Genomic DNA, 71,888 nt, shown 5'->3' on the forward strand with positions numbered 1-71,888 from the left:
CTGTATAAGTCAGTCCTTACTGCCTAGTTTAACCATCTGAGTTCACATTATACTGGAAAGAATATTTGCCACTCACCTGCAAAATAAGCACTGCAATATCAGGTCTTATATACTGCAGTATCTGTGGTGCTTTACTTCGGTTGTCCCCCACAAACTTAGGTATTCTGGACGCTAGTCTCCCCAGCTGATGGCAATTGGAAATTAAACCTCCTGGAGGGAGTGTATTATTGGTAGTGTACTATTGGGGATTTTATAGCTGGTTTTCCCTTGCTTGTGTTTGGAACACTCTCCTGTTGCTATTGTCCACCTGATGTTCACTGGGGGTGATGTCCACCCTCTGCTCATGCCATCGTTTTCCCTGCCATCATGGAGCTTCCTACTCGAGCTGGTAAGTGAAAATAAACCTTTTTTTTCCCCCACAAAGAAATGTCCAAAATTTGAAAAACTCTGAAAATGGATTGAATGTAGTCATTATCACTCACCTCTGAAATAGGCATGCTCAACTCATGAATACTTAGCTAGTTCCTTCTTTTATGACTTAATTTTTTTTGCTTTTAGCTCTTTGATGTATTTATCATATTGTCCATCCTGCTAGCTAAAAATTATAAACTTATGTCTTACATTTTAACACTTTCGGTAGAAATAATAACACATTTATATGTATACTATTGTTCACATAATAGTAAATTAAACAACACAGCTAATAAATACTAGTGTGCTCTACATTTTGATCCAAGAATGTTATATATCTATCACACCAAATGCCCATTGCTTAATTAACCCCAATGTACATTTCTTTACTTCATACAAATTAAATATTATTATTTGCTTCTTGAAAAAAAAAGAAGTACACTTTGTACAACATTTTTTAAAATATTTTTTTGTTTATTTTTTATTTATTTATTTGACAGTGACAGATAGAGAGAAAGACAGATAGAGGGAGAGAGAGAATGGGCGAGCCAGGGCTTCCAGCCACTGCAAGTGAACTCCACACGCATGCGCCCCCTTGTGCATCTGGCTAACGTGGGACCTGGGGAACCGAGCCTCGAACCGGGGTCCTTAGGCTTCACAGGCAAGCGCTTAACCACTAAGCCATCTCTCCAGCCCCACTTTGTACAACATTTATAAACATGCATCTCTCACTCTTTGTATCCATATATATCTGCAAGAATTTCACGAACAGCTCTCTCACCCTTCCTCTAGGCAATGGCCCTGAGTGTTTCTCATTCTGATTCTATTCTGATCTCCTTTAAGGAAAACAGTGTTGTCAAAGAAGGGATCCCAGGTGGATTCTCTGAATACCAGTTGCCTTTAGGAAAGTTCTGTGCATGCATGGACTCTTTAGTGTGGGTGTTCACAGTGACCCTGGCATTTCCCACAGGGCTTCTTCAACACTGTGTCGGTCAGCTTTCTGCTACTGTAACAATTACCTGAAGTGAATTAGTTTTTAAGAAGAGGCCGCATATGCTGAAACAAAGAGTTTTGTTTTGGAGACAGGGTCTCATACAGCCCAGGCTGACCTGAACACATTATATAGATGAAGCTGGCTTTGAACTCCTGACTTTTCTTCCACAGCCTCCCAAGTGCTGGGGTTATAGGCATGTGCCACTATGACCAGCTATAACTTAAAAAAATAAATATTTTTATTTATTTACTTGCAAGAGGGGGGAGAGAGAGACAGAGACAGAGAGAATGGGTGCACCGAAGCCTCCAGCCACTGCAAATGGACTCCAGATGCGTGCACCACTTTATGCATCTGGCTTTACATGACTATGGGGAATATCGTTAGACTCTGCAAACAAGTGCCTTAACCACGAGTCATCGCTCTAGCCCTATAGCTTTTTTAAAATGAATTTTTATTACAAAATAGGTTTTATTATGACATTTCCATACTTATATCTTTGGACCTGATTTATATTCACTCCCACCAACCTCCCCCAGCCTATAATGCATCTTGAACATGGTACATGTAAAGCTTATATTCTGTCATTGTTCTGTCTTAATAAAATTCTCAAGACTTTCTTTGCAAATAAGTACAGAAATGAATCAAGGCTCATGGTTTTGGAGAGGTCAGTCCATTGTCAGGTGGACCCAGTGCTCTGGAGCCTATGAAAAGGCAAGTACATCATAGCAGCAAACTTTGGGAAGAGGGCACATGGTGGCTGAGAAGCAAAGAGAGAAAAAGAAAGGAGCTGTTCCTTTGTGATCACACCTCAGGGACCTAAGATCCCTCAGTGAACACTCTCTTTTAAAGGTCTCAGCCTCTCCTGATGGCTCCAGGCTAGGACCAGGCCTCTCTCACAGTGGACCTGTGCAGGGTATTCAATATGCAAACTTTAGTAGACCCCTGGAACTCGCTCTGTAACCCCAGGCTGGCCTTGAACTCACGGCCATCCTCCCAAGTGCTGGAATTAAACACATATGCTACCACACCTGGCTAGGAAATTACTTTTTTAATTTTATTTTTGACAGCTTCATACAGGTATATAATATATTCTGATCATGTTCACCCTCCATTACCTTCTCTTATGCCCCTCTCACTCCCACCAAACTGCTTCTTGGAAGAAACCATTTGAACTTCCATTTGTACTGAATAAGGAATTAGTACAATAGTCCATTTATGTAATTTATAAACAACCCTATAGGGATATAACCATGCAGTGGTAAGAATATGCAGGTAGGGCCAGGTGTGTTGGCACATATCATTAGTGCCGGCACTTGGGAGGCAGATGTAGGGGGATCACTGTGAGTTTGAAGCCAGCCTGAGATTACATAGTGAATTCCAGGTCTGCCTGGTCTAGAGTGAAACCTTACCTCAAAAAACAAATAAACAAAAACCAAATAATAATAAAATAAAAAGAAAATGCAGGGAGGAGCTAGGTGTGATGTACACCTTTAATGCAATTACTCAAGAAGCAGAGGCAGGAGGATGGCTATAAGTTCAAGGCCAGCCTGGGACTACAAAGTGCATTTCAGGTCAGCCTGGGCTCCAGTCAGGAAGGGCTGGACATGCAGCTCAATGCTCTGGCCCCAGGCTATCTCTAGTGCTGTAGGTTATAAAGAAAAGGAAGTTCAATGTCAAAGTCCCTGCATCTTGTGAGAGCCTTCTTGCTGCATCATAACATGGCAGAGGGCTTTACATGCCAAGGCAGGCAGACCCCGGTGTCTATTCCCTCTTTTCACCATGGGGACCCCACTGTCATGACCCCATCCAACTCTAACTACTCCCCAAGGCCCCCATATCCAAATATCATTACTATGTAAATCTGAAAACTAAGTTTCCAGCACGTGAAAAATTTGGGGGATACATTACAATGTATCATATTCTTTTCCTCATTTTACAGACAAGAAACCCACATGGAGGCAACTAGCTCTCTGTGCCAGACCATAGACAGTAAATGACAGAGCCAGGATTGGAAACTGGGCTACTCACCCTAAATGCCACACCTTTTTCTTTTCCAGGTACAGTCTTGCTCTAGCCCAGGCTGACCTGGAATTTACTATGTATTCTCAGGGTGGCCTCAAACTCATGGTGATTCTCCTATCTCTGCCTCTCAAGTGCTGGGATTAAAGGCGTGTGCCCCATCCTGCCTGACAAGGCCGCTTTCTTCTATACCACTTTTCTAACACTGAGTGTCAAACGCTTCGTATAACGCCTGTCAGAGCATTCATGTGCAAGAAACATTTTGTTTGTTGTTGTTTTGTTTTATTGAGACATGGCCTCTAGCCAAGGCCGCCCGGAATTTGTTGCGCTGCTGAGGATGGCCTTAAACTTCATCTCCTCCTGCTTCCACTTTTCAAGTACCCACGTGACGGGCATGCCCCACTACGTATCAGGACCAGGGCTTTATGCATGCTATGCAAGCACTTTACCCATCCAATACTGTTGGTACAGCTACTGCACGGACTATGGCTATATTATCTGTTATCTTTCTTATATTGTGTTTTTGCTTTGCCCGTGTATATATTGGTTTAGTTTTCTGTGTGTGTTTGTTTTCCTTTTTTCTTAACATTTTTATTAAGAACTTTAATACATGAACAATTTCATCATATTCCCATCCCATTGCCCCTTTACGTGCCCCCTTCACCCAGATCCACTGAGGAGCCTCGTCTTTCCAATTAGTCCTTCCTCTATTTTGATGTCTCATTCCTCTTGTCCTCCTGTATCCTCCACATTCAACTAGATGTTGATGGGTTCAGAACTCTTCAGGTCTTGTGTTGGTAATGACAACTACAGTGAAGTGGTGATGAATAACCCAGTGAGCTCATGCCAGAAGGACAGTGTCACAAAGTACCCCTTCCCACGCAGTGGCTCTTACATTCATTCTCTCCCCGAGTCTTGGCTGGTGTGATATATATCTTGTTTAGAAAGCTTCAGGTTTTCTCTCCTCATTGCCGTGATGAGTTTGGGGTCTTCCTAATTGGCACTCCATCTGTAAAAAGAAGCTCCCACGTGCCTCCCATGCTGCAGTCTCTGCCTCCTGCCGTGGCTCCAACCTGCCAGGGACTAGTGTGACTTAGTTTTGATGGTGCTAGACATTGAACTCAGAGCCTCACACATTGTATTAGTCAGGGTTCTCTAGAGGAACAGAATTACTAGAATGAATTATTTTATAAAGGGAATTTATTGGATTAGCTTACAGTAGTCCAATAGCAGTTGCAGGCCTGAGAATCACCGAACCTGGTAGCTGCTCATTCCACGTGGCCAGATGCCTCAGCAGTCCCGACCGGCACTGCAGATGGTGCTGGAAAGCCTGGAGGCCTCCTGAGGAGCCGCTGGGTTTCGATCCACGTGGGTCTTCGGTTGATGTTGGTCTTTAGTCCGCACTGGTCTTCAATCCACGCTAGAAGGTAGGGAGCAGCTCCGGCAGCCAAGTGGAAGGAAGGAAGGAAAAAGGGAACTCTTCTACCCAGAGCTTCCTTATATCAAGTCCCTCTCTGAGCGGGGCCGCCCACTCTGGGGGAAGGGCTCACCCTGGGAGAAAGACCTCCTCCTTTAGTTGATCCTTCCTAGAAGCAGCCTGTGGATTATTACACAGATCAAGTTGACAACACCTTAACTATCACACACATGCTAGGCAAGCATTGGGCTACATCACAAACCCGTGGATAAAACTTGTCAGGCACTGCCAGGCACAGGCTAGAACCGTCAGGAAATGGGCCTGAGCTGCCAGGCACGGCTAAGGACCCCCAGGCTACAGGAGTCATTCCCTCTCCAAGCCAGCCCGGCACACCTGAACTTAGGCTTTGCCCGTAGCTCTGTGTCCTTTGGCCAGTTGCCTAGGAAACTCCTTATCAGCCAACAGCCCTCACACAGCCCAGCCCATCCCTCTGTGACCCTCTTCCTGCCACTGTGTGGATCACCTATCTCCCTACTTGCTGGAATGAACGTCCCTAGGCATTGGATACAACCTTTGAACCCACCAATCTCCTTAGGATCCTTTTCCCACTCTCAACTGCTTATAAATCCATTTCCCCTGACAAATAAAAGGAGCTGCTTGCTGAGACTGCCCCCCAACAGTGGTTCTTTCATCACTCTCATGGCCGCTCAAGACCCTGCTCTCCACGGTTGCCTGGATGCCTTGGGGAACTGCAGCTCCAAGGATCCAGGGACCCACATATTTTAGTTTCACTTAGAAGGTGAGCATACAGGGACTCAAAGAAGGTAATTTCCCATAAAAATATACTTAGAAGCCTTTAAAACATTAAACTTTGGCCTGGAGAGATGACTTAGCAGTTAAGGTACTTGCCTGCAAAGCCTGAAGACCCAGGTTCAGTTCCCTAGTACCTATGTAAGCTACATTCACAAGATGGTGCATGCTTCTGGAGTTGGTTTGCAGTGGCTAGAGGCCCTGGTGTGCCCATTCTCTTCATTAAAAAAAGAAAACAACAACAACAAAAAAAAACCTGTGGTGGTTTGATTCAGGTGTCTCCCATAAACTTAGGCGTTCTGAATGCTAGGTTTCCAGCTGATAGAGATTTTGGAATTAACACCTCCAGGAGGCAATGGATGGTGGGAGGCCAACTTATGGGTATGATAGTCAGCTTCCCCTTCTAGTGTTTGGCATACTCTCCTGTTCCTCTGGTTCACCTTATGTGTGCCAGGGGGTGATGTTCACCCTCTGCTCATGCCATCATTTTCCCCTGCCATCATGGAGCTTCCCCTTGAGCCTGTAAGCCAAGATAAACCTCTTTTTTTTTTTTTCACAAGCTGCTCTTGGTTGGGTGATTTCTCCCAGCAATGCAAACTTGACTACAACAAACACATTAAACTTTTATTCCACTGAATTCTTTTCATGGATAATCCCAATTGAAAGCTTTTGGTGTGGGGACCATAGCTATTTCTTTCACACTCTCTAGAAACCAGCTCCTTGCCTTTCAATTGTATGTTCTCCTTTCAGAATTAGGCAGGGATAAGATCTCTTCTCCATCACTTACCAAGAAGAGGCCTGCTTCCTAGGAAAGGGAGCTTAGAACCAAGCATCCACTATACACATATGACCACATAAAAATACTTAGCAAGGTTGTTGAAAACCTAGGAGGAGACAAAACAATTTGGACTGTAGCAATGGAGCAAGGTGGAGATAAGATAAAAACTGGTATATTTAATAAATGCCAGCCTATTTCTTTCCTTCTGTTAATATGGTTTTAAAACACGTTGCAATAAAACATCTGGGGATTTCCTTTTAACAACAGATTCAGTCTTTGGAGTTTACACTGAAAGCTCACAAAGCCAGTTCTGTGGCTGAAATGGACTCCATCTTAATCCTTTTGTAATGATGCCATTATTTTTACAGCTGTTTCTACAACCCTGTACATGATTTATATGCAAGCTCCAGTCTCTCTTTTTATGTAGGTATGTACTGTCCCCTGAAAACAGAATTCCCACGGGGCTGGGCCCGCCAGGAGTGGGGGTAGAGGAGCACGGACGCTGGAGACAGGTGTCTCTAGACTCAAACCCAGGTTCCCACATACGCTGGCTGAACAACCTTGAACAAGCTGCTGACTGGGTGATCTCCTAGAGGTTAATTAAACCAGACCTTATAGCCAGCCACAGCCAGGTGATTGTCTGGAATAGGCTTGGCGTACTCCTTAGCCCTGGTACTTTCTAATGAAATATTTGCTTGGAAACCTTTCCCTCAATTCCTCATCCATGCACTTTGTAGAGCTCGGTTATCTGAGAATGGATTAACAAGGAAGGTTCAAGGTCTTCACTTGGCCTTTACTTTTACTTGTTATTTAAAACTAACTTCTGACTTTCAAAAAGTTGAAAGAGTCGAGCCAGGTGTAAATGGTGTGTGCCTGTCATCCCAGCCCTTGTCAGGCACAGGCAGGAAGATGGGGAGCTCAAGGCTACCCTTAGCTACATAGTGAGTTTGATGCCAGCTTGGGCTACATCAACCCTAGAGCAAATAAAAATAAATAAAGAAACTGTGTGTGATGGGCACACATTTTTTTTTTTTTTTTTTTTTTTTTTGGTTTTTCGAGGTAGGGTCTCACTCTGGTCCAGGCTGACCTGGAATTAACACACATTTTTAATCCCAGCACTTGGAAAGCAGAGGTAGGAGGATTGCTGTGAGTTTGAGGACAGCCTGGGACTACAGAGTGAGTTCTCGGTCAGCCTGGGCTAGAGTGGGACCTTACCTCAAAATAAATAAATAAACAAATAAATAAATACAAGAATAGCCAGGTGTGGTGGCTCACACCTGTGATATCATCACTCAGGAGGCTGAATGCAAGATAATCAACAGTTCAGGGCCGGCCTGCACTGTATAGTGAGTTTAAGGCAGACCTGAGTTACATATTGAGAGCCCCCTCCCCCGTCTCAGAAAACAGCAGCAACAAATACGAACAACCCAAACCAAAAAGTTTCAAAAGCAAATATATATTTTTTTAATTAATTATTTATTTGAGAGAGGGAGAGAGAGAATGGGCATGCCAGTGTCTCTAACCACTGCAAATGAACTCCAGACACATGTACCACCCTGTGCATCTGGCTTACATGAGTACTGGGGAATCAGAACCTGGATCCTTAGGCTTCACAGCAAATGCCTTAACTGCTAAGCCATTTCTTCAGCCCAAAAGTAAAGTAAACACACTTTAAATTCTACATTCTTCTTCTTCTTTTTTTTTTTTTTTTGTTTTCTGAGGTAGGGTCTCGCTAACCTGTATGTAGTCTCAGGGTGGCCTTGAACTCATGGCGATCCTCCTACCTCTGCCTCCCAAGTGCTGGGATTTAAAGGTGTGTGCCACCACACCCGGCCAAGTTATACATTCTTTATCCAGATTCAACTATTATTAGGATTTTTACTGTCAAGGTATGTTATTTACATCATGATCTTTCACCCCTAAGCACATCAGCATATGTTTGTTAAAGATAGGAAAGTGTAGCCGGGCATGGTGGCGCACGCCTTCAATCCAAGCACTCGGGAGGCAGAGGTAGGAGGATTGCTGTGAGTTTGAGGCCGGTCTAAGAAAACAGTGAATTCCAGATCATCCTGAGCTAGAGTGAGACCCCACCTCAAACAACGACAACAACAACAAAGACATTGAATTTTGCTCCTCCTTGGCGGTCTGGCTCATTCCTTCACACCGGTGTGGGGTTTTCTCTTCCACACCTCCTATGCTCCAGGTGTGTCAGCTGACGGACACGGGGTTCTGACTACCTGCCACTCACATCAAGGTGCCAGCATCCCTGGAATTGTCAACTTGCAGCTGTGATGAGCAAAATTAATTTGTATCATTTTCTGCTGCAAGGTCAAGGAAGTGGTATAGAATGGAAGAAAAGTGAATTGCATGCTGCTCTCCAAGCTGTAACAAAAACAAGAGATTCACCCAATTCCTTTACGTGACCAGGTATAGGAGGAATTCAAGCCCAGTGGGGAAGGGGTTCGCCTTTCATGCCGGCGTCATGGGCCAGCAATGAGCTAGATAGACCTGGAGACCACCAAGCATCCATGGCCCTGACAGCTCCACTCGGACCGTCTCCTCCTCTCCAGAGATTCATCGCCAGCCTTCCCCCAACAGCCAGGGAACTTGACTCAGTTCATAATAATGATGGTATTTATGAAATGTTTGCTGAGAGGCACACGCTGTTGAAACACTTTATATACACTATCCCATTTCATTCTCACTTGCAATCTTACTTTTAATGAGCTCTATTGTGTTCCGCATTTTACAGGTGATGAGACTGAGGCGCAGCCGAGTGGAGTAACCTGGTAAAGTTCTGCCTGTAGCAAGTCGATTTATCAGTACAAGAAGCCGGAGCTGCAGCCTCGGTGCTCCTGATACCAGCAGCCCGAGGAAGGCAATGGACACCTTGGGCCTCTGGGGGCTGGTGTTTGGGGGGAGCTGAAGCGAGTCAAATATGGCTTTGCAAGCATGCTTCTGAACTCATATTCATCACAGCCAGAGGGACTGTGGGTGCGGTTCAGTAGTGAAGCATTTGCTGAGCCTGTGCACAGCCTCACTTGGCGCACGCACGTGTGCACACGCACTCACACACGCACCCCACAGATTGGACATAACTACCAAGTGTGCAGTGGTACATCGCTTTGGTTGTTGCCTTTGTCCCGCCAACTCCGTACCACTTCTCACTGTAAACAGGATGAATATACGCTTGAACTCCACAAGGTCCTGTGGCCATTGTGACTGACGGGAGGGGTGACGTACTTCTGCCGTCCTCTGGTTTAGCCACCCAAGCAAGAAGATGTGATCAATTATGGAATGAGACGTCGAATGTGACTCCTCAAACTCTCCAGCAAGTTGAAGATGGGGAATGCTTCCAAATTCATCTGTTTCTTTTTCTTTGTTTTTAGTCTTCAGATTTTTGACACAGTACCTCAAGTAACTCAGGCTGATCTTGAACTTCTGTGTGGCAGGGGGCAGCCTTGGACTCCTGATACTCCTGCCTCCCCCTCCCAAGGGCAAGGATTATGCCTACCCAAACTCATTTTATGAAGCTAGCATTATCCCAATACAAATAGCAAAGATATCTTGAAACAGAAAATTACTGGCCAATATCCTTAATATATGCAAAAATTTTCAACAAAATATTAGCAAACTTTCCATGAGTGGTGGCACATGCCTGTGATCTCATGTCTCCAGAGGAAGACATAGAAGCAGAGGCAGGAGGATTGCTGCTAGCTTAGGGCAGCTTGTTCTGCATAACAAGACTATCTCAAAAAAAAAAAAAAAACAAAAACGAGGAGCAAGAAGAGGAGGAGGAGGAAAGGGAGTAAGGAGAAGGCAGAGGAGGAGGGATTGGGAAGGAGTCTCAGTGGTGAAGGGTGCTAACATGCCACGCCTGCAGGCTCAGGCTCAATTCCCAAAGCCATCTACTTGTGCCAGAGGTAAAATGGTGGTGCAGGTGGGGTTTGCAGTGGCACATGCTGACTCACGCCTTTAATCTGAGTACTTGGGAGGTTGAGGTAGGAGGGTTGCTGTGAGTTGGAGGTCACCCTGGAGGTACAGAGTGAGTTCCAGGTTAGCCTGGGCTAGAGTGAGACCTTTCCTTAAAAAGAAAAAAGAAGAATGAGAAGAAAGAAAAAATATTATCAAGCCAAATTCAACAATAGGGATAATATATCACATATCCCAATCAAATGGAAATTATCCCAGGATGCTATGATGATCCAATAAATGAAAACAAACAATTTGATATAACACGTTATGATGGTCAATATTCACAGTTGACTAGATTTGGCACCATATCTGGCTCCTGCTATTGTACTTTCCCACCATGATGGACTGTATTCCCTCAAATTGTAAGCTAATACATGGCCTTCTTCCTTAAATTGCTTTTTTTTTCAGGCATTTGGTCATACACATTAACAAAATTGAGGCTAAAAGGCATATAATGATCTCCAATCAGGAAAAGATAAACTTGACAAAATTCAATGCCTTTTTATTATTTAAAAGAAACAACTATTCGGTACAAATGTAATTCAATAACATATAGGTCATCTATGACAAAAAAATTAAGTATTTCTTCCAAGAACAGAAACAAAACAAGAATGGCCACGCCTACTCTCACTCCCAGAAGTTCTAGCCAGAATAATTAGGCAAGGAAAGAAATAAAAAGTATTCAAATCAGAAATGGAGAAGTACAGTTGTCTCCATTGTTTTCTTTTCAGCCATGAAAAGAATATTTTTTTTCTCAATTTTTATTAACATTTTCCATGAAGTTGTCTCCATTTTATGTGTGGTAAACCTAAAGACGACACCAAAAAAAAAAAAATTAAATAAAATAAAACTATTAGCACTGGGCTGGGGAGATGGCTCAGTGAATAAGTCATTTGCTGTGCAAGCCTGAGTCCAGGCCCCAGCACCCACATAAATGCCAAGTAGACGTGGTAGCCCATCTGCAATCCTAGCTCTGAGCAGGCCGAAACAGAAGATCCCAGGGGCAAACTGACTAGATAGACCAACTGAATTGATGCGTCCTAGGTGCAAGTGGCAGACCCTGCCTCAGTGAAGACGGAAAACAGATGGGCATGTGCACACACACAAACACACACCACAGAAGTGTACATGCACAAATCTATTAGAACTGATAAGTGAATTTAGTCAATTTGTAGGATAAAAAATGAGCACAATATTTAAAAAAATTTTTTTAAAATATTTTTATTGATTTATTTGCAATCAGAGAGAGGAGAGGAGTGGGCATGCCAGTGACTTTTGCTACTGCAAATGAACTCCAGATGCCTGTGCCACTTTGTGTATTTGAATTTACATGGGTACTAGGGAACCCAAGCTGTCAGGCTTTGTAAACAAGTGCCTTTAACCAGAGAGCATCTCTTCAGACTAACCTGAGGGTTTTGGGGGTTTTATTTGGTTTTTCCAAGGTAGGGTCTCACTCTAGCTCAGGCTGTCCTGGAATTCACAATGTAGTCTCAGGGTGGCGTTGAACTCTCGGTGGATCCTTCTGCCTCTGCCTCCTGAGTGCTGGGATTAATGGTGTGTGCCACCAGGCCCGGCTTCAGGGTATTTTTTAATCTGTTGTACTTTAAACACACACATGTATTTATATATTATGTATATATTATTACATAATATATAATATCATAATAACATATGATATATATATACATATATATATGTATATATATATATATGACATATATATTTGAGAAAGAGCGTGTGTGTGTGTGTGGGCACACCAGAGCCTCCTGCTGCAGAACTCCAGATGCGTGAATACTTTATGCATCTGGCTTCACGTGGGCATTGGAGAACTGAATCTAGGCTTTCAGGTTTTGCAAACAAGCACCTTTAACCATTGAGTCATCTCCCCAGCCTCTGTTATACTTTTTAAATTGAGAACCTTAATATATGAACATACAGTAATTTGATTGCATTCTCATCCTGTTATCCTTTTCTGTCCCCTCTCCCCATCCCCCATCTCTTGAGTACCCCGTTTTTTCTTTGTTTTATGTTTTTCTCCAGGTAGGGTCTCACTCTAGTCCAGGCTGGCCTGGAATTCCCTATGTAGTTTCAGGATGGCCTTGAACTCACAGTGATCCTCCTGCCTCTGCCTCCTGAGTGCTGGGAGTAAAGGCGTGCGCTAGCATGCCCAGCTGAAGTACCCCCTTTTTTAAGGTAGTACTTTCTCTGTCTCATTCCTTTTGTCCTTCTATGCTCTCCATGTCAAAATGTGGATGGGCTCAGAGCTGTGTTGGTCTTGCAAGGGAATCAGAAACCACCGTGGGGTCATGAGTACCCCAGTCAATTCATGTCAAGAGGACAATGCCTCCCAGTTGGCCTTCCCACTCTGTGGCTCTTACATTCTTTCTGTCCCCTCTTCCACAGTGTTCTCTGGCCCTTGCACTTGTGTTTTTATATAAGCTGTCCCAAAGTGAAGTTAAGAAACCAATCCCACTTACAGTAGCATCAAAAATTTAAATGCGCTGGACGTGGTGGCGCACGCCTTTAATCCCAGCACTCGGGAGGCAGAGGTAGGAGGGTCGCCATGAGTTCGAGGCCACCCTGAGACTACATAGTGAATTCCAGGTCAGCCTGAGCCAGAGTGAGACCCTACCTCAAAAAAAAAAAAAAAAAAAACAAAACAATTTAAATGCTTAAGAACTAACCAAGAGATGAGAGACTTCTATACTGAGAACTACAGAACATCATTGAAAGAAATGGAGGAATACACAGATAAATGGAAGTTATGCTGTATTTATGAATCAGAACATTTATTTATTATTATTATTAAAGTCCCCATACTACCCAATGCTGTCCACAAGTTTAGTGTTATCATGATAAAGCCAAAAGTAAACTTGCTGTATACCCAAGAGAAAATTCTACTCATGTACTCCAGAAAATGTATACACAGACTTTCATACAAAATTGGAAATAAGCATAATATGTGATGAGAGGTAAATAATAACTATGGTCTATTCATACCGTGGAATACTATTCAGATGTGAATATGAATGGATTAAAGCCATATTAGGTGTTGAGTGTCATGTTATGACCTGAAATCCCAGCTATTCAGGAGGCTGAGGTGGGAGATCATTGAGTTTGAGGCCAGATGGATAACTTAATAAGACTCATCTCCCTAACACCCCAAAATTAAAAAAAAACATTAAGGGTTGGGGAGGAAGCACAGGGATAGAACAATATCATGCAGGGGCCCTGGGTTCAATCCCTAGGAATGCCAATATTTTTTTTCTACTTTTCTTGACAACTTCCATAATATAAACAATATACCATGATCATAATCCCTTCCCACCACCCAGTCTCTTCTACCTCCCAGCCTCCCCCTCCACTGAATCCCTTTTCCCAGCTAGTCTCTCTTCTATTTTTATTTTAAAAATTTTTTTTGTTACTTTTATTTATTTGAGAGCGACAGACAGAGTGAGAAAGAGGCAGACAGAGAGAGAGAATGGGCGCGCCAGGGCTTCAGCCCTGCAAACGAACTCCAGATGTGTGTGACCCCTTGTGCATCTGGCTAACGTGGGTCCTGGGGAATTGAGCCTCGAACCGTGGTACTTTGGCTTCACAGGCAAGCGCTTAACAGCTAAGCCATCTCTTCTATTTTAATGACAGACTTTTTTATTTTTCAAGGTAAGGTCTCACTCTAGCCCAGGCTGACCTATAACTCACTATGTAGTCTCACGCTGGCCTCAAACTCATAGCGGTCCTCCTACCTCTGCCTGCTGAGTGCTGGGATTAAAGGTGTGCACCACCACACCCATCTTATGTCATAATTTTTTAATTAAAAAACTTTTTTCTTTTAGTTGAGAGCGACAGACACAGAAAGACAGATAGAGGGAGAGAGAGAGAATGGGTGCGCCAGGGCCTCCAGCCACTGCAAACGAACTCCAGACGCGTGCGCCCCCTTGTGCATCTGGCTAACGTGGGACCTGGGGAACCGAGCCTCGAACCGGGGTCCTTAGGCTTCACAGGCAAGCGCTTAACCGCTAAGCTATCTCTCCAGCCCTAATTAAAAAACTTTTAAAGAAGAAAATCAAAGCTTGGCATGGTGGCTCACAATTTTAATCCTAAACCCAGGGGCTGAGGTAGGAGGATCACTGTGAGTCCAAAGCCAGTGTGGGCTAGAAATGAGACCCTGTCCAAAAAAAAATCCTGGGCTGGCTCATCAGTTAAGGCACTTGCCTGCATAATCTAATAACCTGAGTTCAATTCCCCAGTACCTACGCAAAGCCAGATGCACAAAGTGGCACATTCATCTGGAGTTTGTTTGCAGTGGCTCGAGTTCTTTCTGTCTGTCTCTCTTCTACCTCTATCTGCTTGAAAATAAATAAAAATACAGTTAAAAAAAAATCCTGACATCTTTGACAACATGGATGAACCTGGAGGGCAGTATGCTCACTGAACAAATCTTGAATGATTCTAGCTATACGAACTATAGAAGATGGTCAAACTCATAAAAGCAGAGGGTGATTCAAATGGTGCTTGTCTGTAGCTTAGAAAATGTATAAATAAGGAATTGTTGCCCAATATGTATGAAGTTTCAATCATGTGAGATAGACAAGTTCTAAAACTCTGCCTACATAGTGTCTATAGTTGACAATACAAAATTAGGCACTGTACTATTTATTAAGCAAGGGCAGTGGCACATACTTCTCTCCCCAGCATTCAGGAAGTACAGAGAGAAGGGTCAGGAGCTCAAGGCCAGCTTGGGCTACATGAGACCCTGTCTGACAAAAAATAAAATAAAATAAAACGAGGGCTGGAGAGATGGATTAGCAGCTAAGGCACCTGCCTGCAAAGCCAAAGGATCTAGGTTCACTTCTCCAGGACCCATGTAAGACATAGATGCACAAGGTGGCACATGAGTCTGGAGTTTGCAGCAGCAGCTGGAGGCCCTGGCTCACCCATTTCCTCTCTCTCTCTCTCTCTCTCTCTGTCTCTGTCTCTCTCTCTCTAATAAATAAATAAAAATAAAATATTTTTAAAAAATAAAATAAAATGACATAAAACTGAATTAATTTAGAAAGCCTGCCGTGGCATGCTTATAATCCCAGCACTTGAGAGACTGGGATTGGAGGGTTGCTGTGAGTCTGTGGTGATGTGACCAGGTGTCCCCCTTAAACTTGGCTGTTCTGAATGGTAGGTTCCCAACTGATGGAAATTTGGGAATTGGAGTTCCTAGAGGGAGTGTATTGTTGGGGACAGGCTTATGGGTGTTATAGCCAGGTTCCCCATGCCTGTGTTTGGCACACCCTCCTGTTCCTGTTGTCCACCGTATGTGGGCCAGGGAGTGATGTTCACCCTCTGCTCATGCCATTGTTTTCCTCTGCCACCATGAAGTTTCCCTTTGAGTTTGTAAGTCAAAATAAAACCCCCTTTCCCAAAATCTGATTGGTTGAGTGATTTCTACCATCAATGCAAACCCGACTGAAAATGCCCAAGAGGTGGGTAGGTGTGGCTACCTCACTGTAATGACTGCTGTGGCCACCAATGGAAGTGTTTTTCCTGTGGATCACTGGACAACAGAGACTATATCATATCCCTTCCCGTGTTTTCAACTATAGAAATTGGCCCACTGTAAAGATTCAACAAATTCTTGGTGAATACTTTAAAAGAACAAGCGGCTGGGGAAATGGAAATGGCTCATTTGGGAGACCTGGCATGCAAGAAAACAGGGGTTCAGCCAGACATGGTGGCACATACCTTTAGTCCTGGCACTCTGGTGGCTAAGGTAGGAAGATCACAGTTAAGTTTGAGGCCAGCCTGGGCAAGAGTGAGACCCTTTTTGCAAAACAAGACATGGGTTCAATTCTCAGCACTGTAAAAATTGGATATGGTGGTACACACCTGTACTTTCAACACTCCAGAATCATGAGTTCAAAGTCATCCTCAGCTACGTAATGAATTTGAGGCTAGCTTTGACTAACTGAGCTCCAATCTTTTTTTAAAATTCTTATTTATTTATTTATTTATTTGAGAGCGACAGACACAGAGAGAAAGACAGATAGAGGGAGGAAGAGAGAATGGGCGCGCCAGGGCTTCCAGCCTCTGCAAACGAACTCCAGACGCGTGCACCCCCTTGTGCATCTGGCTAACGTGGGACCTGGGGAACCGAGCCTCGAACCGGGGTCCTTAGGCTTCACAGGCAAGCGCTTAACCACTAAGCCATCTCTCCAGCCCTGAGCTCCAATCTTTAAAAACTAACCCACATAGGACATGAAGAAAATCTTAATTTGTAAAAGGTTTTCTAAATTTATTTGTAAGCAGAGAAGGAGCACGCATGTGAGGAGAATGGGCATCTCAGAGCCTCTTGCTTCTGCAAATGAATGCCAGATGGTTGTTCCTCTTTGTGTACCTGCCTTTATGTGTATACAAACCTGGGCCCGCAGGCTTTGTAAGCAAGCACCTTTAACCACTGAGCCATGTACCCAGCCTGAAAATCTCAAATTTCAAGTCAGATGTGGTGGCACATGTCTCTAATCCCAGCACTTAGGAGGAAAAGGTGAAGAATCAGGAGTTTAAGGTCAGTCTCGGCTACATGAGACCCTGTCTCAAAAAATCAACCCTTCCCCCCGAAAAGAGAAATCTTATAATTTCCACACTTCCTAGTCAAAAGGTGGAGGGAGCCAACCGCTCTCTGTGCAAGGATGACAAGCCTTCTCATTTTTAGCTTGGTTTCTAAGCATGACCATCACCTGATAGTAACTTATTTTTGCTTCCTGTGAGTCAGAGAGGAAAAAGCCCTGTCTCCAAGCCACCAGGGCAACTTTTAAACAAACGGTCCCATAATGAGTAGTTTTGGTAAAGTAACAGCTGTCGCATACCTTGTCATAATACGTGAAAGCTCTCTAATTTGTCCAGGGCTCCATATTAATAAAACTTGTGTCCTGTCATTTCTAGAGTCGGGAAGAACGCCTTTGCTCAGACGGGCAGCAAACTGTCCCACAACAGAGCCTGGGAGAGCGGCATCGCTGGCTAGCAGAATGGAAATGAGGCCAGGTGAGTGGTGACTCTGAGCCATGGGCATTAGTGCTGGATCCCAGGTCCCTCCGTCTCTCAGAACATGGGCTGTGCTGGGTATTAAGTAGGAATGGCACATGCAGACAGGCATGGTGAAGGGTGATGACACACAAGTGTCAGGTATTATTTTCTGTGGGATTCACTGTCATGTTATGAGTTGCTAGTTTTGAGAGCTAGAGAGATGATAGGGATCGAAACTCCCCAAAGCTGTTGGCATCTTATTACACATCCACAAAACGTATCATATTTGGATTTCTAGCCAATATTGCTACACAAATGCTCACATACTTCCTCTGTTGTGCCCCCCCCCCATGGGGTCTCAGTTATGTAGCATAGGCTGACCTTCATCTTTCCTCCTCCCACTTCAGCTTCCTGAGTACTGGGACTGCAGACATGTGCCATCACAGTCAGCAAGATCCATTTCAGATACTGTACCCATGCCCTCCTCACAGTATCCCCTCCCACCTGTACCCAAAGAGCACAGGACCACCCACAACAAAATGAAACTGAACAAAATAAAAACAACAAACCAGATTAGCCAGCAATGGTGGCACATGCCTATAATCCCAGCTCTTGGGAGATGGAGGTAGAAGGATCAGAGGTTCAAGGTCAACCTCAGCTACATACAGAATTTGAGGCCATCCTGACCCTACATGAGTCTCTGTCTCAAAAAAAAAGGAAGAAAAAAGAATAAAACAAGCAAAACACTTATTTGAAGTAAGTGTCCTAAAACAGAATGAAAAGAAGCCTTTGGGGCCAGGCATGGTGGCACACGCTTTGATCCAAGCACTCCGGAGGCAGAGGTAGAAGGATTGCCGTGAGTTCGAGGCCACCCTGAGACTACATAGTGAGTTCCAGGTCAGCCTGGGCTAGTGTGAAACCTTACCTTGGAAAAAAGAAAGAAAGAAAGAAGAGGCCTTTGACACACACCTTCATGCAGGGTACAGTCTTAGAAAGAAGACAGGGCTGGTCATAGATCCCAGAAGGCAACACGTGAGGAGGCCAAGGTCCTGTCAGGGGTCTGAAGGGAAGCTCTCCCAGGTGTGAGACTCAGCCAAGAGGAAGAGAGAAGCTCTACCCTCCACCAAAACTCGCTGGGCATCTGCTTTGTGTGCCAGACAATAAGAGATCAGCAGTGCCCCGAGAGTGCTGGTGTTTGCTGGGCTCGTGTGCACTCACATCTGTCCTCCCGGGGAATTGCTACTACCTCTCACTGGAAAGGTGTGGTCACTGGGTCCAGAGAGGTAGCATGGTAAAGAAGCTCTCATTCTTTCTAACTGCAACTTCAGGAAAGGAGCTGGATCACCCGTGGGGAAAGTGTCCAGGGGAGAGGAAAGAGGAAAAGCTTTCTGCTGCCCAAGGTGCCTGCTCAGACCAGGGGGGGCAGAGGCACCTCGGGGCTATGGACTGCTGAGCGCCTACTACGTTCTGTGAGAAAAGGCACCGTGGATCTGCTGGCTGCTTGTGTGATGGGTAAGGGTTTTACAACAGACCTACTATGTGCTACAGGTACTGATGCTTTGGGGCCTGCTGGCTGCCGGCACACCAGTTTTACATTTCTAATTTGGCAGGTCGATCTGATCATTCTTACTTTGCATTGAGGGCATGAGGTTCAAAGAGGGGACAGACAACTGAGTCCACGATCTTGGATGCGACCAGTGGCCCCAGCCGGGCTGCATTCCAGCTGGGTGGGGAGGTGCGTTCTTCATCGCCGTGGGCAGACGCATGAGGGGGCGTAGCTCGATGATACACTGCCTGCCTAAGTGCGCTAAGTCCCAACTGGAACCACTGGCATCAACAAACAACAAAAGCAGAATCCTGACTTTCCCCTGTCCGTGACACCCGTATCTATATGCATGTTCTCGCCTTAACCTTGCCAGGGATAACGTCCCATCAGCTAACCAGAGACCTGGAGGTGCAGCATTCCCAGAAGCTCCAAGCCAGTCGGTGACAGAGCCAAGAGGAGTGTCCACTTGGACTTGATCTGGGACCCGCGAACACGGCTCCGCCTCCCCTGGTGAAGGGGGGAGGGAGCACCCAGGGTCTCGGGCCTGAAGCGCACTGCTGCTGGGGGCTCGCGGTGCCCAGCCGCCCTGCGTGCGGCGCTCCGGCGGAGGGCGCTGCAGACCGCGGCCCGCCCGGCTCGGCTCGGCTCGGCTCGGGCTCGGGTTGCTGGCCGCGTCCTTCCTCCCGGCCCATCGCGGGCAGGCCTCCCGCCGCCGGGGCCCAGGACGGCCGGCCCCGGAGCCTGCGGAGACACCCCGACGGGCGATCGTCTCTTCTCCCGGGGGCCGCTCCCTGCGCACTCCGCTTGCACCCCTCCGGGGACTGCGAGTTCTTCCGGGTGGGGTTGGGACCTGGGCAGCCGCGGAGCCCGAGGGGAAACGTGGCCCGGGACCCCGCGCGCCTTGCAAGGCGATTTCATTGCTTCCCCGCCCACGCTGCCCGTCCCACCCTAGCCAGAACTCTCACCAATGCCCCGAACCCCCAAAGCGGGCCTACGGGCTCGGGGCCCAACCTTCAGCCTGCAGCTGCTCTGGCCTTCGCATGGCCCGCATCCCTGTGCTCCCCAGTTCGTCCCAAGAATGGTTGCGACGGAATTGCGCCGGCTTTGACTCCAGAATGGATCCTAATTGCCTTGTTAGAAACGTGTGGACCTTTCTGAGCTGGAGGCCCACCAGGAGGAGGACCGCTTCTGACAGTCACAACTGGGAGACAAACAGCTGCGTTAATTTATATGCATTAGCATGCTTGTTGAATTTTCAGTGTTCATTTTTCAATATCTTTCCAATTCCCAAGTACTGTCTGGAAATTTAAAAAAGAGGTGGTGGGAGGGTTGGTGATGTGTATGCCACAGATGGAGGTGGAAAAACTGCCCAGAACATGTTGACATTTATTTAAAAAAAAAAAAAAAGTTAACATCTCCACACACTCTAAAACTATGGTATTAAGAAAAGCATATCATGGCAAAAGTTACTCTGAGAACATCTGTTCCTTCCAATGGGAGGATTTCTCTCCTGCCAAGAATTTATGAATTTTATATAGGAGCGTGGTACTGTTTGGGGCAGGAAGAAGGAAGGCGACCAGAGCAGTGAGCTGGTAGGGAGGAACTTAGGGGTAATTTGCTTCTGGCTTTCAGGACCTCTGTACTCTGCTCTTGGGGCAAAGGCCACCCTCTGGAAGGACACGGAGAACAAGCAAGATCCCACACCTGGGTGACTGGGACCAGAACAGCAGAGCAAGGTCAAGGCCTGGCAGTTTGAAGGCCAGCATGATGTAGTCATGACTTTCTTCAGGGAAGGCCGAATCCTTGTTTGTGTGAGAAGAGGGAAGGATTATTGTGGGATAAACTCCAAGCAACTCATATCAATCCACATCAAATGCCCCTTTCATTTTCACATGGACCTGATAGGCAGGCATTCATTCCTCGCAAAGACAATCTCATCAATTGTGTCACAGTTGTTCAAGGGAGTCTGGTGACTTGGAAACCCATCAGCAGGGGTGCTCAGAAAAGCCACCTGAGTGAATAGGACACTAAGTAGATTAGCAGTTGGAACATTAATGATTATCTCTCTAGACTCAAAGCAAATTTATCTAAGCAGGTTTCCAATGATCTCCTCAGCCATCAAAAGAACTTTCAGCTGTGGAGAAGGTATGACGTAAGGAAGGGGGAGGGCATCTTTTTGCATGTGAAAGCTGATTGTTCACCTTAAATGGAATGGATTTTTTTTTTTTTTGGCCATGCAAGATTTCAGATGAAACACCCCAAAATTAAAAATACAGTCCACTTAAATATCAAATGTGAAACAGGGTGTAGTGGTATACACCTGTAATCCCTGCACTAGTGAGGCAGGACAGGAGGATTGAGACAAATGACCTATTATAGCAAATTTTGAGCCAAGTTGGGCTACATAGTGAAACCTTGTTGAAAAATACAAATATAATAAAAAATAAATAGAAATTGTTCCTATTTTACACTCAGACAAAGAACAACTAACATTAAAATTTTGCAAGGGAGAGTCAAGCATGGTGGTGCATGCCTTTAATTCCAGCACTTGAAAGGCAGAGGTAGGAGGATTGCCATGAGTTCAAGGTCACCCTGAACTACATAGTGAATTCCAGATCAACCTGGACAAGAGGGAGACCCTACCTTGGAAAACAAAAACAAAAACAAAACAAAACCAAGTTTGCTAGGGGCTGGAGAGAGAGCTCAGCCATTAAGGCACATGTCTGCAAAGCCTAAGGACCAGAGTTAGATTCCCCAGTACCCATATAAAGCAAGATGCCCAAGGTGGCACATGCATCTGGAGTTCTGGAGGCTCTGGCACACCCATTCTTTCTTTCTCTCTCTCTCTGTCTGTCTTTAAAATCAATCAATAAAATGTTTATTAAAAATATTTGCTAGATTCTGTCACATCAACAAATATTTATTGAGTACCCTGTACATGCCAGGCACACTTTGTGAGGGACTGTCCTCTCCCTGACTATGGAGGGGAGCTAGAAATAAATAAATTCAGTAATATGTTAGCCTCTTAAGCACCATTAGGAAAAGTCAAGCAAGTTAAAGAGATAAAGAATAGCAGGGCAGAGTGGGAGATCTATCAGGGCCATCTGGGAAGGGTGACATGGAACAGAGCTAACAGAGTTTTCCCAGTGCAAATGTATCCCACCCACCCCCCGCCAAACACCTAATCCCAGCTAAACATGGACATATTTTACCAAGTTGGATCATACAGGGTAATTCTCCAGCCATGAATTTCTGAATGTTCTTTGCACGTCAAGGGTATAGGTGTTAAGAGTGGGTGGATCTGGCTGGGTGCTCATACCTGTCATCTCTGGACATGTGTCTGGATGACAGAAGGATCACAAGTTTATGGCCAGCCTGGGCTATATTAAAACAAAAAAGACAGGGAGTTCCAGGCCAGCTGGAGCTGCATGGAGACCCTATCTTTAAGAGTGTGTGCATGGGGAGGGGAGAGGGTTGTCGGGTAAGGTCAAGTTACCTAGGCCTCAGGGCCCTCTTTCTTGGAATGAGAAGAGTATGCCTACCTGACACTCACAGGGCTATTGTGGAGACTGAATGAGAACAACGCATAGCATGGTGCACGTAGGCACGGCATGAAGCAGACCTGAGTCAATGTTGGCCCTGGTTTATTGCTTACTGATCACTTTAAGGGAGCTTAGTAGTTTATTCCAAGGATGTACTGGGACATTTATAGTCAAAACCCTGTGGTTGGATGAAAAGAATTGGATAAGAACCTCCTGGATGGTATGTGTGAGCCAAAGGAGAATGAGGAAACCATAACAATACCCAATATAACCAAATACCACCTCCCTGAAGACCATATCCCAAATCAGCACAGGTTCTAGAATAGACTCTTCTTTCTTCCTTTTCCTGATGTTGATTGAACATACCAGCTCAGAAAGACTTATCCACTCACCTGCCACTTGGTTCTGGGCTAGGGGACCTCTGAGTCTTACTTAGCCACCCATGTCAAGATTTTTGTGCAGGTTAGAGTCAAAGGTTGGGGAGTCTGGGTGAAATAAGGTTCTGGGGATGAAATAAGGTTCTGGCGTAACTCCAGTTGATTGGAGGCCTGCGCTTCCCCATTTGTGGAAAGGAGGCTGTGAGTGTAGCTGCTCTTTGAAATACTTTCTAGTCCCGTCATTCATTTGCTCCCAAACTCTAATGTTGTGCCCTGCAAAGCCTTCCCAGCTGCTGAGATCTGAAATGGCTTTCTGAGTCATTTGTTAATGCCCAGTGGCACATGCCAGATCTATTTTAGGTTGAGATCCTGGTTAGGGGAAAAGGGATTATCTTTAGATATTGGGAGCATCAGAAGAATGTTGGCAAAAGGTTTTGAAAGACGGGGCAAGAAACAGGAGTGTTTCCTATAGGCCATGGCTGAGAATGTAGGCTCAATACACAGACAGCTTCCTCCATTATACACTGCATGGAAGAAGTCTTGATGCTTTCCCTCCTTTTCTCCTTCCTTCCCTCTCTCCCCCTTCCTTTCCTTTCTTCCTTTATTCATTTCTTTCTTTTTGACAGATTTCTCTATGTAACTGAGGCTGTCCTTGAACTTCTGATCCTCCTGCCTCAACTTCCATAGTGTTGGGATTATGTACATATACATCCAATCTCTTAAAATCCTTTCTTGAGCTCTCCTCCAGTGGGCCCAGATATAAACAAAGCTACTAGTCCTTGTTCTAAGCAATTGAAGACATCCGTAAAATGCTTTGAAATCATGAAAGAAATACTCTGGAAGAAAGGCTGAAATGTACTTTGGTAGAATCCATGGGGTGCTATGATGCAGGAAAAGATTTTTTTTTTTTCTTTCTGAAGTTGTCCAGAATGTAGCCTAGAGGAAAGTGGGGTATTTTTAATATAATGATAGATAAGGTTACTTGTCACTCTTGGAAAAGAGGAGAGGTCAGGCCAGTATTACCCATACATACAGCTTTGTGTGCGCCAAACAGCACCCTGTTTAGATTAAAAATGGGAGCACACATTCCAAGGAGGTGAGGAACTGTAGTTTATTTGAGTGTGCTACTTATATAGGCATGATATATGCTACTAAGAACATGGGACTCTAAGGCAGGCAGACCTGGATTCCTTTTATACCTGTGTGACCTTGGGCAAGCACTTGACTCCTATGGGCCTTAACAAGGCGGCATAGTGGCACACATTTGTAATCCCAGCACTATGCAGTCTCAGGGTGGTCTCCAACATAGGGCGATCCTCCTGCCTCGGCCTCCATTCATGTTCACATGCACAAGCTGCTTCCTGTGGCCAATGGTAAGAGAGAAACAAAACAGTTAAAACGAAAGCAAATGAACAAATAAACCACATACTCTGAACCCACAGTCTGTGAACTTGTCCCTGGAGAGACACAAAAGTTAAAAAGAAAATCAACAAACAAATAAACCCCATACTCTGAACCCACAATCTGTGGAACTGTCCTTCCTCACAAAGTTTCTATTCCAGGTTTTGCATTGTTGCCAGTCTGGGAACATGGTCAAAGTAAATGTTAGTTACAAATTGTTTACCAAAGGACAGGCAGTCAAACATCATGTAGCGATGGGAGTATTATGTTGGCAAACCTAAAATTATTTTTCTCAAACCTTTATTTATAAAGAAAGACATGACAGAGCTGAACAAACAGGCCCTAATTCCCCTTCAGTTCCTTTCACGGATCATATCGCCATAGAGCGTTTTTTCTTGAACACTGTTCCATGTATTCCAATTAAGGAAATCAATTAGACATGTACAGCTCTCCCTTTGGATTATTTGTCAATTGCTAAATAGATTACCAGCTTGGTATTGCAAGAGCTGGGGTAGACTTCTCCATTCTTAGAGAAGACCAGCCTGTCACACTTGCATAATTACGAACATTCAGCCAAGCAGTTTTATCAAGGTTTTTCAACATAGAGTATCAGCTGTGTGCCGGGACAAGAAAGTGAAAATAAAAGAGAGCCAAACCTGCACGGGGTCATGTGTTTCCAAATGCAAATTGAGACCCAAGCGTTAAACAATGGGGATCATCTAATCCTTTTTACACAGGCACAAGTTGCAAATCAGACTCCTAAACTGAGCTGGCTTTGCCTAACAAAGTTTTTAATGCAAAGAATCTCCCAGGCAAAGCCTGCTCTGTGTCTCCAGACTTTGGCATCTGAGTCCTATGAAGTCAGTTATTTTCTCGAGGTAAATTTCATTGTGGTTAAAAGAAAATCAGTTTGTTTCCATGATGGAGATATTCAATCTCCACACCATAGAAGCCCAAGGTATTTCTTGGGTTAACAGCACCCTTCCCCCTACACACAAAGCCCATTCTGTCTTGAATTAATAATTTCAAGAGAACTTTGGACTATTTTGTTGAATAAGGCTAAAACCTTCACTCTCAACCTGAATAACATGTTTTAACATGACTTGATATGCATGTCGGAGGTATCTAAAAGAATAAGCAATCAAGAAAATTGCAGAGAGAGCATTTTGTATAGGGTGCAGTGTTGTAGTTAATTCTTTCAAAGAACTACCAAGTTGCTTCCCCCAGAGATAAAAATGTCAATGGAGGCTCATGCATTCTCTCTCTCTCTCTCTCTGTCTTTCCATCTAGTTTCCTTTGTTTTGCTTTGCTGAAACGGGGTCTCATGTAGTCCTATCTGGCCTCAAACTCTCTATATAGCTTCATGACCTTAAACTTCTGATCAGGCATGCTGTTTTATGCACTACTAGAGATTGAACTTAGGGCTTCCTATTATTTTCTTTCTTTCTTTTTTCTTTCTTTCTTTCTTTCTTTCTTTCTTTCTTTCTTTCTTTCTTTCTTTCTTTCTTTCTTCCTTTCTTTTTTAGTACTCATGTAGCTCAAGCTGTCCTCCCTATATAGTTGATGATGACCTTGAACCCTGAATTTCTTGCCTGTACTTTCCAAGTGCTGGGGTCTAACTCTACCTGCCAGGGATGCTAATTTTCATTTAACATACTTGCTGTACTCTTTTGCAGAGCAGTTATACTAGGAAAGAAAACCTGTTCATGTTAATATTTATGCACTACTATGCTGTTTTGGTTGTCTTACCCTTTGCACAACAGCCCTTGAACAGATTACATGTTTACACTTTAAAAAAATTATTTATTTATTTATTTATTTATTTATTTATTTATTTATTTGAGAGTGACATGGAGGAGACAGAGAAAGAGAGAGAGCTGGATAACATGGGTCCTGAGGAATTGAGCCTCTAACCGAGGTCCTTAGGCTTCACAGGCAAGTGCTTAACAGCTAGGCCATCTCTCCAGCCTGCACTTTCTCTTTTTAAAGCTAGGGTCTGACTATGTGGCCCAGGCTGATCTTGAACTTGCTATGTAGATTAGCTTTGCCTCAAAGTCACAATACTCCTTTCTTAGCCACCTGAGTGCTGGGATTACAAATAGGAGCCACCATTTGTTCTAAGGAGATCACACATGATTTGGACGGAATTTCTTAGAAAGAAAACAACATGAAGGCAGAATGCTATTGGGACACCTTGAAAGAATGATTGCTCTGCTCTCTGGGGGTCCCTATGCTGTCCCTGTGGGTCACAGTAGCTTTCCTAACTGGCTGATGATAGAGCACTGGAGGAACATGTGTGTGTCTGGGTGTGTGTTGCATGCACTTGTATGTGCAAATGCATGTGCCCATGCATCTGTGTGCAGAGGCCAGAGGAGAATGCCAGCTGTCCTTCTTTACACTTGACCATGTACTTCCTTAAAATAGTCTCTCAGGGTTGGAGAGATGGCTCAGCAGCTAAGGCACTTGCGTGCAAAACCTAATGACCAAGGTTCAAGGAGGGGCAAAAATGATGAGATCACAATAGAAGAGTGACTTGTTGGAAAGACAATAGGATTCAGTGGTGGTGTTGGAGGGATTCAGGAGGGAGAAGAGGGAAGACGGTAGGAGGGGACTATGATCAATCATAATATAATGACTATATGTGTGGCAGTTGTTAATAAAATGTTGTTAAAAGGGCTGGAGAGATGGCTCGGCAGTTAAAGGCACATGCTTGCAAAGACGAATGGCCTGGGTTTGATTCCTCAATAGCCTTGTAATACAGGATGCACAAAGTGGAGCATGCATCTGGAGTTTGTATGTAGTGGCAGGAAGCCTTGGCACACCCATATTACATTCTCCCTCTCCCTCTCTCTCTGTCTGCCTCTTTCCCTCTGTCTGTCTCTGTCTCAAATAAATAGATAAAATTAAAATCAAGAACTCAGTTTTGGGGGGCTGGACTCAAGAGTTGCCATGTACGCATGAGGACTTGAGTTTGACTCCCCAGCTTTCACATAAAGATCTAGGCATGGCCACAGATACTCTAACACCAGTGCTGAGGGAGTGAGACAGGAGGGTTGCTGGGGTTCACTGGTCAGCCAGTCTAACCAAAAATGGGAATTGCATGTTCAGTGAAACTCTTTCTCAGGGAAATATAGTGGAAGTGCAAGAGGACACTCAATCACAAGTGTACACATGTGTACATCACACACACACACACACACACACACACACACACACACAGAACACATACTCCATGCATATAAATAAATCAATCAGTACAGTGAGTGCTTGCCTACCATGCGCAAGGCCCCAGCACCCCCCAAAAAAGAGAAGAAAGAAGAGGAAGAAGGAAAGAAGAACAACTTAGCTTTGAAGCTAGATGTGGTGGCACATGCCTTTAATCCCAGCACTTGGGAGGCTGAGGCAGGAGGATTACTGTGAGTTTGAGGCCAGCCTGGGATACAAAGTGAGACCCTCTTAAGAAACGAAGGAAGGAAGGAAGGAGGGAAGGGAGAAGGAAGGAAGGAAGGAAGGCTGGTCTTCCTTAGTCTTCCTTGACAAAGGCACATTGATGGGAGACTAAAAGTCTCAGGTTTTGGATTTGCAGCAGTGTTACTGGAAGAGCCTGGATGTTAGCAAATCCTCCTGAATAAGGTGTAGCTGTTTTGCTTGTACTTCTCCTGGTTGTCCATCAGACTAATGACAAAAGTATTAGAATTTCTCAGAGTATGGGTGGGCATGATGGCTCATGCCTGTCATCCCAGTACATAGGGGTAGGGGAGGAGGGATGGAGGCAAAAAGATCAGGAGTTATGGCCATTAAGACCAGCCTGCATTGCATAAGACATTATCTCAAAAAATAAATAAATGAATAAATAAATAAAAATTTTAAGAAGGTGATGGGGACATGGCTTAGTAGGTAAATGTATTTGCTTACAAGGCAGGCCCAGGGACCAGGGTTTGATTCCCCAGAACCCATGTGAAGCTAGATGGCAAGAAAAAGTTATACACATGTCTGGTACTCATTTGCCGTGGCACAAGATCCTGATGTTCCACATATACAAATAAATAATTTTTCTTAATAAAAACAAAACAAAAGTTACAAAAGTGCTCAGAATATGATAGCAAGAAAGAGAAATACAAACAAAATGCTAACCTTTATAGAGAAGGAACCTCAGTTTCTTCATCTGTGTAATGGGCATGGAAAAGGAAAATCTCACCCCTCTCTTTTGTTGTGATTGAGGGAACAGAAAGTGTGAGTATGTCATAAAACCCATAAAAAAGGGATTATTATACACCAGCAAAAAGTAGCCAGGTTCCAAAAGAGTCATGCTTGCCCCTGTGGAGAGAACCCTTTCCAATCGCGTCTAATATATTCTGCTTTGATGATTTGTATCACGTGTTTGCCTCTCATGCTTTTAGCATATGCGTCTAAACTTCCTGAAAGTTGTCTGTGAAGGTGTTACTCACCTTAAAGGCTTTTAAGAAGGTGTGCAGATATAGCACCACTGTCCACTGGGTTTGAATCCAGGGGATTTGATTACCAGGTCCAGCCAGTCTCAGAACAGATTTCAATATTGTAGATGGGACAGGCAAGTCTGAAGATATAGCTCAGTTGGTAAAGTGCTTACCTAGCATGAACTAAGCCCTGAGTTCCTTCCCCAGAATTACCCAAATGGATTCTGATGGTACACACCTGTAACCCCAGTATTCATGAGGTAGGAGAAGGAGAATCAGAAATTCAAGATTCTCTCTTCAGCTACAGAGGGATTTGGAGGCCAACCAGTGCTACATGAGATCCTGTCTCAAAATGAATCATAGGTATGACCTCTAGGTCTCAGAGATGGTAGACCATTCAAGTTTGTTTGCTGTAGTTAGATGAAAGGTTGTCAAACCTCTACCAGGTATCCAGTCTATCATCTATCTATCTACCTATCTATCTATCTATCTATCTATCTATCTATCTATCTATCTACTATTTATCTATCTATCATCTGTCTGTCTGTCATGAGTCATTGACCTAGCCATAAAAAGCTGCTTCCTGGGCTGGAGAGATAGCTTAGTGCTCAATACACTTGTGTCAGAGTCAAAGGACCCTTTATTTCCCAGTACCCACAGAAAGCCAGATGCATAAGATGGCACATGCATGTGGAATTTGTTTGCAATGGTTGGAGGCACTGGCATGCCCATTTTCTTTATCTGTCTCTTTCTTTCTCAAATAAATAGTAATTTTTTTTTAAAGCTGCTTGCATTCTACACTGCTCAAATGCTAACATATAGACATGATAAGAAACCCAAGAGCACACCAAATGGCTCTAACATCGTGGGGTACCATGGAATTTATTGTGCTGCGTTCACAAAAGAATGTTCTGTTTCGTGAATGCAGATGAGATCTCACAGGGATCCTGTAAATGTGGATTTACTTTGTGCTGTTACTACAGTAGGTTTCTGTTTCCTCCTTTTCCTTTAAGAACAAGTGGAGAAGAACTTTTGGGCGGACCTGTTTGCAGCGTGCTGACTCATTTAGGTGTGAGAGGACCAAAGCAATTTGAAAAAAAGAAAAAAGCGATCCTATATCAAGAGCATTGTAGAAAACGATTTAAAAGATGGGCTCCAGATGTCCGTGGTTCCCGAGAAGTAATGTGATTGATGTGCCTAGGTCTCTCCCTCCTCTACCAAGGTAACTGGCTGTAGGAATCTTGATAGCAGTCTGGAAGACTGTCCGCGTTTGACAGTAGTTTTTCCTGTTTGCCAATAGGGCCATTGACGCACCACATACTTCAAAATGATTTGAAATTGTATTCGGTTTTCAGGTGGTAAGGTACTTAATTCAGACTGTCTTTTTGCTTAAGGTACAGCCTTCCAAATCTTGTCCGTGTCCAACTTTCAGCTCAGTTTAAATTAGTGTAAACTTTACAAAGACCGTTTTCACACACAGCATTCGGATTTTGAGGTTCTTTTTGGTTGTTTGTTTCATAGGTGGAACATTCCATAGCACATTCCCCAACCTTCGTTACATAGACAGATCATGGCTTTATGTGCGGTATTATTGAATGACTCCGTATGTGAACAATGGGAGATAGTTTCATAAACAACCTTTAGGAGGCAGGCACAGCTTCGGTTTAGCACTATAAAAACATGTCACTATACAATAGCCCGTAGAAGGTGCTAGGAAAACACAAAGAACTAAAACAAACAGGGAAAGAATGCATAATAAAGTGATAAAATGATAAAAACAATAAATATACAAAAGGGTTTTGTGGGGTTGGGTGGTGTCTTTGTATGGAAGGAAGGAGAAAGGTGTGTGTGGTGGGGAGACCTGCTGTACAAATCCGTCTGTATCTCTCTTGTGCTAAGTGTGGCATCAGAAGCCAGAACATACAAAAGATCAGATGACTGACACTCACTGCTCAATGCAGATCCTCCCATTGTCAAAGCACAACAGGTACCATTACTGCTTGCTCTGATATGGTCCTGTGGAGCTGCTTCCGTACCTCTGGTCTTTTTGTTTGTCTCACTCTAGCCCAGGCTGACCTGGAATTCACTATGTAGTTTCAGGGTGGCCCCGAACTCAGTGATCCACCTACCTCTGCCTCCCAAGGGCTGGGATTAAAGACGTATGCCACCATGCCCAGCTCTGGTCTTCTTGACAAAGATCAGTATGTAGCTGGACATTGGGCATAGGCCAGTAATCCCAGTACTCAGGAGGTGGAGTCAGGAGAAGCAGGAGTTCAAAGCCAGCCTGGACTACATGAGATCCCATTATCATATATATTGCTAACCTCCACTTATTAAATACCATTTCATATTGTTCTAAAAGTCCAATAATTAATTTAGAGATGGCCTCATATAGCCTAGGCTGGCCTTCAACTTTCCAGCAAGCCAAGGCTGGCCTTGAATCCTTGACCTTTCTGCCTGTATCTCCAGAGTGGTGGGACGACAGATAAATGCTGCCATGCACAGCTCAAAGTTTTTTAAAGAAAAAGAATTACTTCTCCTGACCATATTACTGGAGCTGGCGAAGTGGCAAAGGCATGTTTTTTGGTTTTATAAACTGAGACCGAAGCTGTGATGGTACAGCCTGTAATTCCAGTGTTCAGGAAGCGGGTGCACGGGTGCTGCCGTGAGCGCAAGGCTGGCTGGGCTACATTGTAAACTTGAAGCTAGCCAGGCTACATAGCAAGACCCTGAACTCCCCAAGAAAACAAAACAATAAAATGAAACAAGATTGCAGATATGGGCTGGAGAGATGCCTTAGTGGTTAAGGCACCTGCCTGTGAGGACTAAGGACCCAGGTTTGATTCCACCGGACCCCTGTAAGCCAGATAGATGCACAAGGGGGCGCTAGCATCTGCAGTTTGTTTGCAGTGGTTCGAGGCCCTGGCACACCCATTCTCTCTTTCTTTATTTGCCTCTTTCTCTCTCTCCAGTAAATATATATATATATTTAAAAGATTGCAAATATGTCTTAGGTAGAAAGGATATTTTGCCACAAATGAGGCAGGCTAAACATCTGCTGACATGCAAGAGCCACTATTGTTCAACCCTGGTATGTGCACCCATGCAAGTTAAAATCTAGGACATATAAAATTAAATGTCATAAGGGAAACATAATAAGCAGGCATCTCCATTATTAGGTTCTCTTTATGACACAGTGTGAATGGCTCTGTAACACTGTAATGATAGAGCTCTGGGAGCACAGAGCTGATAGGCAGGAGAGGAGACAGTTCAGCTACTTGTGTATGTTGAATAGTGTCTTGTCCTGTTACGTCGGGAGGAAATCGTCCTCATTCATTTTAGATACTAAAAGCTTTCTTTGGCAGAAAAGTTTTTGATGTTTCTTTATGACACCATTCATTTTTGAATAAATTTGAAATGTCCTGGTAGCTTACGATGTTGTTTTATTTGTTGAGAAAACAAGCACGTAGCATAGAAGACAGCACCAATCATACAGCACACCATTTCACAAACCAGCTCTGGCCACAGGGTTCTGTGTAAGAGCTGAATTATAGGCAGGTGACCACTAATACAAAGAAAAATGTGTTAAAAAGGCAGGCCTTTTCTTTAGGCAATTTTAATTCCTCTTTTAAAATTAAAAATAAAAGCTGTGTGTGGTGGTGCCTTTAATCCCAGCACTTGGGAGGCAGAGGTAGGAGGATCACCGTGAGTTCAAGACCACCCTGAGACTACATAGTGAATTCCAGATCAGCCTGGACTAGAATGAGACTGTACCTCGAAAAACAACAAACAACAACAACAACAAAAAATTAAAATAAAGCCTAAGTATTTTTACTTTCATTCTCAGGAAAAGTTTTTCCCTTGAACGAAGGGAGTTTATGTGGTCTACAAATCTATCTTGAACATCTGAACTGAGAAAACCAGCATTAATATTTTGGTGTTTCTTTCCAGTCTTTTCTCTTTATTTTCTTCCTTTTCTGTCCCTCTACACTCACAAGCTGGATGTAGTTATACATGTCTGTAGTCCTGGTACTGGGGAGGCTCAGACATAATTCAAGGCCTTCCTGAGCTACACACTGAGTTCCAGGGCAGCCTGGACTACAGTGTGAAACCTTGACTCAGAAAACTAAATGGGGCCAGGAGTGGTGGCGCATGCCTTTAATCCCAGCACTCGGGAGGCAGAGGTAGGAGGATCGCCATGAGTTCGAGGCCACCCTGAGACTCCATAGTGAATTCCAGGTCAGCCTGGGCTAGAGTGAGACCCTATGTCAAAAAACCAAAAAGCAAAAAAACAACACAAAAAAAAAAAAAAGAAAAGAAAACTAAATGGGAGCGGGCTAAACGGGGGTGGATGGGTCGCAGATAGAGAAACAGCTTGATGGTTAAGGCGCTTGCCTGAAAGCCTGACAACCCAGGTTCAATTCCCCAGTACCCATGTAAAGCTAGATGCACAAAGTGGAACACGTGTCTGGAGTTCATTTTTAGTGGCAGGAGGCCCTGGCGTGCCCCTTTTTACTCTGCCTCTTTCTTTCTGCTTCTCTCAAATAAATACATAAAAATAAACTAAAGAGAGTAGTTACACCTGCCTGTAATCTAAGTCCTTGGAAGGTAGAGGCAGGTCATCATAAGCTACATAGGGGTCTTAGGCCAGCCTGAGGAAAATGAGAACAATCAAACACATGCAAGCACACATATACACACACAGAGCACATACACTTAAACACACACAACTGGAATCATATTGTTTAGTCTTATATGTCTTATATCCTGCCTTTTTCCACTTAACATACCAGGAGCATTTTTCCATGTCATTAACTTTGTTTGCTTTGAATATGTTCTTGGCCACATAAAATTCCACCCTATGTTGCACCTGTTTTCTTAATTTTTTTAAATTCATTTTTATTTATTTGAGAGTGACAGAGAAAAAGAGGTAGAGTGAGAGAGAGAATGGGTGCACCAGGGCTTCCAGCCACTGAAAATGAACTCCACATGCGTGCAACCCCTTGTGCATCTGGCTAACGTGGGTTCTGGGGAATCGAGCCTTGAACCCGGGTCCTTAGGCTTCACAGGCAAGTGCTTAACCGCTAAGCCATCTCTTCAGCTCGCACCTGTTTTCTTTTAGGCAAAGACACTTGCCATGTTTTCCTGTCACTTTGGACTCTTTAAAAATAAGTCAAAGCAAACACTTTGTGTTGGTCCACCAGGACCTGTGAGTTTCTATTTTTGCTCCACTTATAAAATGTACTATGGTGTCACCTCACCTCCGGATGTTAGATACGATGGAGTTAACAAGCCTGCTGGAAAAGATGCGGGCCAGTGCCTGCTCCTTCCATCTTAGTCATCCCAATCACCATCACAGTGTCAGAAAGCATCACAAGTGCTTTTCCAATGTGACAGCAACAGCTAATTTCATTTCAGTCTCTTGGCTGCCCCAGTGCCTTTGGGAAGCTTAAACAATCTCGGAAGTATAAATGCTATAAATTTACAAAAACACTATTTAAATGTTTGGATTTAAGACAAGGTTTTTGAATTTGAGGGGAGGGTCTTGCTCAAGCCACTCTCCCACATCACGCGCTGCCAACCCCTCCATTTGAGCAATTGACTGTTAATGTTTCCCTGTCTTCAAGGGCTTGATGAAGACTGCTTTGAACTCTTTGGGGATAACAGAAAGCATACATGAAGCCTTTAATCCTCAGGAGGGCACTGTGGAACTATGTTCCTAGGGTTGTTTGTCTAGGGAAGGTTCTTTTGTTACTTAAATTCCATGGAGAGTGCAAGGCTGGGCCTCCATAGAGAGAAAATTTTTATAATTTCCTTTAAAAGGAAAATCATATTGGTTTGAAAATGTGAAACTAGAATATGCATGATTATTGATGAGTACTCTCACGCTAATTGAGTAAAGCATAATCAAGTCCTTTCTACCTGGGAAATCACATTCAGGTAAGGAAACTTGGTCTTTTCATGTGTATTTATTTGTACAGAGCAAACTCAGACCAGATGTTTTATAACTTACAATATTGAGAAGCTCTCTGTCTGATTCTACTTATTGTAAAATTAAGTAGCTGAAAAACCCAAGTTTTCTGTATCCTGTTAAAGTGGTTTTTTAGTGTGCTTCTCACGTGCCCTCCACCCGTGTTTAAACTGAAAATTTGTTACACTTTTCCAAGACGGAAACAAAACAATGAAATTGTTCAGATAAAATATTATAGGTTTATTTAAAACTTATTTCTTACCTTGAGTATGCAAAATACAAACTCCACAAAATGTTCATTTTTTTACTTTGTAGTTTACAAATATACAAAATAGAAGTTTGCTTAAATTTATATTACATATTTATTAAGGCAAGGAACTATATAGAAAAAACACATTTGTTCTGCTTAAGGCATACTTGGGAATAAACCATTGTACAAATTATTGCACATCTGAAACCACAGTGCATAACAGACTGTCTGCATAAAAATGTTAAAGGAGTAAACCAGGTGTATTTACCTGACTTAGGTCATAAATGTAGATCGGAAGACAAAAATAGATTTTCCTTGTCAAAGTATGCAGCAGTTGGAGAACTTTGGCTTCCTCATTTGGTACCTTTAGAACCACGACTCACCAAGCACCATCATTTAGGCTATTAGAACATTTTCTGTACCTGAATTTCTTCCTCTTCTTCTAACATAATAATGGCTTTTAGAAGGCAAAGAGAATACAAGGTGATCCTTATCTTTATATTGCATTGGAACACAATTCAAGGGAATTCTGGTCTTCCCTCCCCCCAGCTCACGGATCAAATGTTATTTATACCCTGATATCCACAAACTTCCAGTCACCCCCTTGGCGTTTTGTAAGTCCAGGCATATTCAAGTTGGATTTGGAATTGGAATGATAGAAGATCCAGTCTTAGACCCCATCTGTTCTTTGATTTTTGTCCTTTGGATTCCCTCCTTTCTCCTGATTATCCATCCACAAGCTGACTTGCTGGGAACTTGACCATGATTGTAGCGCTTGCCAGCTGGGCACTTCCCTTCACGGGAAGACAGTATGAAAGGTTTAAAAAAAATACTGAATTTTCTCCTGGCAGTGTGGGTGGTATCCACGGTGGGATTTAAAAGTGCCTCTTCATGTGTAAGGCGAGGTGGTCCGACCTGGAAAAGGCCCGGTCACACTTCTGGCACTGGAAGGGGCGGTGCCCTGTGTGTTTGCGGTAGTGCCTGGTCAGTTCATCGGAGCGGGCGAATTTCCACCCACAGCCGTCCCAGTCACAGTGGTAAGGTTTCTCACCTGAAAAGGGAAAAAGAGAAGCCATTGAAACCATTGCTGGAATGAAGAATCAGCCCTTACAAACCAGAGGGTAGAAACCAAAACCAATTCCTGACTCACCTCCCCCCCTCACCAGTTTTCAAAGAATCCAAGCATGTCTTTACACTAAATTTCAGATCATAAACAGTGTCAAACACCCTAGGCTTTAGGGGACCAGTAATTACACAACAAAAGACTCAAACTGCCCCTAAATCTCCATTTCTATAGAGCTACTATTCTCTCTTTGGAGTCATACCGGCAGTGGTATAAATCGATATGGAAATGTTTGGAGGGTATCTGTCCAAATCCAGACAATGGGACTAAAAAAAAAAAACAAACCGGCAACAGGTGGCTAATTTCCAGTTGTTTTAATAAATACAATGGATTTGTGTTAAGTGACTTAAAAATTCTCTGCAGTGACAACCTCTTCTTTTGAGATGGCATTCTTGCTATGTCACCCAAGCTGGACTCAGCTCAAGTAGTCCTCTCACCTTGACTGGAGCTTTGCAAGTATTTGGAACTACAGCTGAGTACCATCATACTGCTTTGCAGTGACAATGTTAAACCAGAACTCTCAGCAATTCTTGGGATTTACATAAAATGTCTTTTTTAAAAAAAGAAAGAACTCAGAATGGGGGGGGAGGATCTAGCAAAGGAACAGCCCATGGAAATAATCTAGACCAAAAAAAAAAAAAAAAAAAAGACATTGTACTTTTGCACTGCAAAGCCCAATTTGATTACCAAGCTGAGAGGCCTGTATATGCTGGGAATCTCCGTACCTTTTTAAAGGCTTAGTGAAACTGCACATTCAAGACCCGATACTATCCACCAAGCAAAAGGCTCCTGGGCAAAAAAGCAGGCGCCGGTTGGCTTCCCTCCCCTGTGATCCCGGAGATGGAGGAGATACACCCCAACAACCAAGCAGGGCCTAAGATCTCCACAGACAGCCTATGAACAGAAGACACCAACAACCACCCCCTTCCTTTTTTCTCCGCTTGTCCCCCTACCTGTGTGGGTTCGCAGGTGTGCCTTGAGATGAGAACTCTTGGTATAGGTTTTGCCACAGCCTGCGTAATCACAAGTGTGAGTGGCGGTCCTTTTCCGGGGCCACGACCTTCTTCCCCTCTTTGGCTTGGGCTCCTCTTGCAGGCAGGAGCCGGGTGGCATGAGCTCTAGAGGCGAAGGAAGGAGGTAGGATCAACGTCAGGACTTGTTGTGTCCCGGGAGGAACCCCCCCCCCACACACACACATGCAAACAAAGCTCCCCGGCGCGGCCCAGAGTTACCAATTCCCCAACAGCACTGACCTTGGTAATGGAGTGACGGGACTTGTGACTGCATCTGGTCGGGCAGGAAAGGAGGGTAGTTGGGCCCCGCATGGGGATGGAATCCAGGGGGAAGCGGCAGGGCAGGGTGACAGTCCCTGCTGTTCAGCAGTTCCTCGGGACCCAGCGTCGGGGTAGTCCTGCTGGGGAGCTGCCGCCCCAGGGGGAACTCGTGCGCGGCGGGCCGGTGTCCGTTGCTGAGCTGGGGTCCAGCGCCCAAGTGGGTCTCTAGGGGCCGGCCAACCGTGCAGGAGGAGACGGCCTCCTGCTTGATCTTGGGGCACATGCGCGGTGGGCCGCCGCTGTAGGGCGCCACCACCACCGGGTGGCTGCCGTCGGGGCTGCCTTTGCTAACACTGATGACCGACGGGCTGCCGTACTCGCTGCCGGGGGCGCTCAGCGACGCCTTCAGCACGAACTTGCCCATCAGCCCGCCACCTGGCGGCTGCGGCTGCTGCGGCGGAATGTACACCGGGTCCAACTCGGGCCGCAGGAGCTCGGCCACAAAGCCGCCCGAGGGGCTCACGTCGTTGATGTCCGCCAGGTTGAAGGGAGCCGTGGGGGGCGGTGCCGACTCCCGGCTGTAGAGGAGCCCACCACCACCACCACCACCTCCTCCTCCTCCTCCTCCTCCACCACCACCACCACCACCACCACCACCACCACCGGTGCCGCCGGCCGCCACAACCGGGTCACCCCCGGCCCGGATCGGGTAGCTGAAGCTGCAGGTGGAGGGCGCGCTGGCGGGGCCGCTGCTCGAGGGCGAGGACGAGGACGAGGCCGAGGCCGACGAGGACACGGTGGCGGCCACCGATTCCTGGTGGGATAGCGAGTTGGAGAGAATAAAGTCTAGGTCCAGGAGATCGTTGAACTCCTCGGTCTCCCTCCGCGGTAGGAGGGCCGGGTTGTTGTTGCTGTTGCTGCTGCTGCACGCTGCGCCAGCTCCGGCGCTCTCCAGGTCTGCGGCCACCGTGGCCGCCAGGTCGTAGGGCCGGCCGGGAAGCGGGGGAAGTCGCTTCATGTGAGAGAGTTCCTCTCGCCAACGCTGCCAGGACAGGGCGGGAGAGAGCAGCCGTTAGCCGTGGTGCCCTGCTGCCACCCCAAGTACTCATTTGGCGGGCCAAGCACGCCTGCATCCGTGGCATAGGAACTGGACAGGCAGAAAGCCCCGGGGGACTCCAGCGCCACCAATGCCGCAATGAACGTCAAGGAGACACTAGGTTCGGAGAGGCGGTGCGCCTGGTCCACTGCGAGCGGCGCGGCACCGCCAGCCTGGGACTCTCCCCGGCCAGATTACCAGGACGCTCCAGCCACCCCCGGAATTGGGACACGGTGGCTCTCCCCATCCACCCTCGCCACTCGGCCGCCTACGCACTAGGCTCACTCCGTCCCCACGGGTTTGGGGGGATGTGGCCATGTCCAGTCGGGTGGCCCGCTGGCGCCCGCCCTACCGCCCGAAAGCCAAAGCCGGGAGCCTTGTGAGGAACCGCTGTGCGCCCCTGGCGGCACCGCTGCGCCGGGACCACACGCACGTACAGCCGACCCAAGAAGACATCCCGGGAAGGCTGTGGAGTGGAGTCCCCACGGGGGTCACTCTAAGCGCTCGCCGGACACTCTTAAGCGACTCCCGGGTTCCGCCCATTCCCACCCTAGCTCCGAAATCCAGAAGACACTTGCACGACACTCACGTTATTCGGAGCACCTGCTGGACGCAGTGTCTTCTCCCTTCCCGCCGGGACAGACGCGAACGTGGAGAAGGACGGGAGCAGCGCGTCGCTGACAGCCATGTCAGACTCGCCAGGTGGCTGCCTGCGGGCCGGGCGGGGCGCACAGGGAACTGGAGTTAGGGGCCACTCTCGGGGTCCCCCAGAGGTCCTCACCCCTTTCCTGTCCCCAGCGCTCCGCGTCTCACTTACCTCATTAATGTGGGGGCCCAGAAGGTCCTCGGGAGCTCAAAGCAGCGGGGTTATCCAAACCCCAAAGTCAACGAAGATTAAAAATAAAAAGGAAACAAAACCCCAAACCAAAAAAAAAAAACACCCCAAATTGCCCGAGATCCTTCTTCTTTGGATTAAATATAAATTGGAGATATCTGTTTTCTTTAAAAAAAGTTCTTTTGTATACAAAAAAATTCTTAGAAAAGTTGTAAACTCTTATAAAAATAGACAATCAGCAAGGCGTAAGTAGGTCCGATGGCCAGGCTCCGCTCTCTTTGACTCAGCAGTGTCCCCCGCCGCTGTCGCGGCCAATGTGGCTGTCGTCGTCGGCGCAGGGGCTGTGGTCCGGGCGGTGGGCGGGCGGCGCCGCCAGGTGAGAATGGCCGCGGTGGCGGGAGAGCTGGGCGGCGGCGCAGGGCGCGGAGTCCTGGGGGCTGCGCGGGGTGCGAGCGGCCATGGGCGCGGGCCACGGGCGGGTGGGTGGGTGGGGGGCCGGAGGGGCGGGGAGGGGCACTCGGCGGCTCCCAGTCCCGCCGCCGCCCGCCACCACCTCTGCTCCCCGCGCGCCCGTAGCCGCGCTGGCTGTCTCAGCCGGGGAAGTGCCGGCGGCCCGCCGCGCGCTTCTTACTTATAACTTCTTGGTAGTGCCTTCCCCCGCGCAGTCTCCACCCCTCGGCGCGCCGGGGGCCGCCGTCAGGCCCCGCCCCCTCCCTTTCTTCTCCCCCCTCCCGCGGCCCCCCACGCGTTGCCATGGCAGCTAGATAAACAAACTCCGCGCACGTGGGGGCGGGGGAGAGGGAGGGGCGGGGCGGGGCCGGGCCGTGACGCCAGCCGGGGCAGCTGGCGGGCTCGGAGCCGTGCTGACGCCGGCGGCGGTGACGGTGGCGGCGGCGGAGGTTCCCGCGCGGGGCCCGGGCAGCCTGGCACGAGTCTGCTTGCCGTTCCGACCAAAGGCTCTCTGCGTGGCCATAGTCGGTTACGAGGGTTCGAAGTCCGCGACGAGAAGAACGCTGTCGGAGGAGGGGACGCGGCGACGCGCCCCCCACTCGGGCTCGCGTACGCGCGTTCGGCGCGTCGTCGGCGCGCTGGAGAGGAGCGCGGTTATCCGAGTGACTCATCGCGCCCTCCCTCCCTGCCTCCCGCTCCCTCCCTTCCTCGCTCGCTCGCATACGCACGCAGGGGCCGGGCCTGGCGCAGGTCCTCGCGCCCGTGGGGGTGGCGGTGGAGGTGGGGTAGAGGAGGCGGGTGCCGGGCGCCTGGGACCGGGACGCGGGAGCCTCGGAAGCCCGGGAAGGAGGGCTCCGCGCCTGCCGCCGCCGCGGAGCGAGGCCAGGACTGGACGCGACGCGCACGCTTACGGTTTTGATACTTTATAAAAGGAAAAAAAAAAAAAAAAAGGAGTGAGGCCGGGGTTCAGAATTCACTTTGCGGGGTGATGGAGAGGACAGGAGAGAAGCCGCGGCTCGGAGACTCCTTTCAAGCAGGCATCTTGGAGCGCTTCACAAGCTACGCGCTTTCCTGATCAGTTTAAGGAAACTGAGTCATAAAGAGGTGAAGGTCAGACAAGCTCCCAGCAGGCAGGTCCAGCCCACCGAGGGAGTAACTTAGCGCTAAGATAGGTGATCGCATGCGGAGAGATGCGGCCCGGAGCCCCTAGTTTACACCGAGTCGTCTTTGCCCATCAGGAGAAAAAAAGCAATTTTTATTTCAGTCTCACATCGCAGTCTCCTCACTCCCCCCGCCCCCTCCCGTCATCAGTAATTTTCCAGCGGGGAAGTGTTTTCGCCCTATCTCCGCGAACAGCACTTTTTTATTTTTTTAAGCGAATGTGGTGTTCAGTATCACTTGCTGAGCGTAGGGTTGGTAGGTGTTTACTTTGGATAGGGGCGCTTGCTCCTAGCCGGGCTCCGTCCTCCTCTTCACTGAACCCCCCTTGCCGCTCCAGGCCGAGCCAGTCAACCCAGTTTAAGAAGGAAAGAAAAGCTGGGCACTGAGAAAAGGTTAAAAGGGTCGATGCTCCAGCACAGATATCCAACTGGCTGGCTCGCTAGTTCCTCTTAGTGCCAGTTGCCAGGTACTTTTTGTCATGTCACCTGTTTGCGCGATCCCGTTGCCTATTAGATTTCCTCCGAATATTTGTTAGGCCTGATATTTCCATTCCCGGTGGATCACAGAAACGTTCTTGGAATGAATCGAGGCTGCCCACTGTGTCAACAGCAGATCCAGCGCCGGACGCACTGGAGGGTCACAACTCCATTCTCTTGGCTTCACCCATGGGTTAGGGGGCCGCCTGGAACTAGGGGATGGGGGGCATGCCTCCGTGGGGAAGCAGAACCCCCTCCCTCTTTTGGAGACGTGGAACCCACCTCTTAAAGATTTGGCCAGATACTCTGAAAGAACGGAACCACCACAACAAAAAGCACCTGCTAGCCCCCTCTCGTCCATTGTAATGTCAGAAATTCGGAATTCTAGGATTTGAGGACTGTAGAAAGTTAGCTATTTTTCCTTTAAGGCCAAGGTCCGTAAACCCCTATGAACTTGGATGAGTCTTTGATTGGCAGCCACCACCCTTGGATGTAGACATGTAAGTCAGGACTTTGAATTTACGACTTGGTTAGGCAGGGCACCACCTTTCTGATCTGCTTTTATTTACCTAGGACAGAAGCCCCGCCCCCTGAAGAAAAACTAACCCTAACCATCATAATGAAAAAAAAAAAATACAAGTGTCACAGATGAATTGGAGAGACACCATCATTATGTCATATAATCAAGACAAGATTCTGGAACCCAACTGAAAAAGACAAAGTTTCTCAACAGCCCTCTGAAGGATAAAAGGAGGAGGGGTAGGTGGGGAAGCAGGCCACTAAGGAGCTATTCCTCTGATTGCATCATAAAGGGAAATCTGTATTCATCCCAGATTTCTAATAGAGGTAGAGAAGTTCTAGTTCACAAATCATCTCCTTTCAAGGCAGGTACCTGGGTGTGACAACAGGGTTATGACCCTCCTTCTCTTCAGAACAGGTAGGGCCAGAAGAGTTAAATCCCTGTCCTATATAATTTATAAACATGAGGCTGAGTAAACCTTTGATGACTAAATCACACTCTAAATAATAATAGAAGACACCCTTTAAAGAATTAACCATGGGTGACTTTATTTCGGCAAACTCATGGGACAAGTTTTGTGGTATGGAAGTTAATTATTGATGTCCTTGGAGTTATAAAAAAAATTTTTTTTCAGCACAAACTGGGTTCATTGGCAGATGATGTGCCAGAAGCCATTGTGCTAGAGCATGACTGTGAGGCTGTGGAGGACTACAGAGAGAGACAAGAGAGCTTGGAAGTCCCAATGCAGGACTGCACTCAGAGCTGGGTGTCTGGGGCTCAGGAAAAGCTGCTTTTCTTTTCTTTCTCTCAAACTTTTTTTTTTTTTTTGAGACAGTCTCACTCTAACCCACTCTAACTTGAACTCACAACCCTCTTGCCTCAGTCCCTTGAGTGCTAGGATTTTCAAGTGCATGATACCATGCCCAGCATTTTACATGAGCAATGGGGATTCAAACTCAGGCTTTCATTCTTGTGTGGCAAGCACTTCACCAACTAAACCATTACCCCACCCCTGTTCATTTTTTGCTTTGCATGCAAAGGTATCATGCCCACAAAGCAAGCACTACATTCTTAGACCAGAAGCTGCTTTTTGTTAAAGGTGAAATCAAGGGTTAATTTTCAGAACTCAAGTGACTTTGAAATGAAAAATCCCTATTCAGGGTGCATTCATTAATGGCATGCAGCTTTCACAAAGTAGCAAAAGTTTTCTTAATTTCCATTGCCATTTTTTTTTGTAAATTCCAGCCTCATTTTAACCTTAGTATTACTATTTTAAAAAATATATTTAAGAGAAGAGTGTGTGTGAGGAGCAGGCCCTCCTGCCATTGCAAATAGCCACATGGTGCATCTGACTTTATGCGGGTGCTGGGGAATTGAATCTGGGCTGGCAGTCTTTGCAATAAGCACCTTTAACTGCTGAACCCTCTCCCTGGCCCCTTGTTTTGGTTTTGCTGTGTTGCCCATGAGCTGCTGGAATCAAACAATCCTCCTGCCTCAGGCTCTGAAGTATCTGAAATGACAGGCATGCACCACCACACACACCTCTGCCTTATGTAGAGGTTAAGAAAGTGGGTTTCAAAAGCTGGGTGTGATAGTATGCGCATGCTTGTAATCCTGTCCTGGAAGACTGAGATTGAAGTATCTCTCCAGTTCAAGGCCAGACTGGGGGTGAGAGGGCTAAAGAAGGAAGGACAAAAGAAAAAGATGGGCTTTGATACCAGACGTTCTCGTTTGGCTCTGCTGCTTTGTGGCTGGGTGACTGATGTCCCTGTGCCTTTTCTGTAAGACAGGATGCTAATGGTACCTGCTTCTCAGGGATAAGGATCCAATTAGATCCTCTAAAGGAGTGAGCACAGGATTTTACAGCCAGTACATAATAGCTTTTAATGTCACCAATATTCTCCTAGAGTCAATCTTTTCAGGAGGACAGGGACTATTTTTTTTTTTTCATGACTGCATGTCCGGGTCCTAATTTAAGGGCCGGAGTAGAACATGGTTGCAAGGGCTGTGTGTATTTGCTGAATTAATGAGTAACACACATTTCTCAATAGTACATTTGCAGAAGGCTGGTCTTTTAGCTCCCAGCTATAGGCACACAGCTCCCCTTTCTTACCAAGAAAGCACAGTCCACCCCGATTCTTTGAGTTTCATTACTGATCCCCAGCTTCCTAAACTGGAAGCCTGGATTTCCCTCACCTGGTTCATGTTCCTTGTCCCGGGCATAGGGGCATCCACAGGGCTCAACCATTTTCATTCCTAAATACCCCCACTATCTTTTATCTGCAGCCCAGCTGCCTTGATTCAGCCCTTCCTTACCCATAGCTTATAATTATCACTGTAGCCTCCAATCATCTCCCATCCCCCCCAGTCCCAGGAAATGCCCCTGTGCTGTCCAACTCATTTTGCTCAGTGTAATCTATTTTATAACATATCCCTGCCAACCAGTCCTGCAGGGCTCCTTGCCTGGATCTAACTGCTTACCCAGCTGGACCAAGCACTTCTTACTCTGGCCCTAGATAAACTTTCCAGACACCTCTCTTGAGACCAACCCCACCCTCTCTAAACTCTTAACTGGATGTCCTCTGAAATCCACAAATGCATGATGTCAAAGAAAAAGAGTGGGTAGAAGACAAGAAAGGATGAAAAAAAAAATCATCAGCTGTCTCCCCTTGTCCGACATACCCTTTCCTCCCACAATAGCCTCCTCATGCCCAAACTCCTGGAGTTCCTTTGAAGTATCCCTTACGCTATTCATCCAATTTGAGGTCATTCCTCTTTCTGTGCTAAGACATTTGCTCTGCCAACTTGCATGATCTGGTTACATGTTGGTAGCTCTGGTTCCATTATTCCTTGTGGAATGATGAAGCCAGTAAAACTGACAGGGGAAATTGTGTGGGGGTGGAGCAAAATGGCCTGTAGTGGGCTATTAGAGATTGAAGTAGGGCTTCCAGCATGCTAGGGAAGTTCTCTACCACTGAGGTGCACCCCCAGCCAGCCCCTGTTCTTTTTAAAAAAATGTTTCACTTACTATTTGAGAAAGAGTCAGCAGTGCAAACACACTCAAGGTGCATGCACCACTTTGTGCATCTGCCTTTACATGGGTACTGGAGAATTAAACGTGGGCCATTTGGCTTTCCAAGTAAGCACCTTTAACCACTAAGCTGTCTCCCCAGCCCTTGTTCTTATCCACTATTCATATGTTTCTCTCAAGTTGAGCATTCACAGGCTTGGGACTTAATTTTTTCATCCTTTCTCTTCTACCCACTCTTTTTCTTTGTAAGATTTTCAGAAGGAGACAGAAATTAAATGCTTGACTCTGTCCTCTCAAAACAGTGGGACAATGTGAGTGAACATCCCTGGCTGAGGCATTGAACTAAAACAAATTTGAAAACACAAACAAAAATAACCAAAACCCAAACCAAAACCAAATGGACAAAGAATCAACTCTTTTCTGCAGCCAAACTCTTTGCCTTTCAAAATCCAAGCACTGGGGATTGAAGTTTTTAGAGCAGAAAATGAATCACAGACATTTAAAAATCAATTCTCAGAAATTTAATTAAAATCTTGTTCATGAACCCTTAGATTTGATCACTTAAGTTGCATTCTTAGCAGACAAACAGAAAAAAAAAAAAAAAAGAACCAGGCCCAATACATGTTTTAAACTATTTAAAAAGGAAATCTAAAATTAATGAGATTACCTTAAAAGCCTTTTTTTTTTTTTTTTCGGTTTTGAAATAGAATCTCACTCTGTACCCAGGATGGCCTCAGACAAAATGATAAAATGATCCTCCTGCTTTAGCCTGGATTGCAATGCTGGGATGACAAGTGTGTATCTCCATGCCTTATGTAAGTTTGTTTTCTTTCTCCTTCCTTCTGTCCTGTCTTTCCTTGTGTTTTGAGATAGAGTTGGGCTGTGTATCCATAGCTTGCCTGGAACTCACTGTGTAGACTAGACCAGGGCGGCCTGTGCTTGTGGCAATCCTCTTGACTGTCAAGAGCTGGGATTACAGACAAGTCTGTACCGCCATATCCACATAGATTTCTTATTTTCAAATGTCCGTCAAAGTAAAGGACAAACTGTTTTTCGAGGCAGGGACATACTGTAGTCCAGGCTGACCTGGAGCTCGCTGTGTAGCTCAGGCTAGCCTCAAACTCATGGTGATCCTCCCACCTCAGCCTCCTGAGTGCTGGGATTAAATGCATGTGCCACTATGCTCACCTGAGAAAAAACTTAAAATCTACTTATGTATTTTATTTCAGAGTGAATGGGCAAGGCCACTTTGTGCAACTGGCTTTTAGGTTGATCCTAGAGAATTGAACCCTGGCCAGCAGGCTTTGTAAACAAGTGCCTTTAACTGCTGAGCCATCTCTGCAGTACCCGAGAAAATCTTTTTTAAGGAAAAGATATAGTGTAGCAGTTTCTCTTAAGAAGCTAAGGGCCAACACTACATGTGTGTGTATGTGTGTCTGCATGCCACGCAGCATGTGTGTGGAGGTCAGAAGAGTTGTCTGTGATCCATCTTTTTGTTTTTTTTTGAGGTAAGGTCTTGCTCTAGCCCATACTGACCTGGCATTCACTCTGTAGACCCAAGCTGGCCTCGAACTCACAGTGCTCCTCCTACCTCTGCCTCTAAAGTGCTAGTACTAAAGGTGTGTGCCTGGCTCCATCTTTTGTGAGTGTGTGTATGTGTGTGCATGTAATATATAATGTGGTGGATCTGTATGTGGTGTGGCATGTGTGGTGTATGCAAGGGTATATGCCCTTATGGTGTCCCATGCACTTACCTGTGATGGGAGAAAGGGGTGCTCACCTGTGGTGGCCAGAGCAGAACTTAGGGTGTCCTGCTCCATTGCTCTTCTGCCTGTTCTTTCTTGAATAGGCATCTCTTACTGATACAGGAACTTGCTGCTTTTCACCAGCTGGGTAAATTCATCTCTGGCCCCTTTAGGGAGACTGGGATTATAGGTGCATGTGTGGCACACTCGGCTATATACATGGGTTCTGGAGAATCAAACTCAGGTGATTTAAGGACACCCCTAAAGGCCTTCTGCAGGAAGTACACTTGTGCCGAGCCATCTCTCCAGTTCTCCTTCCTTTGAAACAGGGTTTCTTACTGCTTCAACCAGGTCTGCCCCATGAGTGACTTTAGGAAGGTGCTTAGGAATTGAATTCAGACTGGCAGGCGCTGCAAGCAAGCACCTTCAACTGCTGAGCCATCACCCCAGTCCCAGTATTAGACATCTCTAACTTGTGTGATTTTGTTTTCTTTTAACAACACAAGAAGAATCTGGACACTGTAGTAAGTTAAAAATAAGTCAGGTGTGGTGGCTCACACCTGTAATCCAGCCCTCAGGCCCATAGAGGCCATAGAGGATCCCTGTGAGTTCAAGGCCACCCTGAGACTACTGTGTGAATTCCAGGTCAGCCTGGGCTAGAGAAAGACCCTACCCCCCCCCCCCAAAATATATATAATCTTCAAAAACAGGTAAGGTAAATGAGCTGGCTAAGTATAGAGGCACATGCCTATTATTCCTGGATTCCTGAATTTGTTAGTTGGAGGCAGGTGTGATCAGCCTCAGGTACAGAAGACTGGCTCAAAAATAAGTAAACAACATACAGTCTAGGGGGATGGTTGTCAATAAAGTACTTGCCAAGCAAGATAAGGATCCCAATTTGGAGTTTCAATACCCATGTTTTAAAAAAAAAGCCAGGTGTGGTGGAGCACACCTTTTATCCTAGCACTCAGGAGGCAGAGGGAGGAAGAACACCATGAGTTTGAGGCCAGCCTGAGACCACAGAGTGAGTTCCAGGTCAGCCTGCACTAAAGTGAGACCCTACTTAAAAAAAAAAAACAAAAAAAACCCCTAAAAGATAAAAGAGCTAGAATGAGTGAACTATGATTTTCCATGCCTAGATCCTAGTGCTCAGGAATCAGAGGTAGGAAGATCACTTTGAATAAGGCCACTCTGGGCTATATAACAACCCAAGACCAAGACTACCCCCTCTCAGAAAAAGAAAAAAACTGGCAAAGAAGGTAGGTTGGGCATTGAAATATTACTTGAATTTTCTTCTTGCCCTGGTCCATCAAGTTTTGCTGCTTCTGGGAGGAGGGGAGAATTTGATTCAAAGACACACTGTGACATAGTCTCAAAATTTCTACATCATCTAAAAGCTTCTGTGCCTGGATTCTCAGATTGGGGCACTGATGTCTTTGAGAGGAAAATACAGTTCCCTGGTGTTGATCATACTGGGGATTATTATTATTTTTCTTTTTGCTTTATAGAAAGTGTAGGACTTGCAAATGACTTGAAAATGAGTGCTTCACACCCTGAGAAATGCAAACAAGAACTAAGAAGTTCTGTGTTTAATTTTCTTCTCAGTCTGTGGGCCAGACAAGAGGATAGGTTATTTTTGCCAATCTGACATCATGTACTTTGAGCCAGGAAAATGCTTTTTTTTTTTTTTTTAATTAACAATGCATTTGATTACTCTGTGGTTGATTCTTTCTTCATTGTGTTTGTAATCAATTTTAATGTACTGGCTGGTGGGAAGAGTGTTGGAAAGATGGCTAGTGCCAGTTTTCAAAATGAAAAAAAAAAAAAACAAGTGAAAACAACGGTCTAGTAGCACCCAAGTATATCTTATGTTTGATGCATTGTTTCAAAGTCAATAAATCTAGATACTTCCTTTTCTGATTATATATTCCCAGGGGCAGCTAGAAAGATCTCAGAGGAGAAAACTCCTGGAAGAATTACCTAATCTTAGAGAAATTTCCAACATTATAATAGATATTTAGAAAAAAAAATCCATTCAGAGGGAGCTGAGCCTATGTAGTCAGTTACAGATGCATTTTTCTGGTTGCTAAATTTAACCAACAAAGCTCCCGGAGCCAAGTGTTGTGGGAAACATTGAATTTCAATGTTCAGTGTTTCATTCAGCAAAGCTCAGTTTCTCATTATAATAGAAACTCATTTGGGTGACTTTCAAGACAAAACAATCTTTAGTTTATGTGAGAGCAGATTGAAATATCTGTTATTTATTTATTTATGTATCCTTTTTATTGACAGCTTCCCTACTTACAGACAATATAAATTATGATAATTCCCACTCCACCCCACTTTCCCCTTCACTAATCTACACTCCATCCTATCCCCTCCCTCTCTCCATTACTCTCTCTTGTATTTGAAATGTCCTTATCTGAACCGAATTCCTTGGGCCTTCTTGCTATATCATGCAATCAAGGGGGCCAGGGCTTGCCAGGTTTCTCTGGGTTATGCAAGGTAAAGGATGCTAAGATTGTGGGGGAGGCACATAGACCCAACCACCCAGTGATTTAGATGCAAGGCCCTGTGTAGGTTACTACCAGTCTGTTGACCTTGAACAAATTACGTCCTAGTAGCATTGCACTCTCCTTGTCTGTGAGATGGGTCTAGGAATATGCCTGCCTCACACAGCTGTAGTGAACTATTAGATATGAGAGGTGCTGCTAGTGTTAGTCTCCCCTCAGTCAGCATGATTCTTTCTGTGGTGTCCGTCCCTGGTACACAATACAGTATCTTGGTTTGAAGATTGAAGTCCTTTGTTACTGTACAGCTCTTCCCCCACATCTGCAGGCATCATTGCATATATGAACAAGGGCTAGGCTTACCTCAAATGTCACAGATAGGCTTTAAGTAGGGCCAGGTACAAATTGGCAATTATACTCACTGATGGTGTCATATGTTACATAGTCTTTTTTTTTTTTTTTTTAAATAGGGTCTCATATAGCCTAAGCTAGCCTTGACCTTGCTTGGTAGCTAAGTATGGCCTCTCAGATGTGTATCTTAGCTACAAATGTTTAGATCTGTATATGAGTTGGAGTAAAAGTCAATAGCAGAGGCCAGTAAGCTAGAAAGGGGCTGTAAGGGAGGGAAGAGAGGGGAGGATTTAAAGGGAGGGCATTGTATGTATGTAAGTAGATGAATGGATTACTAGAGGTGCAATGGGCTAAGTGGTATTAGGGAAAGGGATTGAATAAGGAAGGGTAGGAGGAGGGTTAATCAAAATTTAAGATGTTCTGAGTAAGCAACATGGAAGCCTACACTGTTGGATAATGGCACACCTAGAAGCCATAGATTGTTAGTAGAAAAATTTCATGCCATGGATGGGATACCTTCCAGTGAGTTGTTGGCCAGAGACATCCCTGATGCCCCCAAAACATTACAGGCCATTGCCAAAGCTCTTGGTTTTCTACCAGAACTAAATAGTAAGACCCTATTGCTGAAGATTCCACAGCAAGCTGCAAATCACTGAGAAATCAAGGGTAGGACTCCTTCCAGTGCACTCTTCCAGACACAAAGTGGCCTGGATATCCATAACCTCACAGTGCCTGACACTACCTACTACCTTCATATGCATAACAGGAGGAAAAGATGCAGACTTCAAAATAAAAGACTAATTGAGAGGGAGAAGGGCTATGAGGGAGGGTGGGTTTCTGAGGGGAAGGTAGGGTGAGGGAGGGAATTTTGGCTTATTTGTAATTTTGGAAGCTGTTGAAAGAAAGTAAAACAACAAAAAACAAAACCCAGGGTGTCATGCAGCCTAGGCTGGCCTTGAACTTGCTAGGTAGCTAAGGATGGGCTCTAGCTCTTGAGTGTCAGGGTCACAGGCGTTTGCCACCATGCTGTCTTAGGCGGTGGTGGGGCTACAGTTTACCAATGCTAGGTAAGCACTTCCATCCACCAAACTACATTGCCAGGTGTGGTGACACATACCTGTACTCCTAGTACTCAAGAGATGGAGGCAGGAGGATCAATTGAAGGCTGTTTCCAGCTGCACAGGGATGGAGTCAGGGCTACACGAGACCTTGTCTCAAAACAAAACAAGAAAAACTGCAGTATGGGCTGACGCAGGAACTATTCCAGAGCCGGGAAGCCAAGTCTGCAAGCCAGCCAGTTCCTTGGAGTCCACCCAGGGAAGGAAGCCTGGGCCATGACTGTTGTGCGTGCATACCTTTTCTCTTTCTTTGCCATTTTTCTCAGCTGTGCTTGGCTTCCTGAGTCCTCAGGCCCTGGGTCAAGTTCACTGAGAGCAATCCTCTAACTTTTTGTACAGGTTGGAGCAAAGCAGTTACTCCTTAGCTGCCCAGGGCCGGGGCTCATTCACCTGGCCAAACTGAAAGGTTTGGATGGGTGGTTAGTAACTTGTTTATGTTGAGAATCAAACCAGTTATAACTTGTCCTATGCTGGACAAGCATTCTGTCACTGAGGCCCATCTTCCATCAAACACTCTCCCCCCCTTGCCTATGCCCTTTTTGGTTTGTTTGCTTTTCTGAGACAATGTCTCGCGTAACCCAAGGTAGCCTTGAACTTGCCATGTAACTGTGAATCTTGAACAACGACTTCCTGCTTCCACCTCTAGTGTGCAAAGATTAGAGATGTGTGTCATCATGCTCTTCATCTCAAACCCTGGAATTTTGTTTGTTTGTTTGTTTTTGAGGTAGGGTCTCAATTTAGCTCAGGCTGACCTGGAATTCACTATGTAGTCTCAGAGTGGCCTTGAACTCACAGTAATCTTCCTACCTTTGCCTCCCAAGTGCTGGGATTAAAGGTATGTGCTACTATGCCTGGCTAACCCAGGGATTTAAAAAAAATTTACTTTTATTTATTTATATTAAAGAGAGGGAAAGAATGGGTGCACAAGGGCCTCTAGCCACTGCAAACGAAGTCCAGATGCATGCACCACCATGTGCATCTGGCTTACATGGGTTCTGAGGAGTCCAACCTGGGTCCTTAGGCTTTGCAGGCTTGTGCCATAACCACTAAGCCGTTGCTCCAGCCCCAAACCCAGGGATTTTTATATGCATGCTGGGAAAGCACTTAGCCAACTGAGTTACATCCCAGTCCATAGCTTGAGACTCTGCTTGCCTTATCTCTGAGTACTGGCATGCAGTACTGAGATTACTGCCTTTTGTTTCTTATGTTTTAGAGACAAGATCTTGTTATGTATCGCTGGTTGGCCTGGAACTCATTATGTAGCCCAGGCTGGCCTCACCCTCAAGACAGTCTTCTGGCTCCACCCTCCCAAATGTTGGGATTATAGATAGGTATTACAATACTCAGATCTGGCTTTTTTTTTTTTTTTTTGAGGTAGGGTCTTCTCACTCTAGCTTAGGCTGGCCTGGAATTCACTGTGTAGTGTCAAGGCCATGAACTCACAGTGATTCTCCCAGCTCTGATTCCCAAGTGCTGGGACTAAAGGCATGTGCCACTGTGCCTGGCTAACTCTGGCTTAAAAACAAAACAAAACAAAACAAAACAAAGCAACTTTTTTTTTGATAATTTTAAGTAGTTATGTTTGTGTAATACATTTTGATCATCTTCATCCTCAGTACCTTCTCCTGCCCCCTTCCCACTCCTGCTGAATTCCTCCTAAATAGTGTACTCCTTCTTTCATTCCTTTTTTTCTTTCTGGTCTACTGAGTTTAATTAGATTTACTTGCGTGAGCATAAGTGAAGGGTTATTTATTAGAGCATGGAAAACTTACTGGTGATTACACCACTGAAAAAAAAGTCTTCCCCAACAACCATTAACTGTCAGTAGCTGCCCAGGGAGAGGTGGGGCCTCATGAGTCCTTACCCCTGGATTTAAAAAATACATTTATTTATTTGAGAGAGAGAAAGAAAGAGGGATAGAGAAATCATTAAGCTATTTCTCCAGACTTTTTATTTATTTATTTTTTAGCAACTGGGGTTCTACTTATGTTAGCTTAGCGCTCTACCATTATACACACTCCCCACAACCCAAGATATGTTCTTTTGTTTGCTTATTTGTTTTGGTATTAGTTTCTTTTTGAAAAACTATTTTTTTTTTATTTGTTTATTTGAGAGAGACAGAGAGAGGGAGAGGATGGGCTGCCAAGGCCTCCAGCTACTGCAAAGGAACTCCAGACACATGTGCCACCTTGTGCATCTGGCTTGTGTGGGCCCTGGGGAATTGAACCTGTGTTATTTGGCTTTGCAGGCAACTGCCTTAACGGCTAAACCATCTCTCCAGCCCAGTATTCATTTCTTTATAAGCTGCCTAGGACTGAATCTCACCATTTTGCTCTGTATCACAGTTTGCATCTGAAATGTCTGCCCTGAATGCATGTTTTGAGCACCTGGTCCCTCTCCTGGTTCCAGCTTGTGTTGGGCCACCACTATGTGACCAGCCATCGGCATGAGATCCTACCCCAAGGATGGAATGGCTCCTGCTGACATGCCTTCTCCACAATGGTAGACCGCACTCTTTTTAAAATGGAACCAACACAAGCCTTTGCTCCCTTAAATTGTGTCCGTCAGGCAACGTATCTACAACATCACGAAATTAACTACTGTACTCTCCTTAATTCTGTAACATCTCTCTGTATCAGCTTTTGCACTGGTCAGGCTTTTATGGCAGTAAGTTTGGACTTCCTCCAAACAATGAAGAGATGGAAACTGTACCGAGTTAGAATGTAATTGGAGTCTCCCCCCGCCCCCCAAGCTTGCACATAACAGAAACAGAGCAGAGGCCTGGCAAACGGAGGACACTTGCCAGCACCACATGTTGGCAGAGTCAGGATGAGAAAACAGGTGTCTTGACTCTTGTCCAAGCGCAAGCCTCAGACAGGGGTGACGCAAGCATCCCATGGCCTGCGCTTCTGTGAGCCCCTTTTCCCTCCTGAGCCAGACCCACGGTGTCAAGCAAGCGGCCGAGAGGGGACACTCTTCCCTGGGCCTTCCGAATGTGTCTGGGCACTCTGCGTTTATTATACCCACAATAACAGCACAGTGGACATTAGTAATTCCATTTTGCTGAGGAAGATGTGGAAGCAACTGGAGATGAAATCAGTTCTCTCCAGGGCCTCTGAGGCTGAAATTTAGAGCTGAGACTAGCGCACCTGTTGTAGGGCCGAGTTCCTCCAAATGGAAACATTGTGTCTTGGAGGGAGGAGGAAGATTTCTGGGACTGGGGAGGTAAACAACTCAAATCTTAGGAAGTTCCTGAAACTTACAAGAGTGACCAGACCCCCTGCAAAGATTAGAGAAGTTGTAAACAACACTGGAGAGCAAGGAGACTCCCCAGGACCTGTGTGCTGCCTGTAACGAGGGCCTGAGCTTTCAGGATGCAGCTCGCCTTGCGCGAGTCACCTCTTATGCTGGAAAGCTTGTCAGGGATGCCGTTACCTTTGACTCCTCCATACCCCAGTAACCCCCCTATACTCGTACTAGTGACCTCAATAAACTCATTGGTTGTAATTGCTAGTTTGGTCCATTTTGGGTGACCTCTCTGGGGGTGACCAGAAATCGGTTTCCATCTCCCTAGGAAAGCTCAAGGCAACAACACCCACAACCTTGCAGCATTGGCTTTAGGGGCAGGAAGACTGGTGTTAGTCAGCATGACGGGCCTACACGCCATGAGCACAGGGGAGGTTTTCTGGGAGGATTGAAGACATTCCGTGCCCCCTCTCTTAATCTCCCATCCATCAATTCAGGCACATGCACAAGCAGTGCACCGGGCAGTGGTCAGTAGCCTCAGAATCTTGGTGGTCAGTTTAGAGCTGCAATACAACATAGCCCTTGCTGGCTGAGCCCTGTTATGGAATGACTGAGCTGTCCAGCACGGCCAGTGTGTAAATGTCAAGTAAACAGCAAATTCAAGTGCAATCTAACTATTGTGCTGGGACTGTTTGCTTTAGATACAATAGTCAGCAGGAAGAGAAGAGAGGGAGGGAGAAAATACATATCACTTCATAAGGCAGAACACAAATGTGGTGAGCCCTCCCTTAGCCAGTGTGTTGAAAAGACTAACGTCAAATAAATAAAAAGCCTCCACTTTGCTGCGAAACTTAAGTGTGTCCCTTGGCTTGAAAAAAAAAAAAATTAGATGAGGGAACATTTTCCAGTCAATCACACTGCAACAAAGTCATCCTGTTGAATTTGTGACTCACAGGCTATGTGTGTCAATAGAGTAAGCCCAACGTTATGACTTCACCGGGAGACGAAGTAGAAGTCGGGATGAGGCAGGGCCAGCTTTAAAGCGGGCTCTGAGCTCTGACAATAAATAGATCAGGAAGCACTGACCGCTGGGTAATCACATTTGCTGTTCCCTTTATTTCTTGCTTGTTTCCTAGGAAAGCACCAATTTATATGCCTTCATCCTTTTGTGGCGTAAACACTGCTGGAGAATGACTGGTGGACTATCTCTTTTGCCTTGGGCTCCACACTTATGAGCCCTTGCCTTTCATCGTCATAACAAGCTGAGGAAGTACTGGGCACCTGTACTATTTTACTTAATTTGTTTTTGTGGTATTGGGGACTGAGCTCAGGGTCTTTGCCTTCTGGGTTAGTGTTTACCCCTGAGCTATCCCCTTAGTCCTTTGTCTTAGTTATAGGTGAGAATATTAAGAAGATAGGTAACTTCGCAAGCTTCTGCCTAGGATGTTATTTGAAAACACTTTTTAAAAAAATTTGTTCATTTTTTACTTATTTGAGAGCGACAGAGAGAGAGAGAGAGAGAGTGAGAGAGAGAATGGGCGCGCCAGGACCTCCAGCCACTGCAAACAAATTCCAGACGCGTGCGCCCCCTTGTGCATTCGGCTAACGTGGGTCCTGGGGACTCGAGCCTCGAACCGGGGTCCTTAGGCTTTCACAGACAAGTGCTTAACCGCTAAGCCATCTCTCTAGCCTCCTGAAAACACTTTTTTTTTTTTTTTTGGTTTTTCGAGGTAGGGTCTCACTCTGGTCCAGGCTGACCTGGAATTAACTCTGTCATCTCAGGGTGGCCTTGAACTCATGGCAATCCTCCTACCTCTGCCTCCCGAGTGCTGGGATTAAAGGCGCGCGCCACCACGCCCGGCTCTTTTTTTTTTTGGCTGAAAACACTTTTTGATTGACAACTTTCATACATATAAACAATATACCTTGATCATAATTCCCTCCCACCATCCTCCCTTTTCCCCCCTCCACGGCATCTCTTTCCAACTTGTCTCCTATTGGGATGTCATCATTTTCTCTCTCCCACTATGCAGGACTTGTGTAGGTAGCATCAGCTACTGTGAGGTCTTGAATATCAAGGCCATTTGGGGCTGCCCAGTTCTCTCTGCCTTCTGTGATCTCTTGCCTTTTTGTTGTTTTTGTTTTAGGTAGGGTCTCACTGTAGCCCAGGCTGACCTGGAACTCACTATGTAGTCTCAGGGTGGCCTTGAACTCTCAGTGATCCTCCACCCTCTGCCTTCTGACTGCTAGGATTAAAGGTGTGCACTACCATGCCTGGTCCTTGCTTTCTTTTTGAAATAAGGTTTAGATAAGTTTTATTACTTTATTATTTATTTGGGGGAGGTGTGTAGGTTGTGTGTGCTCATGTGTGTGCATACTTGTGGGGACCAGAAGACAATTTTGTGTGTCATCCTCTTCTTGGGGGGGGGGTAGTCTCACATTGGCCAAATCAAATCAAATCAAAGTCATCAAATGGGTTAGACTGCAGCAAGGCCCAGGGATCCAGTTTGTCTCTACCTTCCCAGCGCTGGGATTACAGACGTGCACTGCCATGTTCAGCATTTTTTTTTTTTTTTTTTGAGGCAGGGTCTCATACTGACTGAGGCTGATACGGAACTCACTCTGTAACCCAGGCTGTCCTGGAACTCACTGGGCTCTTTCTACCTCAGCTTCTCAGGTGTTGATAATAAAGGCATCTACCATCATGGCTGGCTTTGTATTTTTTTTTTTAATGAGTATTCTGAGAATTAAAATGAGACCAGGTTCTTGTGTTTGCAAGGCAAGCACTTCACAGACTAAGCCACCTCTCTAGCTGTTCTACCCTTTTCCTCTCCCCCTCCCTCCCTCTCTTCCTTCTTCCCTCCCTCTCTTCCTTCCTTCCTTCTGACAAGTCTCATGCCTTTAACTCCTGACTCTCCAGCCTCTGCCTCTTGAGTGCTAGGATCACAGGCATATGTCACTATGGCTGGCTCTTGTATGATTTTTGAAGGTATTTCTTATTTTTATTTCTTATTTATTTATTAGAGAGAGATGCAGATATATATGGAGAGAGAGAGAGAGAATGGTGTACCAGGGCTTTCAGCCACTGCAAAGAAATTTCAGACACATGTGCCACCTTGTACATTTGGCTTTTGTGGGTACTAGGGAATTGAACCCGAGTACTAAGATTAACCACTAAGCAATCTCTCCAGTCTGAATATTTTTTCTCTCAAGGTAGAGTCTCACTCTAGCTCGGGCTGACCTGGGACTCACTCTGTTGTCTCAGGCTGGTCTGAAACTCACAGTGATCCTCCTATCTTTGCCTCCCGAGTGCTGGGATTAAAGGTGTGCACCACCATGCCCAGCCCCTTGTATGATTTTTTTTTTTTTTTGTCTTGTTTTGTAGGACAGTCTCACATAGCTCAGTCTGGTCTTAAACTCCTGATCCTCCCACCTCTGCCTCCTGAGCTCTGGGATCACAGATGTGTGTGTATCACATCCTGCTTTCTCTGTGATTCTCAGACAGCATCTCAGGTTTGGATCTGCTGTGAGCCAGTCACTGGCCTGGGCACAGGGATTTCACAGATGAGGGAAACATACGTTGTGCCACTATCCTTGTGGAATTTAAACCTTGAAATTCAGTTATTTTGGAAAAAAAAAAAAAAAACAGTACCAAGTGATACCACTTATTTTCCCAGGGGGTTCTATTTGCGGATGCCTCAGGAATACCTGTGGGGATAGAAAAACCACACAGAGATAATGGCCTATAGAACAGTGTGTGTGGAGCAAAAGCAGCTGATCTGACACAAAAGAAAAAAGAAAGAAAAACCTTGCAGCCAGTCAGCCTTGCTGGGCATCCCATGTGGTGGGTGGAGAGAGGCTTGCTGCTCGGTCTTGTCTAGCCGCAGAGCAGATGCACAGGCCCAGGGCCTGGCTGCTGAGCGGGAGAGCCTGGGCTCTAGTCCACGCTTGGCTACTGCACCTGGAGACTTGGGTCAGTCTTTTGATCAGGCCCTCGTCTGAATGTGAAGGTGGGAGCGGCAAGTCAAAGGGTCAAGATCGTGAAGATGGATAGAGCAGTCCTGGTCTTGGTCTCATGAATATAGCAGAGGTCTTCACAAGGTAGCAAGTGAGAGGTGCCCAGGCCACTGGCTCTCAACACATCATTATCATTATCTTAGTCTTCTTCTTCCTTCTTTCTCAGACAGGGTTTTATGTAGCCGGTTGGCCTTATAATGGAGTCAAGAGTGACTTTGAACTTCTGATCCTCTTGCCTCCACCTCTCCAGTGGTATTGTTGTAGGCCTGCGCCTCCATGCCCAGTTTATGAATTGCTGGGGAGTGAACAGAGGACTTGGTGCATGCTAGACAAGCACTCCACCGGTCGAGCTACATCTCTAGCCTTCCATGTTGTCATAACCCTCCTTGCAACCCTGTGGAAAGCTGAGTTCAGAAAGCTCCTTTGAGCTCGGTGTAGTGGCTGGATCAGTTGCCTTTTTGTTGCGGGGACAAAATGCTTGAGCAGGAGCAGCTTAGGGATGGAGACAGTATATTTCCATTTAAAGTCCCATAGGGTGAAGTCCCTCATGCCAGGGAAAGGATGGCAGGAGCAGGAAGCTGGTGTCATTGTTACAGCAACAGGGGGGAAGTAGCAACAGATGCTGAATGCCCTGCTAGCTTTCTGTTTTGATTTTGATTTTTTTTTTTTTTTTTTGAGGTAGGGTCTTGCTCTAGCCCAGGCTGACCTGGAATTCACCATGTAGTCTCAGGGTGACCTCAAACTCACAGTGATCCTCCTCCCTCTGCTGGGATTAAAGGTGTGTGCCACCATGCCCTGCTGCTTTCTGCTTTTTATCCAGTCCAGGACCCCAGCCCGTGGGATGGTGCTGCTCACAGTCAGGATGGGGCCTTCTGCCTCAAGAATCTAATATAGAAGATCTCTCACAAATGTGACCAGATACTTGTTTCTATGGTAATTCTAAACCCCGTCAAGCTGACAACCAGGGATCAACCACATCACATCTATATTCTCAGCATGTGATAGGCTGAGGCAGAAGGAATGCCATAAGTCTGGACTATGCAGTGCCAGTACAGTCTGGGCTATGGCAAGTCTTACAAACTCTGTTGTCTGCCTAGACAAATGCAGTTCATAGAATGGCTTTGCTTTCATTTTAACACAAGACCAATTATTTCTACTTTTTTTCTGTGGTCTCTGTATTTCCCCAATTCTGAGAAGTCAGCATATCTAACACATTTCCTGGTTGTCTGGGTTCTCTTAGAGTACGTTAGCAATGCGGGGCAATTGCTTGAAGAACATGATCAGTGCTCCTCTCTCGGGCATGCTGCTTAGAAGATTTATTCTGGCTTTGTGCTGACCAGGCCTGAAAGTGAGAGTGCTCCATTTCCCATTTTGAGCTTTTCCTCTTCTGGCAAGCATTGTGATTCCATTGTGATTTGCCTGCACAACAGGAGAGAGATTACACTGGCCTCTGGGTCCACCCCACCCCCTTGCCTCAGTGAAGGATACAACAATACAAGGACTTCATGACCAACTGTGTGCATGTGCACAGAAAAATTAGTTCCTTCGGGCTCTGGAGTTTTAATTTTAAAATTTTTATTTATACTTGGCATGGTGGCCCACACCTTAAATTCCAGCATGGGTGGCGTTGGTAGTATTGCTATGAGTCTAAGGCCAGCCAGGGCTACAGAGTGAGTTCCAGGTCAGTATGCCTCAAAAATTATTATTATTTTTTATTTTACATGGATGCTGTGGACTGGACTCAGGTTGTCACACTTTCACAACAAGCGCTGTTACCCAGTGAGCCGTCTCTCCAGCCCATCAATTGCTTCGTGTATATGGCTGATATTTACGGAGCACCACCCATGGACAGGCTTACAACTGGGTACTGGGAACATTGATATCAACAGTGATGCAGTCCTGGCCCACAGGGAGCTTGCAGTCTTTTGCCAAAAGAAAGACACTCATCAAAATAATCGCAAAAAGCTGGGCGTGGTGGCACACGCCTTTAATCCCAGCACTTGGGAGGAAGAGGTAGGAGGATCGCTGTGAGTTCAAGGCAACCCTGAGACTACATAGTGAATTCCACGTCAGCCTGAGCCACAGTGAGACCCTACCTTAAAAACGACAACAACAAGAAGTGACAGTGGAGTGTTTAGCACTAAATAAGTAAGACATCTCCATCATACCCTCCAAGGCTCAGGGACCATTGTGAAAGAAGTGGCAGAAGGAATAGAAGAACCAAAAGAAAGGGAGGAGTGCTTACAATGCTGTTATCCACACATCAAGTAGCCTTAATATGTTTGACCCCGCAGTGGCTGATGCTGCCTGCACAAGACCTGCATAATAGAAGGGGAAACACTATCAAAATAGAAGAGATTAGTTGGAAAGAAAAAGGGATTCAGGGGTCAGGAGATGGCTCAGTGGTTAAAGGCGCTTGCTTGCAAAGCCTGAAATCCAGGTTCAATTCCCTAGATGCACAGTCACATATGCATCTGGAGTTTTCTTCCCCCCAGTGGCAAGAGGCTTTGGTGTACCCATTCTCTCTCTCTCCCTCTCTCTCTCTCTCTCTTTCTTTCTCTCTCTCTCTCTCTCTCTCTCTCTCTGCTTCCAAATAAGTAAAATATTTTTAAAAATCAAAACAAGAAGGGCTTCAGTGGAGGGGGAATTGGGATGGGGAAAGAATAGTGGAAGGAGTTGTGATCATGGTACATTGTCTATATTTATGAAAGTTGTTAAAAAGCTTATAAAAGATTATATATGTGTCTTTAAACCCACTTATTTTAAAAGTACTTTTTAGGGCTGGAGAGATAGCTTAGTGGTTAAGGTGCTTGCCTGTGAAACCTTAGGACTCAGGTTCAATTCCCCAGGACCCACATAAGCCAGATGCACAAGGAGGTGCATGTGCCTGGAGTTTGTTTGCAGTGGCTACAGGCCCTGGTATGCCCATTCTCTCTCTGTCTGTCTTCTCTCTCTCACTCTCTGCTTACAAATAAATAAATTAAGAAAATTTTAAAAATTACTTTTTAACTCAAAAGTGTATTTAATAGTAAAATGTGGGCATGGGATATAGCTCAGTTTATATAGTGCTGACCCAGCAGATATGATGTTCCAGGTTCCATTCCCAATACTGCGTAGTGTGCATGTAGTGCGCACCACCAGTAATCCAAGTGATGAAGTGATGGGAGATGGAGGGAAGAGGATTAGAAATGAGATCATCCTGGGCTACATAGCAAGTTTGAGGTAAGCCTGGAATATATCAGACTCTAAACAACAATCACAAAACACAATAATATGTATTATCACAATTTGTATATGTTAGTTCATGTCTTATGAAATATAATAGGTTAGCTTTCTCTTATTGTAACCAGATACTTCAGATAATCAAAAAACAGGAAAAGTTAGTGGGGGCTGGTGGCTCAAACCTCTTTCGAACATTTAGGAGGCTAAGGAATGAGGATTGTATGTGTTTGAGGCCAGGCTGGGCTATAGGATGAAACTCTGGGGCTGGAGAGATGGCTAAGTGGCTAAGGCGCTTGCCTGGGAAGCCTAAGGACTGGGTTTCAATTTGCCAGTACCCACGTAAAGCCAGATGCACAAGGTGGCAGATGCGTCTGGAGTTCATTTGCAGTGGCTAGAGGCCCTGGTGTGCCCATTCTCTATCTGATGCTTTTTCTCTCTCACTCTCTCTCAAATAATAAATAAATAAAATATTAAAAACAGGGAACTTTGCCTCAAAAATAAGTATTTTGGCTTATAATTTCAGGTGTGTCAGTCCATGATCTATTGGCCCCATTGTTTTGGCCTGTGGAGAAATAGTCCATCATGGTTGTATGCATGATGAAATGTTCATCTCAAGAGACAGAATGAGTCCCAATATCTCCTTCAAGGGTACACTTCCCAATGACTAAAATCTTCCACTTGATTCCTCCTCTTAAAGGTTCCAACACATCTAAACAGCACCATGGCTAGGAACCAAGTCTTAGGGGAACACTTATCCAAACTTGTACATACTATATTAAATATAGTAAGTGTATGGCAGTTACAGGGAAGAATGTCTCCCTGTGTGCTGCGTGAAATCACCGTGAGTCCACTCAGCAGTTGTATTCTACCTGGATAGGAACTGTTACCACGACTGAAGGGCAATGCACGTGTAAGAAACAAACCTGTGACTTCATTGACTTCCTGTTAGATCAGCAGCTATGCACCAGCTCTCCAATCTAAATTGCTGGTATCTTCCCTGCCTCCTCCCTCTCTCTTCTCCCTTCCTTCTTTCTTTCTTTCCTTCCTTCCTTCTTCCCTCCCCTTGTCTTCCCTCCTTTGTTCTTACAAGTCTTTTTTGTTTTTTAATTTTATCGTATTTATTTGAGAGATAGAAAGAGGGAGCTAGAGAGAGAGAAAATGGGCATGCCAGGGCATTCAGCCATTGTCAATGAACTCCAGATGCATGTGCCACTTTGTGCATCTGGCTTACTCGGACCCTGTGGAATCGAAGCTGGGTCCTTTGGCTCGCAGGCACATGCCTTGACCACTAAGCCATATCTCTCCAGCCCAACAAGTATTTTTGAAAAAAACCTTTCATGTGTTTATTTGATGTGTGTGTGTGTGTGTGTGTGTGTGTGTGTGTGTGTGTGTAAGTCAGAGGACAACTTTCTGGTTGGTCCTCACTTCCACCTCCTTTGAGGTGGGGGCTCTCACTCTTGTTCACAGCTTCTGGGAATTGCTCCTGTCTGCCTCTCACCTCATTGTAGAGGCACTGGGCTTCCAGAAGCCTGCTGTAACTTCCACTTTTTTTTTTAAATATTACATCTTTTAATTAGTTAGCCAAGAGAAAGGTTTCTATGTACTGATTCTTGCTGTCCATAATCTCCATAATCTCACACCCCACACAAGTCCCTTCCACCCCCTCTAATTTTTTGTCCATTCACTTTTTTTTTTATTAATTAGTTTTGCACTCATCGAATATAGTCAATTTGGTACCATTATTAGGCTCATCCATTACCTACCTTCTCCCCTTGGCCCCTCCTCGTTGAGGTATATGGGTCATGCATTGTGGAGTTAACCCACAGTTATGGGTAAGATAAATGTCTCTGCATATCATGACCCAACATGCGGCTCTGACATTCTTTCCACCCCTCTTTTGCAAAAATTCCCTAAGCCATGTTGGGTTCAGTTTTGGTCTGCTTCAGTGATGAGGTGTTGGGGGCCTCTGGGTCTCTGGATCTCTGATTTGATAGGAGTTGATTTTTCTCTGTGTTGATCTCCTTCACCCTTGTGCTGGTACCTGGTTCACCAAGAAAACAGCACCCTTGCTTGTTTTGCCAATTGTTCTTATTTTCAGCTGGGGCCCCTTTGAGGTATGATGGGGTGGCTGTCTCCTTAGGATCTGCGTCTATCTGAAAAAGAGAAGCTGATTCTCCAACGGAGAGGGAGTGAGCACCAGACAAATGAGATAATCCTTACTTTTTAATAGAGAATTTAATAGGTATAGGCCCTCTTGTAGCCCACGATTGGTGGTAGCTTGATAATGGAGAGCAGGCTTATGTTTGGATATGGTTCTGACTTGTTTCCCAGCTCCAGCTATGGGTCCTGTACCACTGAGGGGATCAGTTAGCCAAATCAAGGGCAGTTGGTTTCCCACCCTATGTGCCACTATTGTACCTGTGTGAGCATCCTGACAGGTTATTTGCTGCTAAGTAGGTTAGACCATGAGTTGCTTGGACAGATATTGGTCATTTTCCCCCAGTCGCCCATGTAGCACCTTCTGGCACTAGATGTGCTGACTGTCTGGGGACTGACTCTCTTCTGGCTTCCAGCCATGCCTTTCCATTTTACATGTCAACTGCATAAGGTGTCTTCAGCAGTAGGGTCTTACCACTAACTTTTGGTGGGTGTTGCAGTCCGGTTCGCATTGCTGGTAGAAATCACCCAACCAAGAGCAGCTTCTGGGAAAAAGAGATTTATTTTGGCTTACAGGCTCGAGGGGAAGCTCCACGATGGCAGGGGAACACGATGGCATGAGCAGAGGGTGGACATCACCCCCTGACCAACATAAGGTGGACCACAGCAACAGGAGGGTGTGCCAAACACTGGCATGGGGAAACTGGCTACAAAAAGCCCATAAGCCCGCCCCCAACAATACACTCCCTCCAGGAGGCATTAATTCCCAAATATCCATCAGCTGGGAACCTAGCATTCAGAACACCTAAGTTTATGGGGGACACCTGACTCAAACCACCACAGTGGGTCATCAAGTACTCTGACAGAAATCTGTCTTTCTTTTTTTTTTTTTTAACATATTTTGTTCATTTTTTATTTATTTGAGAGCAACAGACACAGAGAGAAAGACAGATAGAGGGACAGAGAGAGAATGGGCGTGCCAGGGCTTCCAGCCTCTGCAAACGAACTCCAGACGCGTGCACCCCCTTGTGCATCTGGCTAACGTGGGACCTGGGGAACCGAGCCTCGAACCGGGGTCCTTAGGCTTCACAGGCAAGTGCTTAACCGCTAAGCCATCTCTCCAGCCCGAAATCTGTCTTTCTTTTAGGAAACCTTGTAGGTCTCTCTGATCAAAAGCTCATTGTGGATGATAGCCACATGCTGGTACTGGGAGTTACAGGCCAGTGCCCACTATGAAAAGGAAGAAGCCAAGTGTGGTGGCGCACGCCTTTAATCCCAGAACTTGGGAGGCAGAAGTAGGAGGATTGCCGAGAGTTCGAGACCACCCTGAGACTACATATTCAATTCCAGGTCAGCCTGGACTAGAGTGAGACCTACCTCAAAAAACCATAAAAAAAAGAAAAGGAAGAAAAAGATAACTAATATAAAAGAGTTAGAGAAGAGAGAGAGAGGGAGGGAGAGAGAGAAGCTGTAGAAGATTAAGGTCAGTCTTCATCATACCCTCTCCAGTGTCTTGTGGCTCAGGTGTTCCCTCTAAGGGCCTGGTGAAGGTTCAGCCATTTGGTCTGCCTTTTAGGATGTAGAATTTTATGTCTGGGAATCCAAATTTACATGCTCAGAGTTGGGCAGCAAATGCCTGAGTCACTGAGTTATTGCCTCATCTTCTTCTCTTTCTCTTCTCTTTGTGAATCAATCCTTAAAACAATCCTAAAACAATAGTGATAAAAGCCCACATTACAGACAAACTGTGGCTCAGATCAATCACCTGTCCCAGTCTGGGCTGTTTCCAGCCAGCCCTGGGCTTTGTCCTGGGATATCTACATATACATACACATCCACATACATATATTGATGTTGATGTTGCTATTTGGTTTTGATTTGTTGTTGCTATTTTGCTATTTTGTGGTTTGGTTTCACTCTAGCCCAGGCTGACCTGGAGTTCACTATGAATTATCAGGGTGGCCTCGAACTCATGGCCATCCTTCTACTTCTGCCTCTTCAGTGCTGGGACTTAAAAGCATGAGCCACCACACCCAGCCATCCGTTCTTTTTGATTTCTAATTATATTCACCTGGGTAAGTTTACCCCCATTCATTTAGCAAACAGTTGCTGAATGCCAGTTATTTAGAAGGCACTCTGCTGGATGGTGGGCGATGTGGAGAAGAATGTAAATGGTATGATGGAGCTGTGAAGGAGTGCATCAGGGTCAGGGTCCGGGTTAGCGCATCAAAGCTGCTTTGAGCAGTGGCCGGCAGGTCTTCACGGTGTGGTCTGCCTGCTTCTGTGGGTTCTAACTTAGAAAGGGCAAACTCTCCTTCCCCTTTTCCATCTCTTCTGTGTATACAGGTCAAAATCCCAAGCATGCTTGCCCTGACTTTGGGCTTTCTCAATAAATCTCTTCTGCTTTACAAACACACACACACACGCCCTAAAACCTCCAATCCATTAAAAAAAAACTGTTTAAGTTTCTCTCTCATCCCAGTCAGAACTGCTGCCATCAAGAAAACAATTGACAGCAAATGCTGATGAGGATGTGGGGAAAGAGGAACCCTTATTAATTTTCGGTGTTCTGCTGTTGGAAACTGGTGTGGCCACTATGGAAATCAGTGTGCAGGTTCCTCAAAAAACTGAAAATAGAACTACCCTACAACCAGAGCACCCTTGCGTATGTATGCCCAAGGGACTGTAAATCAGCATACCACAGAGACACTTGCTCATCCATGCTTATTGCTGCACTATTCACAACAGCTAAGAAATGGAATCAGCTTACATTATCCATCAACAAATAAATGGATAAAGAAAATGTGGCACATATACACAATGGGATTTTATGTGCTGTAAGAAACCAAAATCATGACATTTGCAGGAAAATGATTCCTTTAAAATGGTCCTTTAAAAAAAGTAACTGGAAGCCTGGCATGGTGACGCATGAATTTAATCCCAGCACTCAGGAGGAAGACTGTGGAGGTTCATGGTGAATTCGAGGCCAGCCTGGGACTACAGAGTGAGTTCCAGGTCAGCATGGGCTAGAGTGAGACACTTCCTGGGAAAAAAAAAGGTAACTGGAATTGATTATATCAAGTGAAATAAGTAGCCTCCAACAAATGCTGCATACTGTCTATCTCCCTCCTTCCCATTTTTCCAGCTTGCAAATAAATAAATACATTTGTTTTTAAGCCTTAAGGGTCTGGAGAGATGGCTCATTGTTAAAGGCAGTTGCTTGCAAAGACTTGCAGCCCAGGTTTTATTCTCAGTACTCATGTAAAGCCAGATGCACAAAGTGGAGTTTATTCACAGTGGCAAGAAGCCCTGGCATGGCCATTCTCTCTGTCTCTCTTACAAATAATTTTTTTAAAAAAGTACGGCCTTGAGGGCTGGAAAGATGGCTAGTGGTTAAGGCACTTGCCTGCAAAGCCTTAGGACCCAGGTTCAGTTCCCCAGTACTCACATAAGCCAGACACACAAGGTGGCTCATGCGTCTGGAGTTTGTTTGCAGTGGCTGGAAGCCCTGGTGCGCCCATTTTCTCTCGGTCTGCTTCTCTCTCTTTCTCCCTCCCTCAAATAAATAAATAAGATATTAAAAATGTAGGGCCTTGGGTTGGGCACAGTGCCACATGTCTGTTACACACTCAAGAGGCTGAGGCAGCCGGGAGTGGTGGCGCACGCCTATAATCCCAGCACTTGGGAGGCAGAGGTAGGAGGATCGCTGTGAGTTTGAGGCCACCCTGAGACTACATAGTGAATTCCAGGTCAGCCTGGGCTAGAGTGAGACCCTACCTCAAAAAAATCAACCTCCTCCCAAAAAAGAGGCTGAGGCAGAAGATTGCTGTGAGTTTGAGGCCAGCCTGGGCTACACCAAAAGGCTAGGCTAGCCTGGGATAAAGAGTTCAATCTTATCTCAAGCAAATAAACAAATTTTACTCTTGTTTTCAATTACTAGACCTGTTCTATAGAGGAAGTCATGAATAGCTTCTTAATATTTTATAGCCACTCTACAAATGCTTCAAGTGACATAGCAGAGCATATATAAATTTTTTCTTTTAAGATGTACTAATTTTATACTTACATGCTGAGGAATGATGGTAGAAAAAATATTGAAAGTCTGGGTTTTGGGGAAAAAAAGTAATAGTAAAGCTGAAGAGGTGGCTCAGTGGTTAAGGTACTTGCCTGCAAAGCCTAAGGACCAGGATTTGATTTCCTAGTACTCATGTAAAGCCAGATGCAGAAAATGGTGCATGCATCTGGAGTTTGCAGTGGCTAGAGGCCCTGGCATATCCATTTCTCTTTCTCTCTGCTTGCAAATAAATAAATTTAAAAAAATTATAGGGGGACTAGAGAGATGGCTAAGCAATCAAGGGCACTTGCTTACAATGCTTGACAGCCTAGATTCTATTCTCTTAGCACCCACATAAAGCCAGACCAACAAAATGGTGCATTCATCTGGAGTTAGTGTGCAGGGGCAAGAAGGCCCTGGTGTGCCCATTCTCCCTGTCTTCCTCTTTCAAATAAGTAAAAATATTTTTGGGCTGGAGAGATGGCTTGGCAGTTAAGGCACTTGCCTGTGAAGCCTAAGGACCCAGGTTCTATTCCCCAGTGCCCATGTAAAGCCAGCTGTACCTGGTGGCACATGCATCTGGTGTTTGTTTGGAGTGGCTACAGGCTTTGGTGTGCCCATTCTCTCTCTCTCTCCTCACCCTCAAGTAAATAAATAAAAATAAAATATTTTTTAAAAGCCTCCCCCATGGGCTGGAGAGATGGCTTAGCGGTTAAGTGCTTGCCTGTGAAGCCTCAGGACCCTGGTTCGAGGCTCGATTCCCCAGGAACCATGTTAGCCAGTTGCACAAGGGGCGCACGTGTCTGGAGTTCGTTTGCAGTGTCTGGAGGCCCTGGTGCACCCATGCTCTCTCTTTCTCTTTGCCTTTTTCTTTCTCTGTCTGTTGCTCTCAAATAAATAAATAAATGCTAAACAAAAAAAAAACTAAAAAAACCCTTCTCCCCAAATTAAATAAAAATGTAACACTATATGCTGGGTGTGGTGGAGCATGTCTTTAATCCCAGCACTTGGGAGGCAGAGGTAAGAGGATTACCATGAGTTCAAAGCCAACCTGAGACTACATAGTGAATTCCAGGTTAGCCTGGGCTAGAGTGAGACCTTACCTCAAAAAAACCAAAAAAAAAAAAAAAAAGTAACACTATAGAAATAGAGAACCAAGTTTTTAACAAAGAAGAAAGAAAGAAAGAAAAGAAAAGGAAAAGAAAGAGAAGAGACAAGGAAGCTGGCATGTGATGTGTGCTATGACGGCATCAGATCTACCTCTCGGCTTCCTGGCAGCCAAGACAAAAAAGGAACCAGCTGAGTTCCACAGCTGTCATTATCAGAGAGGAAGAAGCCCATGGTTATTTTGGTCCTTAAACCTCAAGTTCACTTCTCACCTGGAAGCCCACATAAGGACATTCATAGACACAATAATTAATGTTTTTTTGGCGAGAGCTTTACCGCAAATGCCAATTTTTGTCTGCCGTTTCGTGCGCAGGCCTTTAATTAAGGTCAAGGGCTTAACACTGAAGCAGACATCAGTGAGGGCTTGGCTAACCTGGCTCAAGAACCCACTGCAACACAAAGCGGGGTGGAATAAAGGGCTAGTTAGCGCTACAAGTGAGGGACGGCAGCCCTCAAAGCTTCGCTCGATTATTTGCCAGCTGGGAGCGAGGGGAGCTCTCCTAGAGGGGGCGGCCTGGGCCCTGGGCTCCAAGGAGCAGGACTCAGCAGGCAGGGAGGCATGAAAAGCGAGGGCAGCCCGGGTGTGAGGGGCAAGTGTGAAGGCCCTAGAAAACGGGCATGTGTGGCCCTTTTGGAGCCTGTTGGGCTGCTTGGGGGGGAGAGAGAGAACGAGAGAGAGTCTAATAAGGCTTCCATTAAGGAGGCGGCATTTACTGCTTGGACATTTTCTGGTTCTTCCACGACAACTCTTTTTGTTGAGTTAAGCAAAAATGAATGAGAATCAGATGGACCACATTTCTCTTGAATACACACGGGTTTAAAAATGAAGGGGGGAAAGAACTTGACAGAATGTGTCTTGGCTTCTGCCAAACCCAAAGTATTTGAAAAATCACACAGGACACAGCTCGAACCCAAACACATGCCTGGATTCTCCCCCTCCTAATTGCAGCTGCAGCCTTTTAATACAATGAATTGTGCATAGGAAAATGGGGTCTGAATGAGAGAGCCTCATTAAAAAGAATGACTGATGCGCAATAGTTAGTGGGTCTGCCCTTGAGAACCTAGAAGCTCGTTGCTTTGCAGGGAGAGAGAGAAGGCCAATGTGGGGTCTGCTAAGGAGCTATTGAATTCAGCTCCCTCCTAGAGAACAATTAAAACCTCCTATTATTCTGCTTCATTGTATCATGGGTGGAAAGAATTTGGCATTTCTTATTTCTTTCCCTTCTCTTCTCTCAGTCTTATATTCATTGCGAATGAAAAGAAATATGGTTTGCATCAGTTTCTAGTCATACAGTTGGCGAGCCAGTGAAAGATAGGGGAGAGACAAGAGCAAGACCACGAGAGAAGTATGTAGTCCAATTCTGAGCTCTTGGCTTGAAGCTCATGGGCATTTGAAGAGTAGAGGGAGACAGACCCACAGTGGATAACTGCTTTTGTCATCACTGGACCATAATTGTTCAGTTAAAAAGTTGGGAGCTCTGGCCGGGCATGGTGGTGCACGCCTTTAATTCCAGCACTTGGGAGGCAGAGGTAGGAGGATCGCCGTGAGTTCGAGGCCACCCTGAGACTCCATAGTGAATTCCAGGTCAGCCTGGGCTAGAGTGAGACCCTACCTTGAAAAAAAACCAAAAAAAAAAAAAAGTTGGGAGCTCTGGATCTGCTTTGTTTAAAAAAATTTTATTTATTTATTTATTTGACAGAGAAAGATGGAGAGGGAGAGAGGAAGAGAGAGAGAGAATGGGTATGCCAGGGCCTTCAGCCACTGCAAATGAGCTCCAAGTGCAAGCGCCCCCTGTGCAGCATCTGGCTAAAGTGGGTCCTGGGGAATTGAACCTGGGTCCTTTGGCTTTGTAGGCAAATGCCTTAGCTGCTAAGCCATCCCTCCAGGCCCTGCTTTTTTTTTTTTTAATATTTATTTATTTACTTGAGAGAGAGGGAGACACAGATAGAATGGGCATGCCAGGGCCTCTAACCACTGCAGACAAACTCCAGACACATGTGCCATTTGTGAATCTGGCTTACGTGGGTGCTGGGGAATTGAACCTGGGTCCTTAGGCTTTGCAGACAAGTGCCTTAACCACTAAGCAATCTCTCTAGCTCCCTAAATCTGCCTTTTAAAAAAATAACTATTATCTGTAAGGCTGGCCTTGAGCTTCTTGTGTAGCCAGGGATGATCTTGAACTTTTGATTCTTCTGCCACTATGACTTTGAATGTTGGGATTAAAGACACATACCACTATACCTAGTTTAGGTGTTGCTAAAGAAATAATGAAAGGAAACAGAAAGAGACAAGGAAGCTGGCATGTGATGTGTATTATGGCGGCGGCATCACATCCACCTCTTGGCTTCCTGGCGTGTGAGGTAAGTGCTCTACCTGCTGAGCCACACGCTTAGTCCTGTGATTCCTCTTTCGTAGCAAGCACACTTGACTTTGAACTATGCTCAGGAACTAAGAATAAAAGTGGTCTTTTAAAATAAAGATGTATTTTTATTTATTTATTTGAGACAGAGACAGAAAGAGAGAAAGTGAGAATGGGCAAGCCAGGGCCTCTAGCCACTGCAAATGAACTCCAGAGGCATGTGCCACCATGTGCATCTGGCTTACGTGGGACCTGGAGAATCGAACCCGGGTCCTTAAGCTTTGCAGACACATGCCTTAACAGCTAAACCATCTCTCCAGCCCAATAAAAAAAAGTGTTTTTTTTTCACTTCCTTCTAAACATTTTTTTTGTTTTCTTTTGTTTTTGAGATAGAGTCCCACTGTGTAGTCCAGGCTAGCCTAGAACTCATCTTCCTCCGCCCTCTGCCTCCTAAGTGTCGGGATTTCAGTTCTGTGCCACTCAGCCAATCATCTGCCTTCTCCTAACGCAGACATCTGCTGAGCACTGAGTCATGACAACAGGATCCAAAGATGGCTGAGGTGCGCTCAGACTCTCTGCCTTTGGAAGGACTGCCCCTTCGCCTGTGAACATGTACAGCAAGCAGGGTGCATGCCCGCCTCGACGAGGAGGCCTGCGTGGAGGAGGAGAATTTGAAGTGGCCTTGAAGCCAGAAAGGTCGTTTTCTGGGTAGATTTGCCATTGAGGAAGACAGAAACATGGGGGATCAGGTGTCAGATGGGCACTTGGGACTGGTGCATGGTTTCAGTGAGCCTGGGGCTGGATCTGGGAAGGACTTCGTGGTGGTGCTGGCAGTAGATGAGGGGAAGTGGGAGGTGGGCAGATTTCATAATTTGATTGAAGACACAGATTTTTATTTATTTATTTATTTATTTATTTGAGAGAGACAGACACAGAGAGAAAGACAGATAGAGGGAGAGAGAGAGAATGGGCGCGCCAGGGCTTCCAGCCTCTGCTAACGAACTCCAGACGCGTGCGCCCCCTTGTGCATATGG

General features: G+C 45.5%; 1 protein-coding gene across 1 annotated transcript; it reads right to left on the reverse strand.

Annotated features, from left to right (window-relative positions):
* Window positions 1-35,034: 35,034 nt before the first annotated feature.
* Klf4 (Kruppel like factor 4) lies at window positions 35,035-39,651 on the reverse strand. Its single transcript, XM_045141804.1, has 6 exons — window positions 39,252-39,651; window positions 39,024-39,144; window positions 38,002-38,380; window positions 37,318-37,947; window positions 37,018-37,182; window positions 35,035-35,992 (listed from the first exon to the last, which is right to left on the reverse strand). Exons 1-6 carry the CDS (start codon window positions 39,254-39,256, stop codon window positions 35,817-35,819), a joined length of 1,476 nt encoding a protein of 491 aa, XP_044997739.1. The 5' UTR covers window positions 39,257-39,651; the 3' UTR covers window positions 35,035-35,816.
* Between the last annotated feature and the right edge of the window lie 32,237 nt (window positions 39,652-71,888).

The sequence above is a fragment of the Jaculus jaculus genome, chromosome 1, assembly GCF_020740685.1.
Source record: "Jaculus jaculus isolate mJacJac1 chromosome 1, mJacJac1.mat.Y.cur, whole genome shotgun sequence".
In the NCBI taxonomy this organism is placed as follows: domain Eukaryota; kingdom Metazoa; phylum Chordata; class Mammalia; order Rodentia; family Dipodidae; genus Jaculus; species Jaculus jaculus.

Bases quoted from the DNA above. Each gene is read 5' to 3' on its own strand.
- Klf4 (XM_045141804.1), bottom strand. The intron at 38,381-39,023 runs GTGAGTGTCGTG...CTGTCCTGGCAG, and splicing joins CAGCAGGTGCTCCGAATAAC to CGTTGGCGAGAGGAACTCTC. The intron at 37,183-37,317 runs GTCAGTGCTGTT...CTTCGCCTCTAG, and splicing joins CCCGTCACTCCATTACCAAG to AGCTCATGCCACCCGGCTCC.